Source organism: Oncorhynchus nerka, linkage group LG18 (assembly GCF_034236695.1).
Source record: "Oncorhynchus nerka isolate Pitt River linkage group LG18, Oner_Uvic_2.0, whole genome shotgun sequence".
Classification (NCBI taxonomy): Eukaryota; Metazoa; Chordata; class Actinopteri; order Salmoniformes; family Salmonidae; genus Oncorhynchus; species Oncorhynchus nerka.
Genome location: NC_088413.1, coordinates 2,644,016 through 2,716,104, shown reverse-complemented (window position 1 = coordinate 2,716,104; position 72,089 = coordinate 2,644,016). Strand labels below are relative to the sequence as shown.

The following is a 72,089-nucleotide window of genomic DNA, read 5'->3' as shown; positions in this document are numbered from 1 at the left end:
TGTAGGAATTGCCATCACATTTACAGTCCAGTAGATTTAGTTGTCTATCGGAAATAAAAGCACATTTCCAGTCTAGTAGATTTAGTTGTCTGTAGGAAATGACAAGACATTTACAGTCTAGTAGATTTAGTTGTCAATAGGAAATGACAACACATTTACATTGTAGTAGATTTAGTTTTCTGTAGGAAATGCGAACACATTTACAGTCTAGTAGATTTAGTTGTCAATAGGAAATGACAACACATTTAGATTGTAGTAGATTTAGTTGTCTATAGGAAATTACAACACATTTACAGTCTAGTAGATTTAGTTGTCAATAGGAAATGAGGATACATTTACCGTCTAGTAGATTTAGTGGTCTATAGGAAATTCCAACACATTTACAATCGAGTAGATTTAATTGTCTGTAGGAAATGCCAACACATTTACAGTCTAGTAGATTTACTTGTCAATAGGAAATGACAAGACAATTAGAGTCTAGTAGATGTAGTTGTCTGTAGGAATTGCCATCACATTTACAGTCTAGTAGATTTAGTTGTCAATAGGAAAAGACAACACATTTACATTGTAGTAGATTTAGTTGTCTATTGGAAATGACAACACATTTACAGTCTAGTAGATTTAGTTGTCTATAGGAAATGAGGAGACATTTACCGTCTAGTAGATTTAGTGGTCTATAGGAAATGCCAACACATTTACACTCTAGTAGATTTAGTTGTCTGTAGGAAATGTCAACACATTTACAGTCTAGTAGATTTAGTTGTCAATAGGAAATGACAAGACACTTAGAGTGTAGTAGATGTAGTTGTCTATAGGAATTGGCATCAAATTTACAGTCCAGTAGATTTAGTTGTCTGTAGGAAATGCAAACACATTTACAGTCTAGTAGATTTAGTTGTCTATAGGAAATGACAACACATTTACCGTCTAGTAGATTTAGTGGTCTATAGGAAATGCCAACACATTTCCAGTCTAGTAGATTTAGTTGTCTATAGGAAATGACAACACATTTACAGTCTAGTAGATTTAGTTGTCAATAGGAAATGACAAGACACTTCGAGTCTAGTAGATGTAGTTGTCTATAGGAATTGGCATCAAATTTACAGTCCAGTAGATTTAGTTGTCTATAGGAAATAACAACACATTTCCAGTCTAGTAGATTTAGTTGTATGTAGGAAATGACAAGACAGTTACAGTCCAGTAGATTTAGTTGTCAATAGGAAATGACAAGACATTTACCGTCTAGTAGATTTAGTTGTCTGTAGGAATTGCCATCACATTTACAGTCCAGTAGATTTAGTTGTCTATAGGAAATAACAACACATTTCCAGTCTAGTAGATTTAGTTGTATGTAGGAAATGACAAGACAGTTACAGTCTAGTAGATTTAGTTGTCTATAGGAAATTCCAACACATTTACAGTCGAGTAGATTTAATTGTCTGTAGGAAATGCCAACACATTTACAGTCTAGTAGATTTACTTGTCAATAGGAAATGACAAGACACTTAGAGTCCAGTAGATGTAGTTGTCTATAGGAATTGGCATCAAATTTACAGTCCAGTAGATTTAGTTGTCTGTAGGAAATGCGAACACATTTACAGTCTATTAGATTTAGTTGTCAATAGGAAATGAGGAGACATTTACCGTCTAGTAGATTTAGAGGTCTATAGGAAATGCCAACACATTTACAGTCTAGTAGATTTAGTGGTCTGTAGGAATTGCCATCACATTTACAGTCTAGTAGATTTAGTTGTCTATAGGAAATAACAGCACATTTCCAGTCTAGTAGATTTAGTTGTCTGTAGGAAATGACAAGACATTTACAGTCTAGTAGATTTAGTTGTCAATAGGAAATGTCAACACATTTACAGTCTAGTAGATTTAGTTGTCTGTAGGAATTGGCATCAAATTTACAGTCCAGTAGATTTAGTTGTCAATAGGAAATGACAAGACATTTACCGTCTAGTAGATTTAGTTGTCTGTAGGAATTGCCATCACATTTACAGTCCAGTAGATTTACTGGTCAATAGGAAATGACAAGACAGTTACAGTCTAGTAGATTTAGTTGTCTATAGGAAATTCCAACACATTTACAGTCGAGTAGATTTAATTGTATGTAGGAAATGCCAACACATTTACAGTCTAGTAGATTTACTTGTCAATAGGAAATGACAAGACACTAGAGTCTAGTAGATGTAGTTGTCTATAGGAATTGGCATCAAATTTACAGTCCAGTAGATTTAGTTGTCAATAGGAAATGACAAGACATTTACCGTCTAGTAGATGTAGTTGTCTGTAGGAATTGCCATCACATTTACAGTCCAGTAGATTTAGTTGTCTATCGGAAATAACAGCACATTTCCAGTCTAGTAGATTTAGTTGTCTGTAGGAAATGACAAGATATTTACAGTCTAGTAGATTAGTTGTCTATAGGAAATGACAACACATTTACAGTCTAGTAGATTTAGTTGTCAATAGGAAATGACAAGACACTTAGAGTCTAGTAGATGTAGTTGTCTATAGGAATTGGCACCAAATTTACAGTCCAGTAGATTTAGTTGTCAATAGGAAATGACAACACATTTACAGTCTAGTAGATTTAGTTCTCAATAGGAAATGACAACACATTTACATTGTAGTAGATTTAGTTTTCTGTAGGAAATGCGAACACATTTACAGTCTAGTAGATTTAGTTGTCAATAGGAAAAGACATCACATTTACATTGTAGTAGATTTAGTTGTCTATTGGAAATGACAACACATTTACAGTCTAGTAGATTTAGTTGTCTATAGGAAATGAGGAGACATTTACCGTCTAGTAGATTTAGTTGTCAATAGGAAATGACAAGACATTTCCAGTCTAGTAGATTTAGTTGTATGTAGGAAATGACAAGACAGTTACAGTCTAGTAGATTTAGTTGTCTATAGGAAATTCCAACACATTTACAGTCGAGTAGATTTAATTGTCTGTAGGAAATGCCAACACATTTACAGTCTAGTAGATTTACTTGTCAATAGGAAATGACAAGACACTTAGAGTCTAGTAGATGTAGTTGTCTATAGGAATTGGCATCAAATTTACAGTCCAGTAGATTTAGTTGTCTGTAGGAAATGCGAACACATTTACAGTCTATTAGATTTAGTTGTCAATAGGAAATGAGGAGACATTTACCGTCTAGTAGATTTAGTGGTCTATAGGAAATGCCAACACATTTACAGTCTAGTAGATTTAGTGGTCTGTAGGAATTGCCATCACATTTACAGTCTAGTAGATTTAGTTGTCTATAGGAAATAACAGCACATGTCCAGTCTAGTAGATTTAGTTGTCTGTAGGAAATGACAAGACATTTACAGTCTAGTAGATTTAGTTGTCTGTAGGAATTGGCATCAAATTTACAGTCCAGTAGATTTAGTTGTCAATAGGAAATGACAAGACATTTACCGTCTAGTAGATTTAGTTGTCTGTAGGAATTGCCATCACATTTACAGTCCAGTAGATTTACTGGTCAATAGGAAATGACAAGACAGTTACAGTCTAGTAGATTTAGTTGTCTATCGGAAATTCCAACACATTTACAGTCGAGTAGATTTAGTTGTCTGTAGGAAATGCCAACACATTTACAGTCTAGTAGATTTACTTGTCAATAGGAAATGACAAGACACTTAGAGTCTAGTAGATGTAGTTGTTTATAGGAATTGGCATCAAATTTACAGTCCAGTAGATTTAGTTGTCAATAGGAAATGACAAGACATTTACCGTCTAGTAGATTTAGTTGTCTGTAGGAATTGCCATCACATTTACAGTCCAGTAGATTTAGTTGTCTATAGGAAATAACAACCCATTTCCAGTCTAGTAGATTTAGTTGTCTATAGGAAATTCCAACACATTTACAGTCGAGTAGATTTAATTGTCTGTAGCAAATGCCAACACATTTACAGTCTAGTAGATTTACTTGTCAATAGGAAATGACAAGACACTAAGAGTCTAGTAGATGTAGTTGTCTGTAGGAATTGCCATCACATTTACAGTCCAGTAGATTTAGTTGTCTATCGGAAATAACAGCACATTTCCAGTCTAGTAGATGTAGTTGTCTGTAGGAATTGCCATCACATTTACAGTCCAGTAGATTTAGTTGTCTATCGGAAATAACAGCACATTTCCAGTCTAGTAGATTTAGTTGTCTATCGGAAATAACAGCACATTTACAGTCTATTAGATTTAGTTGTCAATAGGATATGAGGAGACATTTACAGTCTAGTAGATTTAGTGGTCTGTAGGAATTGCCATCACATTTACAGTCTAGTAGATTTAGTTGTCTATAGGAAATAACAGCACCTTTCCAGTCTAGTAGATTTAGTTGTCTATAGGAAATAACAGCACATTTCCAGTCTAGTAGATTTAGTTGTCTGTAGGAAATGACAAGACATTTACAGTCTAGTAGATTTAGTTGTCAATAGGAAATGTCAACACATTTACAGTCTAGTAGATTTAGTTGTCTGTAGGAATTGGCATCAAATTTACAGTCCAGTAGATTTAGTTGTCAATAGGAAATGACAAGACATTTACCGTCTAGTAGATTTAGTTGTCTGTAGGAATTGCCATCACATTTACAGTCCAGTAGATTTACTGGTCAATAGGAAATGACAAGACAGTTACAGTCTAGTAGATTTAGTTGTCTATAGGAAATTCCAACACATTTACAGTCGAGTAGATTTAATTGTCTGTAGGAAATGCAAACACATTTACAGTCTAGTAGATTTACTTGTCAATAGGAAATGACAAGACACTAAGAGTCTAGTAGATGTAGTTGTCTGTAGGAATTGCCATCACATTTACAGTCCAGTAGATTTAGTTGTCTATCGGAAATAAAAGCACATTTCCAGTCTAGTAGATTTAGTTGTCTGTAGGAAATGACAAGACATTTACAGTCTAGTAGATTTAGTTGTCAATAGGAAATGACAACACATTTACATTGTAGTAGATTTAGTTTTCTGTAGGAAATGCGAACACATTTACAGTCTAGTAGATTTAGTTGTCAATAGGAAATGACAACACATTTAGATTGTAGTAGATTTAGTTGTCTATAGGAAATTACAACACATTTACAGTCTAGTAGATTTAGTTGTCAATAGGAAATGAGGATACATTTACCGTCTAGTAGATTTAGTGGTCTATAGGAAATTCCAACACATTTACAATCGAGTAGATTTAATTGTGTGTAGGAAATGCCAACACATTTACAGTCTAGTAGATTTACTTGTCAATAGGAAATGACAAGACAATTAGAGTCTAGTAGATGTAGTTGTCTGTAGGAATTGCCATCACATTTACAGTCTAGTAGATTTAGTTGTCAATAGGAAAAGACAACACATTTACATTGTAGTAGATTTAGTTGTCTATTGGAAATGACAACACATTTACAGTCTAGTAGATTTAGTTGTCTATAGGAAATGAGGAGACATTTACCGTCTAGTAGATTTAGTGGTCTATAGGAAATGCCAACACATTTACACTCTAGTAGATTTAGTTGTCTGTAGGAAATGTCAACACATTTACAGTCTAGTAGATTTAGTTGTCAATAGGAAATGACAAGACACTTAGAGTGTAGTAGATGTAGTTGTCTATAGGAATTGGCATCAAATTTACAGTCCAGTAGATTTAGTTGTCTGTAGGAAATGCAAACACATTTACAGTCTAGTAGATTTAGTTGTCTATAGGAAATGAGGAGACATTTACCGTCTAGTAGATTTAGTGGTCTATAGGAAATGCCAACACATTTCCAGTCTAGTAGATTTAGTTGTCTGTAGGAAATGCAAACACATTTACAGTCTAGTAGATTTAGTTGTCTATAGGAAATGAGGAGACATTTACCGTCTAGTAGATTTAGTGGTCTATAGGAAATGCCAACACATTTCCAGTCTAGTAGATTTAGTTGTCTATAGGAAATGACAACACATTTACAGTCTAGTAGATTTAGTTGTCAATAGGAAATGACAAGACACTTCGAGTCTAGTAGATGTAGTTGTCTATAGGAATTGGCATCAAATTTACAGTCCAGTAGATTTAGTTGTCTATAGGAAATAACAACACATTTCCAGTCTAGTAGATTTAGTTGTATGTAGGAAATGACAAGACAGTTACAGTCTAGTAGATTTAGTTGTCTATAGGAAATTCCAACACATTTACAGTCGAGTAGATTTAATTGTCTGCAGGAAATGCCAACACATTTACAGTCTAGTAGATTTAGTTGTCAATAGGAAATGACAAGACACTTAGAGTCTAGTAGATGTAGTTGTCTATAGGAATTGGCATCACATTTACAGTCCAGTAGATTTAGTTGTCAATAGGAAATGACAAGACATTTACCGTCTAGTAGATTTAGTTGTCTGTAGGAATTGCCATCACATTTACAGTCCAGTAGATTTAGTTGTCTATAGGAAATAACAACACATTTCCAGTCTAGTAGATTTAGTTGTATGTAGGAAATGACAAGACAGTTACAGTCTAGTAGATTTAGTTGTCTATAGGAAATTCCAACACATTTACAGTCGAGTAGATTTAATTGTCTGTAGGAAATGCAAACACATTTACAGTCTAGTAGATTTACTTGTCAATAGGAAATGACAAGACACTAAGAGTCTAGTAGATGTAGTTGTCTGTAGGAATTGCCATCACATTTACAGTCCAGTAGATTTAGTTGTCTATCGGAAATAAAAGCACATTTCCAGTCTAGTAGATTTAGTTGTCTGTAGGAAATGACAAGACATTTACAGTCTAGTAGATTTAGTTGTCAATAGGAAATGACAACACATTTACATTGTAGTAGATTTAGTTTTCTGTAGGAAATGCGAACACATTTACAGTCTAGTAGATTTAGTTGTCAATAGGAAATGACAACACATTTAGATTGTAGTAGATTTAGTTGTCTATAGGAAATTACAACACATTTACAGTCTAGTAGATTTAGTTGTCAATAGGAAATGAGGATACATTTACCGTCTAGTAGATTTAGTGGTCTATAGGAAATTCCAACACATTTACAATCGAGTAGATTTAATTGTCTGTAGGAAATGCCAACACATTTACAGTCTAGTAGATTTACTTGTCAATAGGAAATGACAAGACAATTAGAGTCTAGTAGATGTAGTTGTCTGTAGGAATTGCCATCACATTTACAGTCTAGTAGATTTAGTTGTCAATAGGAAAAGACAACACATTTACATTGTAGTAGATTTAGTTGTCTATTGGAAATGACAACACATTTACAGTCTAGTAGATTTAGTTGTCTATAGGAAATGAGGAGACATTTACCGTCTAGTAGATTTAGTGGTCTATAGGAAATGCCAACACATTTACACTCTAGTAGATTTAGTTGTCTGTAGGAAATGTCAACACATTTACAGTCTAGTAGATTTAGTTGTCAATAGGAAATGACAAGACACTTAGAGTGTAGTAGATGTAGTTGTCTATAGGAATTGGCATCAAATTTACAGTCCAGTAGATTTAGTTGTCTGTAGGAAATGCAAACACATTTACAGTCTAGTAGATTTAGTTGTCTATAGGAAATGAGGAGACATTTACCGTCTAGTAGATTTAGTGGTCTATAGGAAATGCCAACACATTTCCAGTCTAGTAGATTTAGTTGTCTGTAGGAAATGCAAACACATTTACAGTCTAGTAGATTTAGTTGTCTATAGGAAATGAGGAGACATTTACCGTCTAGTAGATTTAGTGGTCTATAGGAAATGCCAACACATTTCCAGTCTAGTAGATTTAGTTGTCTATAGGAAATGACAACACATTTACAGTCTAGTAGATTTAGTTGTCAATAGGAAATGACAAGACACTTCGAGTCTAGTAGATGTAGTTGTCTATAGGAATTGGCATCACATTTACAGTCCAGTAGATTTAGTTGTCAATAGGAAATGACAAGACATTTACCGTCTAGTAGATTTAGTTGTCTGTAGGAATTGCCATCACATTTACAGTCCAGTAGATTTAGTTGTCTATAGGAAATAACAACACATTTCCAGTCTAGTAGATTTAGTTGTATGTAGGAAATGACAAGACAGTTACAGTCTAGTAGATTTAGTTGTCTATAGGAAATTCCAACACATTTACAGTCGAGTAGATTTAATTGTCTGTAGGAAATGCCAACACATTTACAGTCTAGTAGATTTACTTGTCAATAGGAAATGACAAGACACTTAGAGTCCAGTAGATGTAGTTGTCTATAGGAATTGGCATCAAATTTACAGTCCAGTAGATTTAGTTGTCTGTAGGAAATGCGAACACATTTACAGTCTATTAGATTTAGGTGTCAATAGGAAATGAGGAGACATTTACCGTCTAGTAGATTTAGAGGTCTATAGGAAATGCCAACACATTTACAGTCTAGTAGATTTAGTTGTCTATAGGAAATAACAGCACATTTCCAGTCTAGTAGATTTAGTTGTCTGTAGGAAATGACAAGACATTTACAGTCTAGTAGATTTAGTTGTCTGTAGGAAATGACAAGACATTTACAGTCTAGTAGATTTAGTTGTCTGTAGGAATTGGCATCAAATTTACAGTCCAGTAGATTTAGTTGTCAATAGGAAATGACAAGACATTTACCGTCTAGTAGATTTAGTTGTCTGTAGGAATTGCCATCACATTTACAGTCCAGTAGATTTACTGGTCAATAGGAAATGACAAGACAGTTACAGTCTAGTAGATTTAGTTGTCTATAGGAAATTCCAACACATTTACAGTCGAGTAGATTTAGTTGTCTGTAGGAAATGCCAACACATTTACAGTCTAGTAGATTTACTTGTCAATAGGAAATGACAAGACACTTAGAGTCTAGTAGATGTAGTTGTCTATAGGAATTGGCATCAAATTTACAGTCCAGTAGATTTAGTTGTCAATAGGAAATGACAAGACATTTACAGTCCAGTAGATTTAGTTGTCTATCGGAAATAACAGCACATTTCCAGTCTAGTAGATTTAGTTGTCAATAGGAAATGACAAGACACTTAGAGTCTAGTAGATGTAGTTGTCTATAGGAATTGGCATCAAATTTACAGTCCAGTAGATTTAGTTGTCTGTAGGAAATGCGAACACATTTACAGTCTAGTAGATTTAGTTGTCTATAGGAAATTCCAACACATTTACAGTCGAGTAGATTTAATTGTCTGTAGGAAATGCCAACACATTTACAGTCTAGTAGATTTACTTGTCAATAGGAAATGACAAGACACTAAGAGTCTAGTAGATGTAGTTGTCTGTAGGAATTGCCATCACATTTACAGTCCAGTAGATTTAGTTGTCTATCGGAAATAACAGCACATTTCCAGTCTAGTAGATTTAGTTGTCTGTAGGAAATGACAAGACATTTACAGTCTAGTAGATTTAGTTGTCAATAGGAAATGACAACACATTTACAGTCTAGTAGATTTAGTTCTCAATAGGAAATGACAACACATTTACATTGTAGTAGATTTAGTTTTCTGTAGGAAATGCGAACACATTTACAGTCTAGTAGATTTAGTTGTCAATAGGAAATGACAACACATTTAGATTGTAGTAGATTTAGTTGTCTATAGGAAATTACAACACATTTACAGTCTAGTAGATTTAGTTGTCAATAGGAAATGAGGATACATTTACCGTCTAGTAGATTTAGTGGTCTATAGGAAATTCCAACACATTTACAATCGAGTAGATTTAATTGTCTGTAGGAAATGCCAACACATTTACAGTCTAGTAGATTTACTTGTCAATAGGAAATGACAAGACAATTAGAGTCTAGTAGATGTAGTTGTCTGTAGGAATTGCCATCACATTTACAGTCTAGTAGATTTAGTTGTCAATAGGAAAAGACAACACATTTACATTGTAGTAGATTTAGTTGTCTATTGGAAATGACAACACATTTACAGTCTAGTAGATTTAGTTGTCTATAGGAAATGAGGAGACATTTACCGTCTAGTAGATTTAGTGGTCTATAGGAAATGCCAACACATTTACACTCTAGTAGATTTAGTTGTCTGTAGGAAATGTCAACACATTTACAGTCTAGTAGATTTAGTTGTCAATAGGAAATGACAAGACACTTAGAGTGTAGTAGATGTAGTTGTCTATAGGAATTGGCATCAAATTTACAGTCCAGTAGATTTAGTTGTCTGTAGGAAATGCAAACACATTTACAGTCTAGTAGATTTAGTTGTCTATAGGAAATGAGGAGACATTTACCGTCTAGTAGATTTAGTGGTCTATAGGAAATGCCAACACATTTCCAGTCTAGTAGATTTAGTTGTCTGTAGGAAATGACAAGACATTTACAGTCTAGTAGATTAGTTGTCTATAGGAAATGACAACACATTTACAGTCTAGTAGATTTAGTTGTCAATAGGAAATGACAAGACACTTAGAGTCTAGTAGATGTAGTTGTCTATAGGAATTGGCATCAAATTTACAGTCCAGTAGATTTAGTTGTCAATAGGAAATGACAACACATTTACCGTCTAGTAGATTTAGTTCTCAATAGGAAATGACAACACATTTACATTGTAGTAGATTTAGTTTTCTGTAGGAAATGCGAACACATTTACAGTCTAGTAGATTTAGTTGTCAATAGGAAATGACAACACATTTAGATTGTAGTAGATTTAGTTGTCTGTTGGAAATGACAACACATTTACAGTCTAGTAGATTTAGTTGTCAATAGGAAATGACAAGACACTTCGAGTCTAGTAGATGTAGTTGTCTATAGGAATTGGCATCAAATTTACAGTCCAGTAGATTTAGTTGTCTATAGAAAATAACAACACATTTCCAGTCTAGTAGATTTAGTTGTATGTAGGAAATGACAAGACAGTTACAGTCTAGTAGATTTAGTTGTCTATAGGAAATTCCAACACATTTACAGTCGAGTAGATTTAATTGTCTGCAGGAAATGCCAACACATTTACAGTCTAGTAGATTTAGTTGTCAATAGGAAATGACAAGACACTTAGAGTCTAGTAGATGTAGTTGTCTATAGGAATTGGCATCACATTTACAGTCCAGTAGATTTAGTTGTCTGTAGGAAATGCGAACACATTTACAGTCTATTAGATTTAGGTGTCAATAGGAAATGAGGAGACATTTACCGTCTAGTAGATTTAGAGGTCTATAGGAAATGCCAACACATTTACAGTCTAGTAGATTTAGTTGTCTATAGGAAATAACAGCACATTTCCAGTCTAGTAGATTTAGTTGTCTGTAGGAAATGACAAGACATTTACAGTCTAGTAGATTTAGTTGTCTGTAGGAAATGACAAGACATTTACAGTCTAGTAGATTTAGTTGTCTGTAGGAATTGGCATCAAATTTACAGTCCAGTAGATTTAGTTGTCAATAGGAAATGACAAGACATTTACCGTCTAGTAGATTTAGTTGTCTGTAGGAATTGCCATCACATTTACAGTCCAGTAGATTTACTGGTCAATAGGAAATGACAAGACAGTTACAGTCTAGTAGATTTAGTTGTCTATAGGAAATTCCAACACATTTACAGTCGAGTAGATTTAGTTGTCTGTAGGAAATGCCAACACATTTACAGTCTAGTAGATTTACTTGTCAATAGGAAATGACAAGACACTTAGAGTCTAGTAGATGTAGTTGTCTATAGGAATTGGCATCAAATTTACAGTCCAGTAGATTTAGTTGTCAATAGGAAATGACAAGACATTTACAGTCCAGTAGATTTAGTTGTCTATCGGAAATAACAGCACATTTCCAGTCTAGTAGATTTAGTTGTCAATAGGAAATGACAAGACACTTAGAGTCTAGTAGATGTAGTTGTCTATAGGAATTGGCATCAAATTTACAGTCCAGTAGATTTAGTTGTCTGTAGGAAATGCGAACACATTTACAGTCTAGTAGATTTAGTTGTCTATAGGAAATTCCAACACATTTACAGTCGAGTAGATTTAATTGTCTGTAGGAAATGCCAACACATTTACAGTCTAGTAGATTTACTTGTCAATAGGAAATGACAAGACACTAAGAGTCTAGTAGATGTAGTTGTCTGTAGGAATTGCCATCACATTTACAGTCCAGTAGATTTAGTTGTCTATCGGAAATAACAGCACATTTCCAGTCTAGTAGATTTAGTTGTCTGTAGGAAATGACAAGACATTTACAGTCTAGTAGATTTAGTTGTCAATAGGAAATGACAACACATTTACAGTCTAGTAGATTTAGTTCTCAATAGGAAATGACAACACATTTACATTGTAGTAGATTTAGTTTTCTGTAGGAAATGCGAACACATTTACAGTCTAGTAGATTTAGTTGTCAATAGGAAATGACAACACATTTAGATTGTAGTAGATTTAGTTGTCTATAGGAAATTACAACACATTTACAGTCTAGTAGATTTAGTTGTCAATAGGAAATGAGGATACATTTACCGTCTAGTAGATTTAGTGGTCTATAGGAAATTCCAACACATTTACAATCGAGTAGATTTAATTGTCTGTAGGAAATGCCAACACATTTACAGTCTAGTAGATTTACTTGTCAATAGGAAATGACAAGACAATTAGAGTCTAGTAGATGTAGTTGTCTGTAGGAATTGCCATCACATTTACAGTCTAGTAGATTTAGTTGTCAATAGGAAAAGACAACACATTTACATTGTAGTAGATTTAGTTGTCTATTGGAAATGACAACACATTTACAGTCTAGTAGATTTAGTTGTCTATAGGAAATGAGGAGACATTTACCGTCTAGTAGATTTAGTGGTCTATAGGAAATGCCAACACATTTACACTCTAGTAGATTTAGTTGTCTGTAGGAAATGTCAACACATTTACAGTCTAGTAGATTTAGTTGTCAATAGGAAATGACAAGACACTTAGAGTGTAGTAGATGTAGTTGTCTATAGGAATTGGCATCAAATTTACAGTCCAGTAGATTTAGTTGTCTGTAGGAAATGCAAACACATTTACAGTCTAGTAGATTTAGTTGTCTATAGGAAATGAGGAGACATTTACCGTCTAGTAGATTTAGTGGTCTATAGGAAATGCCAACACATTTCCAGTCTAGTAGATTTAGTTGTCTGTAGGAAATGACAAGACATTTACAGTCTAGTAGATTAGTTGTCTATAGGAAATGACAACACATTTACAGTCTAGTAGATTTAGTTGTCAATAGGAAATGACAAGACACTTAGAGTCTAGTAGATGTAGTTGTCTATAGGAATTGGCATCAAATTTACAGTCCAGTAGATTTAGTTGTCAATAGGAAATGACAACACATTTACCGTCTAGTAGATTTAGTTCTCAATAGGAAATGACAACACATTTACATTGTAGTAGATTTAGTTTTCTGTAGGAAATGCGAACACATTTACAGTCTAGTAGATTTAGTTGTCAATAGGAAATGACAACACATTTAGATTGTAGTAGATTTAGTTGTCTGTTGGAAATGACAACACATTTACAGTCTAGTAGATTTAGTTGTCAATAGGAAATGACAAGACACTTCGAGTCTAGTAGATGTAGTTGTCTATAGGAATTGGCATCAAATTTACAGTCCAGTAGATTTAGTTGTCTATAGAAAATAACAACACATTTCCAGTCTAGTAGATTTAGTTGTATGTAGGAAATGACAAGACAGTTACAGTCTAGTAGATTTAGTTGTCTATAGGAAATTCCAACACATTTACAGTCGAGTAGATTTAATTGTCTGCAGGAAATGCCAACACATTTACAGTCTAGTAGATTTAGTTGTCAATAGGAAATGACAAGACACTTAGAGTCTAGTAGATGTAGTTGTCTATAGGAATTGGCATCACATTTACAGTCCAGTAGATTTAGTTGTCAATAGGAAATGACAAGACATTTACCGTCTAGTAGATTTAGTTGTCTGTAGGAATTGCCATCACATTTACAGTCCAGTAGATTTAGTTGTCTATAGGAAATAACAACACATTTCCAGTCTAGTAGATTTAGTTGTATGTAGGAAATGACAAGACAGTTACAGTCTAGTAGATTTAGTTGTCTATAGGAAATTCCAACACATTTACAGTCGAGTAGATTTAATTGTCTGTAGGAAATGCCAACACATTTACAGTCTAGTAGATTTACTTGTCAATAGGAAATGACAAGACACTTAGAGTCCAGTAGATGTAGTTGTCTATAGGAATTGGCATCAAATTTACAGTCCAGTAGATTTAGTTGTCTGTAGGAAATGCGAACACATTTACAGTCTATTAGATTTAGGTGTCAATAGGAAATGAGGAGACATTTACCGTCTAGTAGATTTAGAGGTCTATAGGAAATGCCAACACATTTACAGTCTAGTAGATTTAGTTGTCTATAGGAAATAACAGCACATTTCCAGTCTAGTAGATTTAGTTGTCTGTAGGAAATGACAAGACATTTACAGTCTAGTAGATTTAGTTGTCTGTAGGAAATGACAAGACATTTACAGTCTAGTAGATTTAGTTGTCTGTAGGAATTGGCATCAAATTTACAGTCCAGTAGATTTAGTTGTCAATAGGAAATGACAAGACATTTACCGTCTAGTAGATTTAGTTGTCTGTAGGAATTGCCATCACATTTACAGTCCAGTAGATTTACTGGTCAATAGGAAATGACAAGACAGTTACAGTCTAGTAGATTTAGTTGTCTATAGGAAATTCCAACACATTTACAGTCGAGTAGATTTAGTTGTCTGTAGGAAATGCCAACACATTTACAGTCTAGTAGATTTACTTGTCAATAGGAAATGACAAGACACTTAGAGTCTAGTAGATGTAGTTGTCTATAGGAATTGGCATCAAATTTACAGTCCAGTAGATTTAGTTGTCAATAGGAAATGACAAGACATTTACAGTCCAGTAGATTTAGTTGTCTATCGGAAATAACAGCACATTTCCAGTCTAGTAGATTTAGTTGTCAATAGGAAATGACAAGACACTTAGAGTCTAGTAGATGTAGTTGTCTATAGGAATTGGCATCAAATTTACAGTCCAGTAGATTTAGTTGTCTGTAGGAAATGCGAACACATTTACAGTCTAGTAGATTTAGTTGTCTATAGGAAATTCCAACACATTTACAGTCGAGTAGATTTAATTGTCTGTAGGAAATGCCAACACATTTACAGTCTAGTAGATTTACTTGTCAATAGGAAATGACAAGACACTAAGAGTCTAGTAGATGTAGTTGTCTGTAGGAATTGCCATCACATTTACAGTCCAGTAGATTTAGTTGTCTATCGGAAATAACAGCACATTTCCAGTCTAGTAGATTTAGTTGTCTGTAGGAAATGACAAGACATTTACAGTCTAGTAGATTTAGTTGTCAATAGGAAATGACAACACATTTACAGTCTAGTAGATTTAGTTCTCAATAGGAAATGACAACACATTTACATTGTAGTAGATTTAGTTTTCTGTAGGAAATGCGAACACATTTACAGTCTAGTAGATTTAGTTGTCAATAGGAAATGACAACACATTTAGATTGTAGTAGATTTAGTTGTCTATAGGAAATTACAACACATTTACAGTCTAGTAGATTTAGTTGTCAATAGGAAATGAGGATACATTTACCGTCTAGTAGATTTAGTGGTCTATAGGAAATTCCAACACATTTACAATCGAGTAGATTTAATTGTCTGTAGGAAATGCCAACACATTTACAGTCTAGTAGATTTACTTGTCAATAGGAAATGACAAGACAATTAGAGTCTAGTAGATGTAGTTGTCTGTAGGAATTGCCATCACATTTACAGTCTAGTAGATTTAGTTGTCAATAGGAAAAGACAACACATTTACATTGTAGTAGATTTAGTTGTCTATTGGAAATGACAACACATTTACAGTCTAGTAGATTTAGTTGTCTATAGGAAATGAGGAGACATTTACCGTCTAGTAGATTTAGTGGTCTATAGGAAATGCCAACACATTTACACTCTATTAGATTTAGTTGTCTGTAGGAAATGTCAACACATTTACAGTCTAGTAGATTTAGTTGTCAATAGGAAATGACAAGACACTTAGAGTGTAGTAGATGTAGTTGTCTATAGGAATTGGCATCAAATTTACAGTCCAGTAGATTTAGTTGTCTGTAGGAAATGCAAACACATTTACAGTCTAGTAGATTTAGTTGTCTATAGGAAATGAGGAGACATTTACCGTCTAGTAGATTTAGTGGTCTATAGGAAATGCCAACACATTTCCAGTCTAGTAGATTTAGTTGTCTGTAGGAAATGACAAGACATTTACAGTCTAGTAGATTAGTTGTCTATAGGAAATAACAGCACATTTACAGTCTAGTAGATTTAGTTGTCAATAGGAAATGACAAGACACTTAGAGTCTAGTAGATGTAGTTGTCTATAGGAATTGGCATCAAATTTACAGTCCAGTAGATTTAGTTGTCTGTAGGAAATGCGAACACATTTACAGTCTAGTAGATTTAGTTGTCTATAGGAAATTCCAACACATTTACAGTCGAGTAGATTTAATTGTCTGTAGGAAATGCCAACACATTTACAGTCTAGTAGATTTACTTGTCAATAGGAAATGACAAGACACTAAGAGTCTAGTAGATGTAGTTGTCTGTAGGAATTGCCATCACATTTACAGTCCAGTAGATTTAGTTGTCTATCGGAAATAACAGCACATTTCCAGTCTAGTAGATTTAGTTGTCTGTAGGAAATGACAAGACATTTACAGTCTAGTAGATTTAGTTGTCAATAGGAAATGACAACACATTTACAGTCTAGTAGATTTAGTTCTCAATAGGAAATGACAACACATTTACATTGTAGTAGATTTAGTTTTCTGTAGGAAATGCAAACACATTTACAGTCTAGTAGATTTAGTTGTCAATAGGAAATGACAACACATTTAGATTGTAGTAGATTTAGTTGTCTATAGGAAATTACAACACATTTACAGTCTAGTAGATTTAGTTGTCAATAGGAAATGAGGATACATTTACCGTCTAGTAGATTTAGTGGTCTATAGGAAATTCCAACACATTTACAATCGAGTAGATTTAATTGTCTGTAGGAAATGCCAACACATTTACAGTCTAGTAGATTTACTTGTCAATAGGAAATGACAAGACAATTAGAGTCTAGTAGATGTAGTTGTCTGTAGGAATTGCCATCACATTTACAGTCTAGTAGATTTAGTTGTCAATAGGAAAAGACAACACATTTACATTGTAGTAGATTTAGTTGTCTATTGGAAATGACAACACATTTACAGTCTAGTAGATTTAGTTGTCTATAGGAAATGAGGAGACATTTACCGTCTAGTAGATTTAGTGGTCTATAGGAAATGCCAACACATTTACACTCTAGTAGATTTAGTTGTCTGTAGGAAATGTCAACACATTTACAGTCTAGTAGATTTAGTTGTCAATAGGAAATGACAAGACACTTAGAGTGTAGTAGATGTAGTTGTCTATAGGAATTGGCATCAAATTTACAGTCCAGTAGATTTAGTTGTCTGTAGGAAATGCAAACACATTTACAGTCTAGTAGATTTAGTTGTCTATAGGAAATGAGGAGACATTTACCGTCTAGTAGATTTAGTGGTCTATAGGAAATGCCAACACATTTCCAGTCTAGTAGATTTAGTTGTCTGTAGGAAATGACAAGACATTTACAGTCTAGTAGATTAGTTGTCTATAGGAAATGACAACACATTTACAGTCTAGTAGATTTAGTTGTCAATAGGAAATGACAAGACACTTAGAGTCTAGTAGATGTAGTTGTCTATAGGAATTGGCATCAAATTTACAGTCCAGTAGATTTAGTTGTCTGTAGGAAATGCGAACACATTTACAGTCTAGTAGATTTAGTTGTCTATAGGAAATTCCAACACATTTACAGTCGAGTAGATTTAATTGTCTGTAGGAAATGCCAACACATTTACAGTCTAGTAGATTTACTTGTCAATAGGAAATGACAAGACACTAAGAGTCTAGTAGATGTAGTTGTCTGTAGGAATTGCCATCACATTTACAGTCCAGTAGATTTAGTTGTCTATCGGAAATAACAGCACATTTCCAGTCTAGTAGATTTAGTTGTCTGTAGGAAATGACAAGACATTTACAGTCTAGTAGATTTAGTTGTCAATAGGAAATGACAACACATTTACAGTCTAGTAGATTTAGTTCTCAATAGGAAATGACAACACATTTACATTGTAGTAGATTTAGTTTTCTGTAGGAAATGCGAACACATTTACAGTCTAGTAGATTTAGTTGTCAATAGGAAATGACAACACATTTAGATTGTAGTAGATTTAGTTGTCTATAGGAAATTACAACACATTTACAGTCTAGTAGATTTAGTTGTCAATAGGAAATGAGGATACATTTACCGTCTAGTAGATTTAGTGGTCTATAGGAAATTCCAACACATTTACAATCGAGTAGATTTAATTGTCTGTAGGAAATGCCAACACATTTACAGTCTAGTAGATTTAGTTGTCAATAGGAAAAGACAACACATTTACATTGTAGTAGATTTAGTTGTCTATTGGAAATGACAACACATTTACAGTCTAGTAGATTTAGTTGTCTATAGGAAATGAGGAGACATTTACCGTCTAGTAGATTTAGTGGTCTATAGGAAATGCCAACACATTTACACTCTAGTAGATTTAGTTGTCTGTAGGAAATGTCAACACATTTACAGTCTAGTAGATTTAGTTGTCAATAGGAAATGACAAGACACTTAGAGTGTAGTAGATGTAGTTGTCTATAGGAATTGGCATCAAATTTACAGTCCAGTAGATTTAGTTGTCTGTAGGAAATGCAAACACATTTACAGTCTAGTAGATTTAGTTGTCTATAGGAAATGAGGAGACATTTACCGTCTAGTAGATTTAGTGGTCTATAGGAAATGCCAACACATTTCCAGTCTAGTAGATTTAGTTGTCTGTAGGAAATGACAAGACATTTACAGTCTAGTAGATTAGTTGTCTATAGGAAATGACAACACATTTACAGTCTAGTAGATTTAGTTGTCAATAGGAAATGACAAGACACTTAGAGTCTAGTAGATGTAGTTGTCTATAGGAATTGGCATCAAATTTACAGTCCAGTAGATTTAGTTGTCTGTAGGAAATGCGAACACATTTACAGTCTAGTAGATTTAGTTGTCTATAGGAAATTCCAACACATTTACAGTCGAGTAGATTTAATTGTCTGTAGGAAATGCCAACACATTTACAGTCTAGTAGATTTACTTGTCAATAGGAAATGACAAGACACTAAGAGTCTAGTAGATGTAGTTGTCTGTAGGAATTGCCATCACATTTACAGTCCAGTAGATTTAGTTGTCTATCGGAAATAACAGCACATTTCCAGTCTAGTAGATTTAGTTGTCTGTAGGAAATGACAAGACATTTACAGTCTAGTAGATTTAGTTGTCAATAGGAAATGACAACACATTTACAGTCTAGTAGATTTAGTTCTCAATAGGAAATGACAACACATTTACATTGTAGTAGATTTAGTTTTCTGTAGGAAATGCGAACACATTTACAGTCTAGTAGATTTAGTTGTCAATAGGAAATGACAACACATTTAGATTGTAGTAGATTTAGTTGTCTATAGGAAATTACAACACATTTACAGTCTAGTAGATTTAGTTGTCAATAGGAAATGAGGATACATTTACCGTCTAGTAGATTTAGTGGTCTATAGGAAATTCCAACACATTTACAATCGAGTAGATTTAATTGTCTGTAGGAAATGCCAACACATTTACAGTCTAGTAGATTTACTTGTCAATAGGAAATGACAAGACAATTAGAGTCTAGTAGATGTAGTTGTCTGTAGGAATTGCCATCACATTTACAGTCTAGTAGATTTAGTTGTCAATAGGAAAAGACAACACATTTACATTGTAGTAGATTTAGTTGTCTATTGGAAATGACAACACATTTACAGTCTAGTAGATTTAGTTGTCTATAGGAAATGAGGAGACATTTACCGTCTAGTAGATTTAGTGGTCTATAGGAAATGCCAACACATTTACACTCTAGTAGATTTAGTTGTCTGTAGGAAATGTCAACACATTTACAGTCTAGTAGATTTAGTTGTCAATAGGAAATGACAAGACACTTAGAGTGTAGTAGATGTAGTTGTCTATAGGAATTGGCATCAAATTTACAGTCCAGTAGATTTAGTTGTCTGTAGGAAATGCAAACACATTTACAGTCTAGTAGATTTAGTTGTCTATAGGAAATGAGGAGACATTTACCGTCTAGTAGATTTAGTGGTCTATAGGAAATGCCAACACATTTCCAGTCTAGTAGATTTAGTTGTCTGTAGGAAATGACAAGACATTTACAGTCTAGTAGATTAGTTGTCTATAGGAAATGACAACACATTTACAGTCTAGTAGATTTAGTTGTCAATAGGAAATGACAAGACACTTAGAGTCTAGTAGATGTAGTTGTCTATAGGAATTGGCATCAAATTTACAGTCCAGTAGATTTAGTTGTCAATAGGAAATGACAACACATTTACCGTCTAGTAGATTTAGTTCTCAATAGGAAATGACAACACATTTACATTGTAGTAGATTTAGTTTTCTGTAGGAAATGCGAACACATTTACAGTCTAGTAGATTTAGTTGTCAATAGGAAATGACAACACATTTAGATTGTAGTAGATTTAGTTGTCTGTTGGAAATGACAACACATTTACAGTCTAGTAGATTTAGTTGTCTGTAGGAAATGCGAACACATTTAAATTGTAGTAGATTTAGTTGTCTATTGGAAATGACAACACATTTACAGTCTAGTAGATTTAGTTGTCTATAGGAAATGACAACACATTTACAGTCCAGTAGATTTAGTTGTCTATAGGAAATAACAACACATTTCCAGTCTAGTAGATTTAGTTGTCTATTGGAAATGACAACACATTTACAGTCTAGTAGATTTAGTTGTTTATAGGAAATTACAAAACATTTTCCATCTAGTAGATTTAGTTGCAAATATGAAATGACAAGACATTTACAGTCTAGTAGATTTAGTTGTCTGTAGGAATTGCCATCACATTTACAGTCTAGTAGATTTAGTTGTATATAGGAAATAACAGCACATTTACAGTCTAGTAGATTTAGTTGTCTATAGGAAATTCCAACACATTTACAGTTGAGTAGATTTAATTGTCTGTAGGAATTGCCATCACATTTACAGTCCAGTAGATTTAGTTGTCAATAGGAAATGACAAGACACTTAGAGTCTAGTAGATGTAGTTGTCTATAGGAATTGGCATCAAATTTACAGTCCAGTAGATTTAGTTGTCTGTAGGAAATGCGAACACATTTACAGTCCAGTAGATTTAGTTGTCTATGGGAAATAACAACACATTTCCAGTCTAGTAGATTTAGTTGTCTATAGGAAATGAGGAGACATTTACCGTCTAGTAGATTTAGTGGTCTATAGGAAATGCCAACACATTTACACTCTAGTAGATTTAGTTGTCTGTAGGAAATGTCAACACATTTACAGTCTAGTAGATTTAGTTGTCAATAGGAAATGACAAGACACTTAGGGTGTAGTAGATGTAGTTGTCTGTAGGAATTGCCATCACATTTACAGTCTAGTAGATTTAGTTGTCAATAGGAAAAGACAACACATTTACATTGTAGTAGATTTAGTTTTCTGTAGGAAATGCGAACACATTTACAGTCTAGTAGATTTAGTTGTCAATAGGAAATGACAACACATTTAGATTGTAGTAGATTTAGTTGTCTATAGGAAATTACAACACATTTACAGTCTAGTAGATTTAGTTGTCAATAGGAAATGAGGATACATATACCGTCTAGTAGATTTAGTGGTCTATAGGAAATTCCAACACATTTACAATCGAGTAGATTTAATTGTCTGTAGGAAATGCCAACACATTTACAGTCTAGTAGATTTACTTGTCAATAGGAAATGACAAGACAATTAGAGTCTAGTAGAGGTAGTTGTCTGTAGGAATTGCCATCACATTTACAGTCTAGTAGATTTAGTTGTCAATAGGAAAAGACAACACATTTACATTGTAGTAGATTTAGTTGTCTATTGGAAATGACAACACATTTACAGTCTAGTAGATTTAGTTGTCTATAGGAAATGAGGAGACATTTACCGTCTAGTAGATTTAGTGGTCTATAGGAAATGCCAACACATTTACACTCTAGTAGATTTAGTTGTCTGTAGGAAATGTCAACACATTTACAGTCTAGTAGATTTAGTTGTCAATAGGAAATGACAAGACACTTAGAGTGTAGTAGATGTAGTTGTCTATAGGAATTGGCATCAAATTTACAGTCCAGTAGATTTAGTTGTCTGTAGGAAATGCAAACACATTTACAGTCTAGTAGATTTAGTTGTCTATAGGAAATGAGGAGACATTTCCAGTCTAGTAGATTTAGTTGTCTGTAGGAAATGACAAGACATTTACAGTCTAGTAGATTAGTTGTCTATAGGAAATGACAACACATTTACAGTCTAGTAGATTTAGTTGTCAATAGGAAATGACAAGACACTTAGAGTCTAGTAGATGTAGTTGTCTATAGGAATTGGCATCAAATTTACAGTCCAGTAGATTTAGTTGTCAATAGGAAATGACAACACATTTACCGTCTAGTAGATTTAGTTCTCAATAGGAAATGACAACACATTTACATTGTAGTAGATTTAGTTTTCTGTAGGAAATGCGAACACATTTACAGTCTAGTAGATTTAGTTGTCAATAGGAAATGACAACACATTTAGATTGTAGTAGATTTAGTTGTCTATAGGAAATTACAACACATTTACAGTCTAGTAGATTTAGTTGTCAATAGGAAATGAGGAGACATTTACCGTCTAGTAGATTTAGTGGTCTATAGGAAATGCCAACACATTTACAGTCTAGTAGATTTAGTTGTCTGTAGGAATTGCCATCACATTTACAGTCTAGTAGATTTAGTTGTCTATAGGAAATAACAACACATTTCCAGTCTAGTAGATTTAGTTGTCAATAGGAAATGACAAGACACTTGGAGTCTAGTAGATTTAGTTGTCTGTTGGAAATGACAACACATTTACAGTCTAGTAGATTTAGTTGTCTGTAGGAAATGCGAACACATTTAAATTGTAGTAGATTTAGTTGTCTATTGGAAATGACAACACATTTACAATCTAGTAGATTTAGTTGTCTATAGGAAATGACAACACATTTACAGTCCAGTAGATTTAGTTGTCTATAGGAAATAACAACACATTTCCAGTCTAGTAGATTTAGTTGTCTATTGGAAATGACAACACATTTACAGTCTAGTATATTTAGTTGTTTATAGGAAATGACAAAACATTTACCATCTAGTAGATTTAGTTGCAAATATGAAATGACAAGACATTTACAGTCTAGTAGATTTAGTTGTCTGTAGGAATTGCCATCACATTTACAGTCTAGTAGATTTAGTTGTCTATAGGAAATAACAGCACATTTACAGTCTAGTAGATTTAGTTGTTTGTAGGAAATGACAAGACAGTTACAGTCTAGTAGATTTAGTTGTCTATTGGAAATTCCAACACATTTACAGTTGAGTAGATTTAATTGTCTGTAGGAATTGCCATCACATTTACAGTCCAGTAGATTTAGTTGTCAATAGGAAATGACAACACATTTACATTGTAGTAGATTTAGTTGTCTGTAGGAAATGCGAACACATTTACAGTCTAGTAGATGTAGTTGTCTATAGGAAATGACAAGACACTTAGAGTCTAGTAGATGTAGTTGTCTATAGGAATTGGCATCAAATTTACAGTCCAGTAGATTTAGTTGTCTGTAGGAAATGCGAACACATTTACAGTCTAGAAGATTTAGTTGTCAATAGGAAATGAGGAGACATTTACCGTCTAGTAGATTTAGTGGTCTATAGGAAATGTCAACACATTTACAGTCTAGTAGATTTAGTTGTCTGTAGGAATTGCCATCACATTTACAGTCTAGTAGATTTAGTTGTCTATAGGAAATAACGGCACATTTACAGTCTAGTATATTTAGTTGTTTGTAGGAAATGACAAGACAGTTACAGTCTAGTAGATTTAGTTGTCTATAGGAAATGACAACACATTTACATTGTAGTAGATTTAGTTGTCTGTAGGAAATGCGAACACATTTACAGTCTAGTAGATTTAGTTGTCAATAGGAAATGACAACACATTTACATTGTAGTAGATTTAGTTGTCTGTAGGAAATGCGAACACATTTACAGTCTAGAAGATTTAGTTGTCAATAGGAAATGAGGAGACATTTACCGTCTAGTAGATTTAGTGGTCTATAGGAAATGTCAACACATTTACAGTCTAGTAGATGTAGTTGTCAGTAGGAATTGCCATCACATTTACAGTCCAGTAGATTTAGTTGTCTGTAGGAATTGCCTTCACATTTACAGTCTAGTAGATTTAGTTGTCTATAGGAAATTCCAACACATTTACAGTCGAGTAGATTTAATTGTCTGTAGGAAATGCCAACACCTTTACAGTCTAGTAGATTTACTTGTCAATGGGAAATGACAAGACACTTAGTGTCTAGTAGATGTAGTTGTCTGTAGGAATTGCCATCACATTTACAGTCCAGTAGATTTAGTTGTCTATCGGAAATAACAACACATTTCCAGTCTAGTAGATTTAGTTGTCAATAGGAAATGTCAACACATTTACAGTCTAGTAGATTTAGTTGTCAATAGGAAATGACAACACATTTACATTGTAGTAGATTTAGTTTTCTGTAGGAAATGCGAACACATTTACAGTCTAGTAGATTTAGTTGTCAATAGGAAATGACAACACATTTACATTGTAGTAGATTTAGTTGTCTATAAGAAATTACAACACATTTACAGTCTAGTAGATTTAGTTGTCAATAGGAAATGACAAGACAATTAGAGTCTAGTAGATGTAGTTGTCTATAGGAATTGGCATCAAATTTACAGTCCAGTAGATGTAGTTGTCTGTAGGAAATGCGAACACATTTACAGTCTAGAAGATTTAGTTGTCAATACGAAATGAGGAGACATTTACCGTCTAGTAGATTTAGTGGTCTATAGGAAATGTCAACACATTTACAGTCTAGTAGATTTAGTTGTCTATAGGAAATAACAGCACATTTACAGTCTAGTAGATTTAGTTGTTAATAGGAAATGACAACATATTTACATTGTAGTAGATTTAGTTGTCTATAGGAAATGAAGAGACATTTACCTTCTAGTAGATTTAGTTGTCTGTAGGAAATGACAACACATTTACAGTCTATTAGATTTAGATGCCAATAGGAAATGACAAGACATTTACAGTCTAGTAGATTTAGTTGGAAATAGGAAATGACAAGACACTTGGAGTCTAGTAGATGTAGTTGTCTGTAGAAATTGCCATCACATTTACAGTCCAGTAGATTTAGTTGTCTATAGGAAATAACAACACATTTCCAGGCTAGTAGATTTAGTTGTCAATAGGAAATGACAAGACATTTACAGTCCAGTAGATTTAGTTGTCTATAGGAAATAACAGCACATTTACAGTCTAGTAGATTTAGTTGTTAATAGGAAATGACAACATATTTACATTGTAGTAGATTTAGTTGTCTATAGGAAATGAAGAGACATTTACCTTCTAGTAGATTTAGTTGTCTGTAGGAAATGACAACACATTTACAGTCTAGTAGATTTAGTTGTCAATAGGAAATGACAAGACATTTACCGTCTAGTAGATTTAGTTGTCTATGTGAAATGACAAGACATTTACCGTCTAGTAGATTTAGTTGTCTATAGGAAATGCCAACACATTTACAGTCTAGTAGATTTAGTTGTCAATAGGAGATGAGAACACATTTACAGTCCAGTAGATTTAGTTGTCTGTAGGAAATGCGAACACATTTACAGTCTAGAATATTTAGTTGTCAATAGGAAATGAGGAGACATTTACCGTCTAGTAGATTTAGTGGTCTATAGGAAATGTCAACACATTTACAGTCTAGTAGATTTAGTTGTCTGTAGGAATTGCCATCACATTTACAGTCTAGTAGATTTAGTTGTCTGTTGGAAATGACAACACATTTACAGGCTAGTAGATTTAGTTGTCTGTAGGAAATGCGAACACATTTACAGTCTAGTAGATTTAGTTGTCAATAGGAAATGACAACATATTTACATTGTAGTGGATTTAGTTGTCTATAGGAAATGACAACACATTTACCTTCAATTAGATTTAGTTGTCTGTAGGAAATGACAAGACAGTTACAGTCTAGTAGATTTAGTTGTCTATAGGAAATGACAAGAAATTCACAGTCTAGTAGATGTAGTTGTCTATAGGAAATGACAACACATTTACAGTCTAGTAGATTTAGTTGTCAATAGGAAATTAAGAGACATTTACCTTCTAGTAGATTTAGTTGTCTATATGAAATGACAACACATTTACAGTCTAGTAGATTTAGTTGTCTATAGGAAACTCCAACACATTTACAGTCTAGTAGATTTAGTTGTCAATAGGAAATGACAAGACACTTGGAGTCTAGTAGATGTAGTTGTCTGTAGGAATTGCCATCACATTTACAGTCCAGTAGATTTAGTTGTCTGTACAAAATGCCAGCACATGTACAGTCTAGTAGATTTAGTTGTAAATATTAAATGACAACACATTTACAGTCTATTAGATTTAGTTGTCTATAGGAAATGACAACACATTTTCAGTCGAGAATATTTAGTTGTCTATAGGAAATGACAAAGCATTTACAGTCTAGTAGAAGTAGTTGTTTATAGGAATTGCCATCACATTTACAGTCCAGTAGATTTAGTTGTCTATAGGAAATGACAACCCATTTACAGTCTAGTAGATTTAGTTGTCAATAGGAAATGAAGAGACATTTACCGTCTAGTAGATTTAGTTGTCTATTGGAAATGCTGACAAATTTAGTCTAGTAGATTTAGTGGTCTATAGGAAATGCTGACAAATTTACAGTCTGGTAGATTTAGTGGTCTATAGGAAATGCCAACACATTTACAGTCTAGTAGATTTAGTAGTTTATAGAAAATTCCAACACATTTACAGTCTAGTAGATTTAGTAGTCTATAGGAAATGACAACACATTTACATTGTAGTAGATTTAGTGGTCTATAGGAAATGCCAACACATTTATCGTCTAGTAGATTTAGTTGTCAATAGGAAACGACAAGTCACTTAGAGTCTAGTAGATGTAGTTGTCTGTAGAAATTGCCATCACATTTCCAGTCTAGTAGATTTAGTTGTCTGTAGGAAATGCGAACACATTTACAGTGTAGTAGATTTAGTTGTCAATAGGAAATGACAAGACATTTACATTGTAGTAGATTTAGTTGTCTATGTGAAATGACAAAGCATTTACCGTCTAGTAGATTTAGTTCTCAATAGGAAATGACAACACATTTAGCGTCTAGTAGATTGAGTTGTCTATAGGAAATGAAAACGCATTTTCAGTCAAGAAGGTTTAGTTGTCTATTGGAAATGCTGACAAATTTACAGTCTAGTAGATTTGGTTGTCTATAGCATATGCCAACACATTTACAGTCTAGTAGATTTAGTTGTCTCTATGAAATTAGAACATATTTACAGTCTAGTAGATTTAGTTGTCTATATGAAATTAGAACATATTTACAGTCTAGTATATTTAGTTGTCTCTATGAAATGCTGACACATTTACAGTCTAGTAGATTTAGTTGTCTATATGAAATTAGAACATATTTACAGTCTAGTATATTTAGTTGTCTCTATGAAATGCTGACACATTTACAGTCTAGTAGATTTAGTTGTCTATATGAAATTAGAACATATTTACAGTCTAGTAGATTTAGTTGTCTATATGAAATTAGAACATATTTACAGTCTAGTATATTTAGTTGTCTGTAGGAAATGCTGACACGTTTAGAGTGTAGTAGATTTCTGATTGCAAAACTGACAAACCTCCATAAATAATTGTGATATAAATAAAAGTATAAATATTTTGTGTGTTTTTAATAAATGAACCTGATTGGTGTTTGTTACTGTGTTCTCTCTGAAGGTTGAAATCATTACTAGCAAATCTTAAAAATCACTTTCCAGTTATTGCCATCCCAAGTGTATTTATTTACATAACAAAACTTTTTAATAAAACTTTTTTTTTGATGTCACTCTTTTTTCAATGAGTTTTCATTGTGATTCCAGATTTCTAAGGTGCAGGCTTGCAGTTCCTATCGCTTCCACTGGATGTCAACAGTCTTTAGAAACGGGTTGAGGTTTCTCCTTTGAGAAAATTAAGAAGTAACAGGGTCGAGGGAAGTGTAAGAGCTCCACGATTATTTACGTTAATAAAAAATACCCAAAGTTGTATCAGGAAAGTTGTTTGAAATGTTTGGACAAAGATTACAGTTAACTTTTGAGATGTTTTGTAGTCATGTCGCGCGTTTTGGAACCAGTGTTTTTCTGAATCAAACGTGCCAAATAAATGGACATTTTGGATATATATCAACGGAATTAATCGAACAAAATGACCATTTGTGATGTTTATGGGACATATTGGAGTGCCAAAAGAGGAAGATATTCAAAGGTAAGGCATGAAATATATCTTTATTTCTATGTTTTGTATCGCGCCTGGCGGGTTGTTGGCGGAGGTGCTATACTCAGATAATAGCACATTATGCTTTTGCTGTAAAGCCTTTTTGAAATCTGACATGCTGGCTGGATTCACATGTATTGTATATGTGATTTCATGAACATTTAATTTTTATTGTAATTTATTTGAATTTGGCGCCCTTCATTTTCACTGGATGTTTGCCAGGTGGGACACTACCGTCCCACATATCCCAGAGAATTTAATCCAGCCGCTTTGTCAGATTTCAAAGAGCTTTTATAGCGAAAGCATACCATGCGATTATCTGAGAACAGCGCCCCGCACACGAAAACATTACATTCATTTTCAACCAAAAAACAGATTCATCACTAAAGTCAGAAATAGCAATTAAATAAATCACTTACCTTTGAAGATCTTCATCTGGTTGCAATCATAAGAGTCCTTGTTACATCACAAATGGTCCTTTTTTTCGAAAGTCCGTCTTTATATAATAAAAAGTCAGTTTGGGTTGCGTTCTTGAATCAGTAATCCACCTGTTGAATCCCAAAAGTTACCAATACATTTCTCCAAACAAGTCAAACGTTTATAATCAATCCTCAGGTACCCTATTTTAAAATTTAAGACGGAGAATAGTATGTCCATTACCGGAGATAAACAAGAAGTACGCGCTCTCATCCACGCGCGTCATAACACTACAAGCCAAAATGGGAGCCACCTGGAAAAACTACAAATTCTAGCTCATTTTTCTAAAAACAAGCCTGAAATTCTTTATAAAGACTGGTGACATCTAGTGGAAGCCCTAGGAACTTCAATCTGGGAGGAATTCCATTTATTTTCCCACTGACAGCCGTTCTAATCAGGGGTGAGCTGGTAAAACAAAAATCTGGATGGATTGTCCTCGGGTTTCCGTCTGCCATATCAGCTCTGTTATACAGAGCTGTTATTTTAACAGTTTTGGAAACTGTAGAGTGTTTACTATCCAATACTATCCAATTCTACCATTCATATGCATATCCTAGCTTCTGGCCCTAGTAACAGGCAGTTTATTCTTCCTGTCATAGTCTTCTAGTTTAACTCAATGTGGCTTTTATTGGAACGTCAGCTAAAAGAACAGGATGGACTGAAGAACTGTGGTCCCTCTCAGAAGCTCCTTGTCTTATGCCGTGAGACCAAGTTACTCAGAAGCAAAGATGATTGGAAACAATACAGGACTATTCTGTTCCTCAAGTTCACCTCCCAAGTCGACAAGAATGTCCTTGACTACACGCCTAGACCAGGTGCTGGGAGCAGAAAGGGAACCATTCCTTTACAGAAGCACAGCATTGGTAGAATATAAATGTCTTACTATTGTTAAGCATATAATTGTTAACTATTAATATTTTAACAAATCAGGTTAACACCTTTTAGGGATAGAGGGCAGCATTTTCACTTTGGATGAATTGAGTGCCCATAGTGAACTGCCTCCTACTCTGTCCCAGATGCTAATATATGCATATTATTATTACGATTGGATAGAAAACACTCTGAAGTTTCTAAAACTGTTTGAATTATGTCTGTGAGTATAACAGAACTCATAGGGCAGGCAAACTTCCAAACAGGAAGTGGAAATTCTGGGGCGGTTAATTTTCAACTCATCACCTATTCACATCCCAGTAAGATATGGAACTGTTCGCACTTCCTACGCCTTCCACTAGATGTCAACAGTCAGTAGAACGTGAAATGAAGCCGCTAGTGTGATGTGGGACCGGATGCCAGCTATTTGAGTCAGTGGTCTGGCAGAATGCCAGTTCCTGGTTATGCACAGTACTCACGATATCATCTCGCGTTCCATTACTCTGTAGACAAAAACGAATGCTCCGGTTGGAACGTTATTGGATATATATGATAATAACATCTTGAAGATTGATTCTCTACGTAGTTTGACCAGTTTATTCGACCTGGAATATAACTTTTTGAAGTTTTTTGTCCGAGTTCGCCTGGTCCAGCGCCAGCTTTTGGACATGTGAACTAAACGTGTTAGCAAAAGTAGCTAATTGGACACTAGTAATGGACATTATCGAACAAAACAACGATTTATTGCGGAACTAGGATTCCTTGCACTGCATTCTGATGAAATATGATCAAAGGTAAAGGAATATTTATGATGTAATTTCGTATTTCTGTTGACTCAAACATGACGGAGAAATATATTTACGTCTGAGCGCCGTCTCAGATTATTGGTATGCTTTTTTAAATAACGTTTAAAAATAAATCTGACACAGCGGTTGCATTAATTAAGAACCAGTGTATTTTTAATTATATCTAAAACATGAATCTTTCGTCAAAGTTTATGATGAGTATTTCTGTTATATGACGTGGCTCTCTGTAATTACTCTGGATATTTTGGAGGCATTTCTGAACATGGCACCAATGTAAACCGTGATTTATGGATATAAATATGCATTTTATCGAACAAAACATAAATATATTGTGTAATATGATGTCATATGAGTGTCATCTGATGAAGATTATCAAAGGTTAGTGATTAATTGTATCTCTAATTCTGCTTTTGTGACTCTTTGGCTGGGAAAAATGGCTGTGTTTTTGGATTTGGTGGTGATGTAACATAAATATATGTTGTGTTTTCGCTGTAAAAACTCGGACACGATGGGTAGATGAACAAGATGTGTGTCTTTCAATTGCTGTATTGGACTTGTTAATGTGTGAATTTGTTATTAACTTAACTTGGTAATATTTTTTGAATTTCCCATGCTGCCTTTTCAGCGGAATGTTGCGTGTCCTAGACAGGAACCTGTGTCCTAGACAGGTTAACCTCACTAGGGTAGGGGGCATTATTCTCACCTCCGGATGAAAAACGTGCCCAAAGTAAACTGCCTGCAACTCAGACCCAGAAGCTAGGATATGCATATAATTGGTAGATTTGGGTAGAAAACACTCTAAAGACCAATCTGGAGGCACAGAGACCCAGGACTCTCCCCACAGACCTGCAGGTTTTCCTGGGTAACTCTCCTCCCAGTGACAGGGTGGAGCCCAATGCCTGGAGGAGAGAGGCCAACTGCTGGTCCTCCTCTCTGGACCTCACAGGGATGGATTCACACACAATCTGGAAGACCCTGTCATCACCACAGCTGAAACAGCAGAACATGGAGAACATCAAATCAGACATTTAGGAGACAGTGACATCCAAAAGTATGGGGACAGTGACACATTTTATGTTGTTTTGGCTCTGTACTCCAGCAAAACACTCTAAAGTTTCCAAAACTGTAAAAATATTGTCTGTGAGTATAACAGAACTGATGTTACAGGCGAAAGCCTGAGAAAAATCCAATCCGGAAGTGACTCATCTTTTGAAAGCCCTGCGTTCCGATGCGTCCCTATTGAGCTGTGAATGCCCTATCAACCAGATTACGCTTTCTACGTATTCCCCAAGGTGTCTACAGCATTGTGACATAGTTTTATGCATTTATGTTGAAGAATACCCGTAGGCGGCTTCATTGCGCAAGTGGTCACCTGATGCTCCCGGAGAAATTCTTGTGTAAAATACAGAGGTAGCCATTATTCCAATCGCTTCTACTGAGAAACCAATTGTCCCGGTTGATATATTATCAAATAGATATTTTAAAAACACCTTGAGGATTGATTATAAACAACGTTTGCCATGTTTCTGTCGATATTATAGAGCTAATTTTTTGAATATTTTTCGGGGCGTTGTCGTGACCGCAATTTCCGGTCGATTTCTCAGTCAAACGTGAAGAACAAACGGAGCTATTTCGCCTACAAAAATAATATTTTGGGAAAAAATGAACTTTGGCTATCTATCTGGGAGTCTCGTGAGTGTGAGTGAGTGAAAACATCCGAAGTTCATCAAAGGTAAACGATTTAATTTGATTGCTTTTCTGATTTTCGTGACAAGGTTGCCTGCTGCTAGCAAGGCATAATGCTATGCTAGGCTATCGATAAACTTACACAAATGCCTTTGTCTAGCTTTGGCTGTCAAGCATATTTTTCATATTGAAAATCTGAGATGACAGGGTGATTAACAAAAGGCTAAACTGTGTTCCAATATATTTCACTTGTGATTTTCATGAATAGGAATATTTTCTGGGAAGCTTTATGTCCGTTGCGATATGCTAATTAGTGTCAGATGATGACAACGGTCCCGTTCACGGGATGGGGTGTCACTAGATGTTTACACCCCTTGGCTTCTTGCCACCATTATCTTTCTGTCTTAATTCTTGACACAAATGCATGTGTGATTAACGCTTAACGCTCGTCACAAGACCAAGCAATGACTTCCTTCAGGCCTACAACTGCACGGCATACATAATGCATTTGCATGTCTCAATGCTAGTCACAGGACCAGGTAATGAATTCCCTCAGGCCACTAACAACAGCACAGGCATACATTTTCCGCTGACATTCTTGTTATTGCATGTCTAGTGATTAACTCCATGCTGACCATCTCCTGAGCTCAGCCTTTATTATGCATAAACATATCTATTAATTAACCCTATGTTGTCTGACTCAATACTGCTTGGGGAACAGTCTAAATACTGGAAAATCAACCATCTTCATGAATTTCCACCTACAATAGTGATCCTGTATTGTAGGATAGCGTCTGTCCAGTTCCTGTCAGTGTTGCCAACTCCTCAGTAAGGAAAGTAGCTATTGGCTGTTCTAAAAGTCGCTAGATGTCGCTAAATGACGGCATCACCTAATTTGCATAATTGGCAATGTGCATGTAATTGTGATGGACGCTGTAGGAGAGAGGAATAACGTTGTGGGAGAGACAAAAAGTGAGTAAAAAAACAGCCTAAATATGTTTAGATCAGTACTGTCGATTCTTGTTTTTTTATGTCAATCCTCCTTATGTCAAAAGAGACACTCTGGTGGAGTTACTTATTTTTTTTAACGTTTTTTTGTACAGTAATTTTTTGGGGTGCAAATTTTACATTTACATCCCGCCCTGAATGTAAGCCAGGGCGGGAATCAGCCAGCGTCATTTGCAGTCTGGACACGAAGGGGTGAACATCTCCTGCTCTGACTGCAGCTGGGATGGACTGCTGCTGCGAGGACTGGGCCGCCTGTGAGTGCTTTGGAAGAGTGAGAACGATACGTGCTTTCACGTCACTCTCCAAAAGTCTCCAATAACACCAGAAAAAGTTGCTAGATTTGTCGCGAGTCGATTTAAAAAAAAATGTGTCGTTAGAGGGGTCTGAATACTCTCCACCTCAGTGGTTCTCTCTCTTGATGCTGGAAGATTGAACACCAACTGATTCCGTTGACGTCCTTTACCTAATATGGTGCATCCTGGTAAATGGGCGGATCTGGGTATCCCGAGATCTGTCTTCAACAAACAACTTTTACATCGTCATGAAAAGAAACACACTTGGGGTGGGATCACGTTCATACCAGCAATAACTTGAAAGTGATTATTTAGTATTTACTAGTAATGATTTTAACCTTTAGAGAAAACACTGTGACAAACACCAATCATGTGCCTCATGGGACATTCATTAAAAATACAAAAAACGAAATATTCATAAATAATTTAAACGGTCAAAAAATGTAAACATTTGGAAGGTTTTTCTGTTTTGATATAAGAAAATGAAGTCTTAAAACGTGTTTGTTTTGTTTTATTTGGATAGAGACAAGTACCAACACATCAACACATTAAACAATCTTCAGATGGACTATAGTGTTTCCAGCCTAAACTCATTTCCAACACCTGTCCCTAGATGGTTGTTATGGAAACAAAAGGAATAGATGGTTGTTATGGAAACAAAAGGAAATAAATACATCATCAACTGATAATTCATTGATCTGGCCAAGGCTTTCGACTCTGTCAACCACCGCATCCTCATCGGCAGACTCGACAGCCTTGGTTTCTCAAATGATTGCCTCGCCTGGTTCACCAACTACTTCTCTGATAGAGTTCAGTGTGTCAAATCGGAGGGTCTGCTGTCCGGACCTCTGGCAGTCTCTATGGGGGTGCCACAGGGTTCAATTCTTGGACCGACTCTCTTCTCTGTATACATCAATGAGGTCGCTCTTGCTGCTGGTGAGTCTCTGATCCACCTCTACGCAGACGACACCATTCTGTATACTTCCGGCCCTTCTTTGGACACTGTGTTAACAACCCTCCAGGCAAGCTTCAATGCCATACAACTCTCCTTCCGTGGCCTCAATTGCTCTTAAATACAAGTAAAACTAAATGCATGCTCTTCAACCGATCGCTACCTGCACCTACCCGCCTGTCCAACATCACTACTCTGGACGGCTCTGACTTAGAATACGTGGACAACTACAAATACTTAGGTGTCTGGTTAGACTGTAAACTCTCCTTCCAGACCCATATCAAACATCTCCAATCCAAAGTTAAATCTAGAGTTGGCTTCCTATTTCGCAACAAAGCATCCTTCACTCATGCTGCCAAACATACCCTTGTAAAATTGACCATCCTACCAATCCTCGACTTTGGCGATGTCATTTACAAAATAGCCTCCAATACCCTACTCAACAAATTGGATGCAGTCTATCACAGTGCAATCCATTTTGTCACCAAAGCCCCATATACTACCCACCATTGCGACCTGTACGCTCTCGTTGGCTGGCCCTCGCTTCATACTCGTCGCCAAACCCACTGGCTCCATGTCATCTACAAGACCCTGCTAGGTAAAGTCCCCCCTTATCTCAGCTCGCTGGTCACCATAGCATCTCCCACCTGTAGCACACGCTCCAGCAGGTATATCTCTCTAGTCACCCCCAAAACCAATTCTTTCTTTGGCCGCCTCTCCTTCCAGTTCTCTGCTGCCAATGACTGGAACGAACTACAAAAATCTCTTAAATTGGAAACACTTATCTCCCTCACTAGCTTTAAGCACCAACTGTCAGAGCATCTTACAGATTACTGCACCTGTACATAGCCCACCTATAATTTAGCCCAAACAACTACCTCTTTCCCAACTGTATTTAATTAATTTATTTATTTTGCTCCTTTGCACCCCATTATTTTTATTTCTACTTTGCACATTCTTCCATTGCAAAACTACCATTCCAGTGTTTTACTTGCTATATTGTATTTACTTTGCCACCATGGCCTTTTTTGCCTTTACCTCCCTTCTCACCTAATTTGCTCACATTGTATATAGACTTGTTTTTTTTACTGTATTATTGACTGTATGTTTGTTTTACTCCATGTGTAACTCTGTGTCGTTGTATGTGTCGAACTGCTTTGCTTTATCTTGGCCAGGTCGCAATTGTAAATGAGAACTTGTTCTCAACTTGCTTACCTGGTTAAATAAAGGTGAAATAAAAAATAAATAAAAATAATCACATCAATAGAACGGTACATCAAAGCTGGGACCCGAGAGACTGGTCCGGTACTTCTATCTCAAGGTCATCAGACTGTTAAATAGTCATCACTAGCACTTTAGAGGCTGCTGCCCTACGAACATAGTCTTGAAATCACTGGCCATTTTAATAATGGAACAATAGTCACTTTAACCTCTTGCTTCTACCCTCTACTTTTTTTAACATTCTGTTAAAAATCGCGCAACATTTCAGCGCCCTGCTACTCATGCCAGGAATATAGTATATGCATCCGGAGATACCTGAAACCCCACCTCTTTAAGGAATACCTAGGATAGGATAAAGTAATCCTTCTCCCCCCCCTTAAAAGACTTAGATGCACTATTGTAAAGTGGCTGTTCCACTGGATGTCATAAGGTGAAAGCACCAATTTGTAAGTCGCTCTGGATAAGAGCGTCTGCTAAATGACTTAAATGTAAATGTAAATGTAATTTGCTTAGTCTGTGTGGATAGAAAACACTCAGACGTTTATAAAACTGGTTAAATCACTGCTGTGGCTTTACCAGAACGGCATTTACATCGAAAAGCACAGGAAAAACTGAAAATGGAAAAATATATTGCTGCGCTATTTGAACCCATTGATAAAGGTGAACCACAATTAATTGGCTGAGGTTGCAGTACCTACAGCTTCCACACGGTGTATAGAGTCTTGTAATTTGCCTACGAGTTTTTTCTTGGTCAAACACATGCAAGGCAGCGCATTTCTTCAGGTCTAGGACCGGATATTTTGGTTGAGTTTCTAGCCGGACATTTTTCCAGACGGACAGCTAATGATTTTTACATCGCCTCCTGATGAATTTTATCGCTTATTAACGTTTACTAATACCTAAAGTTGCATTACAAAAGTATTTCGAAGTGTTTTGTGTCACGCCTTGGTCAATATATTTTGTGTTTTTGGTATATGTTTGGGTAGCCAGGGTGTGACATGGGTTTATATGTTGTGTTTCGTATTGGGGTTTGTAGTAATTGGGATTGTGTTGATTAGGGGTGTGTCTAGTTAGGCTTGGCTGCCTGAGGCGATTCTCAATTGGAGTCAGCTGCTTATCGTTGTCTCTGATTGGGAACCGTATTTAGGTAGCCTGAGTTCGCGTTGTATTTTGTGGGTGTTTGTCCTGTCTCTGTGTTATAGTCACCAGATAGGCTGTAATTAGTTTCACGTTCCGTTTGTTGTTTTGCTTTGTATGTTATTGAGTTATTTCATGTACGCATTCTTTCATTAAAGTCATGAGTAACCTACACGCTGCATTTCGGTCCGACTCTCTTTCTACAAACGAAGAACGCCGTTACATTTTGTGAAAGTTTATCGTCGACTTTTTGAATTTAAAAAAATGACGTTACGTTATGAAACGCTGTTTTTTTCGTTTATCACACAGTCTACATATAACGATATCTAGGCTATATATGGACCGATTTAATCGAAAAAAAGACCCAATAGTGTTTATGGGACATCTAGGAGTGCCAACAAAGAAGATGGTGAAAGGTAATGAATGTTTTCTATTTTATTGTGCGGTTTGTGTAGCGCCGAATATGCTAATTATTTTGTTTACATCCCCTGCGGGTCTTTTGTGTTGTAGTGTATTGTTACATGCTATCAGATAATAGCTTCTCATGCTTTCGCCGAAAAGCATTTTAAAAATCTGACTTGTTGCCTGGATTCACAACGAGTGTAGCTTTAATTCAATACCCTGCATGTGTATTTTAATGAACGTTTGAGTTTTAACTAATACTATTAGCATTTAGCGTAGCGCATTTGCATTTCAGAGCTCTAGTTGGGACATAGCGTCCCGGTAGAAGCAAGAGGTTAATGATGTTTACATATTTAGCATTACTCATCTCACATTGTATTCTACTGTGTCTTAGTCTGTGCCGCTCTGACATTGCTCATCCATACATGTATATATTCTTAATTCCATTCCTTTACTTTAGATTTGTATGTATTGGGTATATGTTGTAAAATTGTTACATGTTACTGCACTGTTGGAGCTAGAAACACAAGCATTTCACTACACACGCAATAACATCTACTAAACATGTGAGTGACCAATAACATCTACTAAACATGTGTATGTGACCAATAACATCTACTAAACATGTGACCAATAACATCTACTAAACATGTGTGTGACCAATAACATCTACTAAACATGTGTATGTGACCAATAACATCTACTAAACATGTGTATGTGACCAATAACATCTACTAAACATGTGAGTGTTACAATTATATTTGATGATATGCACAAAACAAATGGAAGAGGCTAAAATTAGATGAAATTGAATGCATATTTATCCCTAATATTTACAACAAATGGAGGTAAAAGGATCTTACTTTGGGAACTAAGAAAATATTCTCTAAACCTCCCACTTTGGGCTGGATGTTTCAATGTGTATGTGACCCTCTTTCTTCAGGAAGCTTTGTTCTGACTTGAACTAGGACAGTACTGTGAAGACCGACGCTGGAGACGAGAAGCAAGTAAGGGTGTGAACATTTAATAACCAACGGACAGAAACAGAACACATACGTCAGACAAAACAAGAACAGCGTCTGGACAAGGGAAACACAAACGACAATAACGGTGACACAGGGAAGAGAACTGAGAAACAGACAGATATAGGGGACGTAATAAAACAGGTGATTGAGTCCAGGTGAGTCCACTATATATATATATATACAGACAGTACCACTCCAAAGTTTGGACACACCTACTCATTCAAAGGGTTTTTCTTTATTTTTACTATTTTATACATTTTAAAATAATAGTGAAGACATCAAAACTATAAAATAACACATGGAATGATGTTGTAACCAAAAAAGTGTTAAACAAAATATATTTGAGATTCTTCAAAAGTATTTGCATTCTCTCAACCAGCTTCATGAGGTAGTCACCTGGAATTACTTTCAATTAACAGGTGTGCCTTGTAAAAAGTTAATTTGTGGAATTTCTATTCTTCTTAATAAGTTTGAGCCAATTAGTTGTGTTGCGACAAGGTAGGGGTGGTATACAGAAGATAACCCTATTTGGTAAAAGACCAAGCCAATATTATGGCAAGAACAGCTCAAATAAGCAAAGAGAAATTACAGTCTATCATTACTTGAAGACATGAAGTTCAGTCAATGCAGAACATTTCAAGAACTTTAAAAACATTTTCAAGTGCAGTCTCAAAAACCATCAAGCTCTATGATGAAACTGCCACAGGAACGGAAGACCCAGAGTTACCTCTGCTGCTGAGGATAAGTTCAGTCGCGTTCATTAGAGTTAACTGCACCTCAGATTGCAGCCCAAATAAATGCTTCACAGAGTTTAAGTAACAGACACATTTTAACATCAACTGTTCAGAGGAGACTGCATGAATCAGGCCATGATGGTCAAATTGCTACAAAGAAACCACTACTAAAGGACACCAATAAGAAGAGACTTGCTTGGTCCAAGAAACACGAGCAATGGCTATTAGACCGGTGGAAATCTGTCCATAGGGCTGATGAGTCCAAATCTGAGATTATTTGGTTCCAACCGTCGTGTCTTTATGAAACGCAGAGCAGGTAAACGGTGATCTCGGCATGTGTGGTTCCCACCATGAAGCATGGAGGTGGTGGTGTGAAGGTGTGGGGGTGCTTTGCTGGTGACACTGTCTGTGATTTACTTAGAATTCAAGGCACACTTAACCAGCATAGCTACCACAGCATTCTACAGCGATACGCCATCCCATTTGGTTCGCGCTTATTGGGACTATCATTTGTATTTCAACAGGACAATGACCCAATCCACCTCCAGGCTGTGTAAGGACTATTTGAAAAAGAAGGAAAGTGATGGCGTGCTGCATCAGATGACCTAGCCTCCACAATCACCTGAATTCAATTGGTTTGGGATGAGTTGGACCGCAGAGTGAAGGAAAAGCAGCCAACAAGTGCTCAGCATATGTGGGAACTTCTTCAAGACTGTTGGAAAATCATTCCAGGTGAAGCTGGTTGAGAGAATGCCAAGAGTGTGCAAAGCTGTCATCAACAAACAATTGTAGAACACATTCACAGTAATCTGTTCGAAACGAAACTATAAATGTCACAAATTGACTGATCAACAAAAAGCATCAAAGTATGATTAGCATAAAGCTTAAAACACATGAATAAAACAAGTTCATTCCAATCATTTATTAAAAGAAACAAAATAATGTATGAATATTTAAAGTATTTACCCACAAACTGGTAAATCCAGGAAAAAGTAATAGTCACCCAGTAAAATACTACTTGAGTAAAGGTCAAAAAGTATTTGCTTTAAAATATACTTAAGTATCAAAATTAAAAGAATAAATCCTTTCAAATTATATTAAGAAACCCAGACGGCACGATTTTCTTGTCTTTTACATTTACGGAAAGCCACGGGGACTCCTTCACTCAGACATCATTTACAAACGGAGTTTGTTTAGAGAGTCCGTCAGATCAGAGGAAGTAGAGATGACCAGGGATGTTCACTTGATAAGAGCGTGAATTGGACCATATTCCTGTCCTGCTAAGTATTCTAAATACTTTTGGGTGTCAGGGAAAATGGATGGAGTAAACTGTACATTATTTTCATTAGGAATGTAGTGAAGTATAAGTAGTCAGAAATATAAATAGTAAAGTACAGATACCCCAAAAAACGGCATAAGTAGTACTTTTGTTTTTTTTAGTACCAATTGTTCGCCACCTTACGGGACTCCCATTCACGTCCGGTTGTGATACAGCCATCATAAGTAGTATTTTTACTTAAGTACTTCACACCACTGTGTCCACCAGAATATACAGTAAGAAACATTTTCAGATCAATCAGTGTGATTTTGAACCAGCCTTCTACATTGAACACATTATAGTGTTATTATAGAACATTATTTTCACCAGATGTCAAACCTCTTGTCTGTCAGGAAGGGTCTTCTGTCCTGGATTCAGCCTTCTCTTCCTGGACAAAGACCTGATGTTGTTTCACCAGATCTCAAACCTCTTGTCTGTCAGGAAGGGTCTTCTGTCCTGGATTCTGTTGTTGAAGAGTCTACAACATGATTATTATGAATCATTATTACATCATTAGACAACAAATCCTCCAACAGTTGCGCCCAGAAACAGACACACCCATATGATCTCACACACACACATGCTCTGCTCACCGTCACACACACCCTTACCGTATGGTGTGTATTGAAGTGTTGGTAGAGACCAGTTGGAGAATTCTGTCAGTCAGAGCATCAGTGATGTCATTGTGGCTCAGGCTACAACAGAGGGAGAGAGAGAGAGAGAGAGAGAGAGAGAGACAGAGAGGGAGACAGAGAGCAAGAGAGAGAGAGACAGAGAAAGACAGAGAGAGAGAGCAAGAGATAGAGAGAGAGAGAGCAAGAGAGAGACAGAGAGAGAAAGAGAGACAGAGAAAGACAGAGAAAGAGAGAGAGAGAGAGAGAGAACGAGTGGTCAGACATTTGTCATCTAGTGTCACACACACACACACACACACACACACACAGTGAAAGCCACTCACTCCAGGACTTGTACTTTATGCAGGTGTGTGATCAGGGGCTGTAGCTGGTGGACTGTGAGTTGACAGTGGCTGAGGTCCAGTTCTGACAGACCCTCTGAGTGTTCCAGAACCAGGGCCAGAGATCCACAGGCCTTCTGGTCCAGCCTGGTCTCACTGAGGTCCAGCTCCCCATCCAGGGCTCTGCACAGGGACTCTGCGTGCCTCAGCAGCCCCTCTTCAATCCCCTCACACACAAGGTCCAGCAGCTGAAGTAACAGATTTTTGCTGGGACTGAGAGGACAAGAAGCAGAGACAACATTATGACACAGTGTAGGTTTAACTCCCACTGATAAACTAGTTGGTCAAATTATTGTCTTTGTGTGTCTAACCTCAGCTTGACAATATGCAGGATGGGAAGCAGCTCCCTCAGTGCTCTGTCCTCCACCTTACAGTCTCTTAGGATGAGCTGGACCTGGTTCTGAACCAGCGGGGTGCCATGTTGGTTCTGCTTCAGAACAGAGTTGATGGCCTTGCAGTGGTCAGTGGTCAGACACAGAGCCTTCTCCTGGTCCTGAACTGACAGGTCCACAGAGGAGGAGCAGGAGAAGTCCAGTCTGTAGTGCAGAGACCTCAGCAGCCATACTGCTGTTGGTGGTGATGATGGTGCCCCCTGCTGGATCTGAGAGGCAGCACAGCACTGGAGGAAACTCAGCAGTAACCTCCTGTCAACACTACAGAGAGACAGAGAGAGACTTATTTACACACCATCACACATTAAAACACTGATAAACACACTACAACTCTGTTAGTCAGGTCAACTCCCAGGCGTTCCCCTTCAATTCCGCCCCTAGCTGAGGTTAAGGTTAGTACATTACACTAAGGTTAGGGTTAGAGGTTAAATCAGTCAGCAAGTGGAAAGCCTCATAGTTCTATCCATTCTAGCAGGGTCAAAGTGTGCCAAGTAAACCTGAGTTGGGAGACTCTGTCCAGAAGAGGCAGGATGCTCTCTATCTCCCCCGGTGGTATGGAGGTCCACAGCAGGTTGACTTTGACTTGGTGGCTGTGCTGCAGGGTAAAACACAGAGCAGTACAGTCCACTCTGTCCAGCTCTCTGCTGTTCAGGTTGATCCAATGGTCTGAAGACCTCAACAAACTGGACACACAGTCACTGTCTCTACTGTCATAGATCTGTCTGATGGTGGACTTTACAAAGCTGGAACTGGACCTGAACAAACATGACGAAAGGATTGTTGTGGTTACGTCAAGGTTTTATAAAGGATAAGTCACATAGTAACAACTGGCTGGATAGAACATTAATAATTAAAGACTATAAATATGGAATCAAGATCTTCCACCTCTTGAATAAAACCCTAATGATATTACAGAGGAAAACTCAGAACAACATGTCACTGGATACAAATAGTTATTTTATTATTTCTAGAAAGTCTGAACAGAGAAAGAAGTTCTCCCACCTCTTGAGAGTAACCCTTCCCAGAAAGGGGAGAAGATCTGAGCTGTTCTTCTCTAGGAGCCGGTTCTTCCTGAGGTCCACAGTGATGTTGTGGGTTGAATGCTGCAGTAGAGAGAGAAGCACTTCCCAGTCCAGCCTGCAGGAGGTCAGGTCTCCACCAACCTTCTCCAGGAACCACTGAGTCAAGTCCTTGTCCTGAGCTTCATACACAACTACAGCCAGCTGCTGCAGAGTGTCTGAGTTCAGTCTAGGAGGTTGGAACATACAGGCAGTCAGAAATATGAAGAAAAACACATGAATTAAGTTACTATTTCTACTTTTAAAAAACATCAGCTTCAGACTGACCTGAGAGAGAGAGGTCCCTGGTGACACAGCAGTGTGATGAGAGAGTGACCCTGGATGCAGAAGTCAGTCAGGTCCAGACACTGAACTCTCCAGAGTCTCAGCAGGGACGCCACACTACTCAGAGCCCTGGATAACACTCTCTCTGGAGGCTGGCTGCTCTTTAGGACCAGGGAGAGTTCTCGGACAGTCAGTGGAGTAGCACCTCTCCCTGTCCTCCTAACCAGTCTGGACAGTTTCACTGCCATACCCACACCGAGCCTGGAATGAAAAGACAAAATGCAAGTCACTTGAAACAGAGAAACCTTGTCAGATAAATACTCAATAAGAAAATAAACGATTGAATAGACCTGTAAAAGCTCTCTTCCTGAACATACCTGAGCTTGTGGAGCTTTGACTCATGTCTCAAAAGAAGTGCGGCTCCTTGGAGAGAGATCTTGCTGGGGGTGAGAGTGAGGTCCACTCTGGAGGCACAGAGACCCAGGACTCTCCCCACAGACCTGCAGGTTTTCCTGGGTAACTCTCCTCCCAGTGACAGGGTGGAGCCCAAGGCCTGGAGGAGAGAGGCCATCTGCTGGTCCTCCTCTCTGGACCTCACAGGGATGGATTCACACACAGTCTGGAAGAACCTGTCATCACCACAGCTGAAACAGCAAAACATCAAATCAGACATTTAGGAGACAGTGACGTCCAAAAGTATTGGGACAGTGACACATTGTTTGTTATTTTGGCTCTGTAGTCCAGCACTTTCTAAACGGTGAAAATGCCTTGACATTAAAGCTGACAGAATCACCTTTAACCTCAAAATAACAAAGGTGTCCATGTACCAATACTTTGACCTCACTGTACATGAAGACCTGCCTGTCATATAGAAATATAATTCCATGTCACAGGGAAAGTTACATAATATACAAGACATTTGGTTTTATAGATTAGATATTCTGAATATAAACGTTCAGATTCTTAAAGGTAAACAAGGTTTCTAAAAGACAAATGCATCACATAATTAAGATAAATTAAAAATATTTGACTAAACTCCATAATATCGGTGTTACTACAGCAACATTTGTTATGTTTTGAAAAATATATGAATAAAAAAAACAAATGTACGACATTTAGTAACATTTGAAATCTTGGTATAAATGTTACTAGCATCACATAACCACCACACATGTTCAGACTCACCTCAGCTGTGAGATGTAGGGCAGACACTGAAGGAAACTCCTCACTTCACTCTCTTCATCTGACCAGCCCTTCAGCTCTACTGTTTTTTTCTCTGGTTGGAGTTTCAGCACTTCTAGGAGGAGGGAGGCCTTTCTCTCTGAGAGGTCTATGGACCAGACTGCAGGCCTGGCTGACTGGTAAACTGGCTGTAATGCTGGAAGGACACTCCTGCCTGTTTGAGTCTCATAGTCCTTCACATGTGAGTACAGATCCAACAGGAAATCACTCTGTTTAGAATTGTCTCCATGGCGATAAGGAAAGGTGCTGTAAGAACACATTGATGATACCAGATTCAGTGTCTTCTCTCCTGTCTGCTCCTCCCAGTCTGCTGCTTGAGACAGGAGATCCACCAGGATCTTGTTCTGCTTTGAGGGATCAGACCTCCGTGGACAGAAACTGCAACAAGGACAGTAACAGCTGATTCAGACATGGATGAACACATGAAACCAGTCCTAGATAAAGATATATGAAGTAGTTTTACATTTACATAATGTGATTTGGTTATATGTTAAAGTATTTAATTTTAGAGACGTTCACATTATCTATGTGTGACATTTAGTAATGCATCATTAGTTACGTCAGGAAACGGGCTGATAAATGTTCCCAGATTCACCAACATGTGTAGTTTTATACGGAGCCTTCACCGTGTGCTGCCACTTTGCATCAGCAGTCAGAAAGGAGACTCTCTGGGGGCAGTTTGATAGTGGTGATGCTGCACAACTCTGGTTTATTTTCCCTCTTCCCTCTCTCTCTCCCTCTTCCCTCTCTTCACTCTCTCTCTATTCCCCCTCGCTCTCTTCCCCCCCCTCTCTCTCTCTCTCTTCACTTGTCCCTCTCTGTCTCGCTCTCTCTTCCCTCTCTCGCTCTCTTCCCTCTCTCGCTCTCTCCCCTCTCTCGCTCTCTTCCCTCTCTCGCTCTCTTCCCTCTCTCGCTCTCTTCCCTCTCTCGCTCTCTTCCCTCTCTCGCTCTCTCCCCACTCTCGCTCTCTCTTTCTCTTCCCTCTCTCTCTCTTCCCTCTCTCTTCCCTCTCTTTCGCTTCCCTCTCTCTCTCTTCCCTCTCTCTCTCTTCCCTCTCTCTCTCTTCCCTTTCTCACTCTTCAGCCTCTCGCTCTCTTCCCTCTCTCGCTCTCTTCCCTCTCTCGCTCTCTTCCCTCCCTGGCTCTCCCCCCTCACTCCCTCCTCCTCTCCCCTCTCTCTCTCGCTCTCTTCCCTCCCTCGCTCTCCCCCCCTCACTCCCTCCCTCTCTTCCCTCTCTCGCCCCTCTCTCGCTCTCTTCCCTCCCTCGCTCTCCCCCTCACTCCCTCCCCTCTCCCCTCTCTCTCTCTCATCCCTCTCTCTCTCCCCTCCTCTCTCTCTTTTCTCTCTCCTCCCTCTCGCTCTCTTCTCTCTCTTCCCTCTCCTCTCCTCTCTCCCTCTCCCACCTCTCTCTCCCCTCTCTCCCCCTCTCTCTCTTCCCTCTCTCTTCCCTCTCTCTTCCCTCTCTCTCTCCAGTGCCTTACACTGCAGCAGACTTTATTATAGTTTTCAATGCTCTTCCCTTTGAGGTTCAGCGTGGCTGGACTATCATTGCCCTGCCAGACGTATTTGGGTTGACATTTTAGTTAAAGGGAGGTTTCTTGCCAGTTTATTGTGTCTTGTTATTTGAACTGTATTGATGTGGTACTAATGACATATAGCCCAGAAGATTGTGGACATTTTAAGGACTTTGTTTGTCTATGACCCCCCACCATTCATACCCTCTGCACTCCTCCACTGGGAGGTAATACAGATTACTGCAAATCCTCTCCTGTTGATGACTGGGTTCTTTCTTGTAAATTGTTTCTATGAAGCTGCCGTTAAATTGCTCTGCCATCATTATTGTATGAGATATTATTGGTGGGGTTCCCTCTGTGCTGTGATGGGTGTTTTATATGGTGAGTCTTATTTTTTCTCTCCACTGGCTATCTGGCTAACAGGCTACAGTCTAGACAGTCTCTTCTGCTGATGTGTGTGTGTCTGGTAGTGGGTCTCTCTCTATCATACTCTTTTCCTTTCTACAGGGTTAATACCTGCCTGGCGTCCCAACAAATCTTTACCTTTACCCCTCTCTAACAATACAATACAAGATTTACCAACACTTGAAGTTTTAAATGTCAAATGTTTCTACAAGATAATAACCACTAGCATCACATAATCACTAACCACCACACATGTTCAGACTCACCTCAGCTGTGAGATGTGGGACAGACACTGAAGGAAACTCCTCACTTCACTCTCTTCATCTGACCAGCCCTTCAGCTCTACTGGTTTCTCCTCTGGTTGGAGTTTCAACACTTCTAGGAGGAGGGAGGCCTTTCTCTCTGAGAGGTCTATGGACCAGACTGCAGGACTGGCTAACTGGTAAACTGTCTGTAATGCTGGAAGGAAACTCCTGCCTGTTTGAGTCTCATAGTCCTTCACATGTGAGTACAGATCCAGCAGGAAATCACTCTGTTCAGAATTGTCTCCATGGCGATAAGGAAAGGTGCCTTAAGAACACACTGATGATACCAGATTCAGTGTCTTCTCTCCTGTCTGCTCCTCCCAGTCTGCTGCTTGAGACAGGAGATCCACCAGGATCTTGATCTGCTTTGAGAGATCATACCAGTCTGGACAGAAACTGCAACAAGGACAGTAACAGCTGATTCAGACATGGATGAACACATGAAACCAGTCATAGATAAAGATATATGAAGTAGTTATACACTTACATAATGTGATTTGGTATAATTTTGATTTGATTTTAGAAACATTCACATGATTTATCTATGACATTTAGTAATGCAACATTATTTATCTGTGACATTTAGTAATGCAACATTAGTTATGTCAGGAAATGGGCTGATAAATGTTCCCAGGTTCACCAACATGTGTAGTTTTATACAGAGCCTTCACCGTGTGCTGCCACTTTGCATCAGCAGTCAGAAAGGAGACTCTCTGGGGGGCAGTTTGATAGTGGTGATGCTGCACAACTCTGGTTTATTTTCCCTCTTCCATGTCTCTCTTTCTCTCTTTCCTTTCTCATCCTCTCTTCCCCATCTCTCTCTCTCGTCCCCCTCTCTCTCTCTCTCATCCCTCTCTTTCTCGCCTCTCTCTCTCATCCATCTCTTCTCCTTCTTCCCTCTCTCTCTCCCCCCTCTCCCCCTCCCTCTCTCTCTCTCTCCAGGACTTTACACTGCAGCAGACTTTATCATTGTTTTCAATGCTCTTCCCTTTGAGGTTCAGCGTTGCTGGACTATCATTGCCCTGCCAGACGTATTTGGGTTGACATTTTAGTTAAAGGGAGGTTTCTTGCCAGTTTATTGTGTCTTGTTATTTGAACTGTATTGATGTGGTACTCATGACATGTGGCCCAGAAGATTGTGGACATTTTAAGGCCTTTGTTTGTCTATGACCCCCCACCATTCATACCCTCTGCACTCCTCCACTGGGAGGTAATACAGATTACTGCAAATCCTCTCATGTTGATGACTGGGTTCTTTCTTGTAAATTGTTTCTATGAAGCTGCCGTTAAATTGCTCTGCCATCATTATAGTATGAGGTATTATTGGTGGGGTTCCCTCTGTGCTGTGATGGGTGTTTTATATGGTGAGTCTTATCTTTTCTCTCCACTGGCTATCTGGCTAACAGGCTACAGTCTAGACAGTCTCTTCTGCTGATGTGTGTGTGTCTGGTCTCTCTCTATCCTACTCTTTTCCTTTCTGCAGGGTTAATACCTGTCTGGCACCCCAACAAAATCTCTACCTTTACCCCTCTCTAACAATACTGCTACAAGATTTACCAACACTTGAAGTTTAATATGTCAAATGTTTCTACAAGATAATAACCACTAGCATCACATGATCACTAACCACCACACATGTTCAGACTCACCTCAGCTGTGAGATGTAGGACAGACACTGAAGGAAACTCCTCACTTCACTCTCTTCATCTGAACAGCCCTTCAGCTCTACTGGTTTCTTCTCTGGTTGGAGTTTCAGCACTTCTAGGAGGAGGGAGGCCTTTCTCTCTGAGAGGTCTATGAACCAGACTGCAGGAGCTGACTGGTAAACTGTCTGTAATGCTGGAAGGACACTCCTGCCTGTTTGAGTCTCATAGTCCTTCACATGTGAGTACAGATCCAACAGGAAATCACATTTCTGAAAGCGATATACTTTAGACAGCGACAACACTTTCTCTACAGTTGTTTGTATGGATCCTCTCTCATGGAGAGCTGCTTGAAGACACAGATTCAGTAGGAATGTCTTCTCTCTCTTTGTCCTTTCTTCTGGGGATCTTCTCTGATCATGTGGAGGAGTAAAACTGCAAGAACAGTTGAACAACAAATAGATGAATACGTGAGAGATATGATATGCATTTCTGATGGTGACATTATGGAGGGTAAAATACAATGACCATCTTTCTAAACTCATCATCCACTTCAATTGTTCCTTAAAATCCTGACTACAAAGACTGCATATTTTCCAAACAGTATGTGTATATTTAATTATTAAGTTACTGCAGAAAGCTACAAGCATCATCTCTAAAGGGAAATACAGGGACAGACAACTACAATCTCTGAAATGTACTGATCCAACTCACCTCAGCTGTGAGATGTAGGGCAGACACTGAAGGAAACTCCTCACTTCACTCTCTTCATCTGACCAGCCCTTCAGCTCTACTGGTTTCTTCTCTGGTTGGAGTTTCAGCACTTCTAGGAGGAGGGAGGCCTTTCTCTCTGAGAGGTCTATGAACCAGACTGCAGGAGCTGACTGGTAAACTGTCTGTAATGCTGGAAGGACACTCCTGCCTGTTTGAGTCTCATAGTCCTTCACATGTGAGTACAGATCCAGCAGGAAATCACTCTGTTTAGAATTGTCTCCATGGCGATAAGGAAAGGTGCTGTAAGAACACACTGATGATACCAGCTTCAGTGTCTTCTCTCCTGTCTGCTCCTCCCATTCTGCTGCTTGAGACAGGAGATCCACCAGGAACTTGATCTGCTTTGAGGGATCAGACCTCCATGGATGGAAACTGCAACAAGGACAGTAACAGCTGATTCAGACATGGATGAACACATGAAACCAGTCATAGATAAAGATATATGAAGTAGTTTTACATTTACATAATGTGATTTGGTTATATGTTAAAGTATTTAAATTTAGAGACGTTCACATTTACATTAAATTTACATTTAAGTCATTTAGCAGACGCTCTTATCCAGAGCGACTTACAAATTGGTGCTTTCACCTTATGACATCCAGTGGAACAGCCACTTTACAATAGTGCATCTAAATCTTTTAAGGGGGAGGGGGGGGTGAGAAGGATTACTTTATCCTATCCTAGGTATTCCTTAAAGAGGTGGGGTTTCAGGTGTCTCCGGAAGGTGGTGATTGACTCCGCTGTCCTGGCGTCGTGAGGGAGTTTGTTCCACCATTGGGGGGCCAGAGCAGCGAACAGTTTTGACTGGGCTGAGCGGGAACTGTACTTCCTCAGTGGTAGGGAGGCGAGCAGGCCAGAGGTGGATGAACGCAGTGCCCTTGTTTGGGTGTAGGGCCTGATCAGAGCCTGGAGGTACTGAGGTGCCGTTCCCCTCACAGCTCCGTAGGCAAGCACCATGGTCTTGTAGCGGATGCGAGCTTCAACTGGAAGCCAGTGGAGAGAGCGGAGGAGCGGGGTGACGTGAGAGAACTTGGGAGGTTGAACACCAGACGGGCTGCGGCGTTCTGGATGAGTTGTAGGGGTTTAATGGCACAGGCAGGGAGCCCAGCCAACAGCGAGTTGCAGTAATCCAGACGGGAGATGACAAGTGCCTGGATTAGGACCTGCGCCGCTTCCTGTGTGAGGCAGGGTCGTACTCTGCGGATGTTGTAGAGCATGAACCTACAGGAACGGGCCACCGCCTTGATGTTAGTTGAGAACGACAGGGTGTTGTCCAGGATCACGCCAAGGTTCTTAGCGCTCTGGGAGGAGGACACGATGGAGTTGTCAACCGTGATGGCGAGATCATGGAACGGGCAGTCCTTCCCGGGAGGAAGAGCAGCTCCGTCTTGCCGAGGTTCAGCTTGAGGTGGTGATCCGTCATCCACACTGATATGTCTGCCAGACATGCAGAGATGCGATTCGCCACCTGGTCATCAGAGGGGGAAAGGAGAAGATTAATTGTGTGTCGTCTGCATAGCAATGATAGGAGAGACCATGTGAGGTTATGACAGAGCCAAGTGACTTGGTGTATAGCGAGAATAGGAGAGGGCCTAGAACAGAGCCCTGGGGGACACCAGTGGTGAGAGCGCGTGGTGAGGAGACAGATTCTCGCCACGCCACCTGGTAGGAGCGACCTGTCAGGTAGGACGCAATCCAGCGTGGGCCGCGCCGGAGATGCCCAACTCGGAGAGGGTGGAGAGGAGGATCTGATGGTTCACAGTATCGAAGGCAGCCGATAGGTCTAGAAGGATGAGAGCAGAGGAGAGAGAGTTAGCTTTAGCAGTGCGGAGCGCCTCCGTGATACAGAGAAGAGCAGTCTCAGTTGAATGACTAGTCTTGAAACCTGACTGATTTGGATCAAGAAGGTCATTCTGAGAGAGATAGCGGGAGAGCTGGCCAAGGACGGCACGTTCAAGAGTATTGGAGAGAAAAGAAAGAAGGGATACTGGTCTGTAGTTGTTGACATCGGAGGGATCGAGTGTAGGTTTTTTCAGAAGGGGTGCAACTCTCGCTCTCTTGAAGACGGAAGGGACGTAGCCAGCGGTCAGGGATGAGTTGATGAGCGAGGTGAGGTAAGGGAGAAGGTCTCCGGAAATGGTCTGGAGAAGAGAGGAGGGGATAGGGTCAAGCGGGCAGGTTGTTGGGCGGCCGGCCGTCACAAGACGCGAGATTTCATCTGGAGAGAGAGGGGAGAAAGAGGTCAGAGCACAGGGTAGGGCAGTGTGAGCAGAACCAGCGGTGTCGTTTGACTTAGCAAACGAGGATCGGATGTCGTCGACCTTCTTTTCAAAATGGTTGACGAAGTCATCTGCAGAGAGGGAGGAGGGGGGAGGGGGAGGAGGATTCAAGAGGGAGGAGAAGGTGGCAAAGAGCTTCCTAGGGTTAGAGGAAGATGCTTGGAATTTAGAGTGGTAGAAAGTGGCTTTAGCAGCAGAGACAGAGGAGGAAAATGTAGAGAGGAGGGAGTGAAAGGATGCCAGGTCCGCAGGGAGGCGAGTTTTCCTCCATTTCCGCTCGGCTGCCCGGAGCCCTGTTCTGTGAGCTCGCAATGAGTCGTCGAGCCACGGAGCGGGAGGGGAGGACCGAGCCGGCCTGGAGGATAGGGGACATAGAGAGTCAAAGGATGCAGAAAGGGAGGAGAGGAGGGTTGAGGAGGCAGAATCAGGAGATAGGTTGGAGAAGGTTTGAGCAGAGGGAAGAGATGATAGGATGGAAGAGGAGAGAGTAGCGGGGAGAGAGAGCGAAGGTTGGGACGGCGCAATACCATCCGAGTAGGGGCAGTGTGGGAAGTGTTGGATGAGAGCGAGAGGGAAAAGGATACAAGGTATTGGTCGGAGACTTGGAGGGAGTTGCAATGAGGTTAGTGGAAGAACAGCATCTAGTAAAGATGAGGTCGAGCGTATTGCCTGCCTTGTGAGTAGGGGGAAGGTGAGAGGGTGAGGTCAAAAGAGGAGAGGAGTGGAAAGAAGGAGGCAGAGAGGAATGAGTCAAAGGTAGACGTGGGGAGGTTAAAGTCGCCCAGAACTGTGAGAGGTGAGCCGTCCTCAGGAAAGGAGCTTATCAAGGCATCAAGCTCATTGATGAACTCTCCGAGGGAACCTGGAGGGCGATAAATGATAAGGATGTTAAGCTTGAAAGGGCTGGTAACTGTGACAGCATGGAATTCAAAGGAGGCGATAGACAGATGGGTAAGGGGAGAAAGAGAGAATGACCACTTGGGAGAGATGAGGATCCCGGTGCCACCACCCCGCTGACCAGAAGCTCTCGGGGTGTGCGAGAGCACGTGGGCGGACGAAGAGAGAGCAGTAGGAGTAGCGGTGTTGTCTGTGGTGATCCATGTTTCCGTCAGTGCCAAGAAGTCGAGGGACTGGAGGGAGGCATAGGCTGAGATGAACTCTGCCTTGTTGGCCGCAGATCGGCAGTTCCAGAGGCTACCGGAGACCTGGAACTCCACGTGGGTCGTGCGCTAGGACCACCAGATTAGGGTGGCCGCGGCCATGCGGTGTGGAGCGTTTGTATGGTCTGTGCAGAGAGGAGAGAACAGGGATAGACAGACACATAGTTGACAGGCTAGAGAAGAGGCTACGCTAATGCAGAGGAGATTGGAATGACAAGTGGACTACACGTCTCGAATGTTCAGAAAGTTAAGCTTACGTAGCAAGAATCTAATTGACCAAAATGATTAAAATGATACAGTACTGCTGAGGTAGGCTAGCTGCGTTGTTGACACTACCCTAATCAAGTCGTTCCGTTGAGTGTGAAGTTTCTACAATGCTGCTATTCGGGGCTAGCTGGCTAGCTAGCAGTGTTGGTTACGTTACGTTGCGTTAGGAGAACGACAATAGCTGGCTAGCTAACCTAGAAAATCGCTCTAGACTACACAATTATCTTTGAAACAAAGACGGCTATGTAGCTAGCTATGTAGCTAGCTACGATCAAACAAATCACACCGTTGGGACTGTAATGAAATGAAATGAAAATGTGATACTACCTGTGGAGCGAAGCGGAATGCGACCGGAATGCGAAAGTTCTATTCAGTAGACGTTGGCTGGCTGTTGGCTAGCTAGGAGTGTCTCCTACGTTAAGGACGACAAAATAGCTGGCTAGCTAACCTCGGTAAATTAAGATAATCACTCTAAGACTACACACTCTAAACTACACAATTATCTTGGATACGAAGACAGCAAAGACAACTATGTAGCTAGCTAATACTACACTAATCAAGTTGTTCAGTTGAGTGTGATAGTTACTACAGTGCTACGGTAGCCGGTGAACGTATGCTAGCTGGCTAGCTGCTAGGCAGATAGGAGGACGACGAAATACGATAATAACGCAGTTATCACTCTAAGACTCCACACTCTAAACTACACAATTATCTTGGATACGAAGACAGCAAAGACAACTATGTAGCTAGCTAACACTACACAGCTAGCTAACACTACACAGCTAGCTAACACTTCACATTATCTATGTGTGACATTTAGTAATGCAACATTAGTTATGTCAGGAAATGGGCTGATAAATGTTCCCAGATTCACCAACATGTGTAGTTTTATACGGAGCCTTCACCGTGTGCTGCCACTTTGCATCAGCAGTCAGAAAGGAGACTCTCTGGGGGCAGTTTGATAGTGGTGATGCTGCACAACTCTTCTTTATTTTCCCTCTTCCCTCTCTCTCTCCCTCTTCCCTCTCTCTCTTCCCCATCTCTCTCTCTCTTCCCTCTCTCGCTCTCTCCCCTCTCTCGCTCTCTTGCCTCTCTCGCTCTCTCCCCTCTCTCGCTCTCTTCCCTCTCTCGCTCTCTCCCCTCTCTCTCTCTTCCCTCTCTCTCTCCCCTCTCTCTCTTCCCCCTCTCTCTCTTCCCTCGCTCTCTCTTCCCACTCTCTCTTTCCTCTCGCTCTCCCCCTCTCCCCCACCCTCTCTCTTCCCTCTCTCTCTCTTCCCCTCTTTCCCCTCTCTTCCCTCTCTCCCCCTCTCCCCTCTCTCTCTCGCTCTCTCATCCCTCTCTCTCTCCTCTCCCCCCTCTCTCTCTTCTCTCTCTTCCCTCTCTCTCTCTTCTCTCTCTCTCTTCCCTCTCTCTTTCCCTCTCTCTCTTCCCTCTCTCGCTCTCTTCCCTCTCTCCCTCTCTCTCATCCCTCTCTCTCTCCTCTCCCTCTCTCTCTCTTCTCTCTCTTCCCTCTCTCTCTCTTCTCTGTCTTCCCTCTCCTCTCCTCTCTCCCTCTCCCACCTCTCTCTCCCTCTCTCCCCCTCTCTCTCTTCCCTCTCCTCTCCTCTCTCTCTCTCTCTCCCCCCCTCTCTCCCCCTCCCCCTCTCTATCTCTCCAGGACTTTACACTGCAGCAGACTTTATTATAGTTTTCAATGCTCTTCCCTTTGAGGTTCAGCGTGGCTGGACTATCATTGCCCTGCCAGACATATTTGGGTTGACATTTTAGTTAAAGGGAGGTTTCTTGCCAGTTTATTTTGTCTTGTTATTTGAACTGTATATATGTGGTACTAATGACATGTGACCCAGAAGATTGTGGACATTTTAAGGCCTTTGTTTGTCTATGACCCCCCACCATTCATACCCTCTGCACTCCTCCACTGGGAGGTAATACAGATTACTGCAAATCCTCTCCTGTTGATGACTGGGTTCTTTCTTGTAAATTGTTTCTATGAAGCTGCCGTTAAATTGCTCTGCCATCATTATTGTATGAGGTATTATTGGTGGGGTTCCCCCTGTGCTGTGATGGGTGTTTTATATGGTGAGTCTTATCTTTTCTCTCCACTGGCTATCTGGCTAACAGGCTACAGTCTAGACAGTCTCTTCTGCTGATGTGTGTGTGTCTGGTCTCTCTCTATCCTACTCTTTTCCTTTCTGCAGGGTTAATACCTGTCTGGCACCCCAACAAAATCTCTACCTTTACCCCTCTCTAACAATACTGCTGCAAGATTTACCAACACTTGAAGTTTTATATGTCAAATGTTTCTACAAGATAATAACCACTAGCATCACATAATCACTAACCACCACACATGTTCAGACTCACCTCAGCTGTGAGATGTAGGACAGACACTGAAGGAAACTCCTCACTTCACTCTCTTCATCTGAACAGCCCTTCAGCTCTACTGGTTTCTTCTCTGGTTGGAGTTTCAGCACTTCTAGGAGGAGGGAGGCCTTTCTCTCTGAGAGGTCTATGGACCAGACTGCAGGAGCTGACTGGTAAACTGTCTGTAATGCTGGAAGGACACTCCTGCCTGTTTGAGTCTCATAGCCCTTCACATGTGAGTACAGATCCAGCAGGAAATCACTCTGTTTAGAATTGTATCCATAGCGATAAGGAAAGGTTCTGTAAGTCAACACTGATGATACCAGCTTCAGTGTCTTCTCTCCTGTCTGCTCCTCCCACTCTGCTGCTTGAGACAGGAGATCCACCAGGAACTTGATCTGCTTTGAGGGATCAGACCTCCGTGGACAGAAACTGCAACAAGGACAGTAACAGCTGATTCAGACATGGATGAACACATGAAACCAGTCATAGATAAAGATATATGAAGTAGTTATACATTTAAATAATGTGATTTGGTATAATTTTGATTTGATTTTTAGAAACATTCACATTATTTGGGCGGTAGCGTAGCCTAGTGGTTAGAGCGTTGGACTAGTAACCGAAAGGTTGCAAGTTCAAATCCCCGAGCTGGCAAGGTACAAATCTGTCGTTCTGCCCCTGAACAGGCAGTTAACCCACTGTTCCTAGGCCGTCATTCAAAATAAGAATTTGTTCTTAACTGACTTGCCTGGTAAAATAAAAATGAATAAATAAAAATGTATCTGTGACATTTAGTAATGCATCATTAGTTACGTCAGGAAACGGGCTGATAAATGTTCCCAGATTCACCAACATGTGTAGTTTTATACGGAGCCTTCACCGTGTGCTGCCACTTTGCATCAGCAGTCAGAAAGGAGACTCTCTGGGGGCAGTTTGATAGTGGTGATGCTGCACAACTCTTCTTTATTTTCCCTCTTCCTCTCTCTCTTCCCTCTCGCTCTCTCTCTCTTCCCTCTCTCGCTCTCTCTTCACTCATCCCTCTCTCTCGCTCTCTCTTCCCTCTCTCCCTCTCTCTCTCTTCCCTCTCGCTCTCTCTCTTTCCTCTCGCTCTCTCTCTCTTCCCTCTCTCGCTCTCTCTTCACTCGTCCCTCTCTCTCTTTCTCCCTCTTCCCTCTCTTCACTTTCTCTCTCTTCCCTCTCTCGCTCTCTCTTCACTCGTCCCTCTCTCTCTCTCGCTCTTTCTTCCGCTCTTTCTTCCCTCTCTCCCCTCTCTCGATCTCTCTTCACTCTCGCCCTCTCTCGCTCTCTTCCCTCTCTCGCTCTCTTTCCTCTCTCGCTCTCTTCCTTCACTCACTCTCTCTTCCCTCAAGCCCTCTCTCTTCCCCCTCTCTCTCGCTCTCCCGTCTCTCTCTCTCTTCCCCCTCTCTCTCTCTTCCCCCCTCTCTCTCTTCCCTTCTCTCTCTCTTCCACATCTCTCTCTCTTCCCTCTCTCTCTCTCTTCCCTCTCTCTCTCTTTTTCCCCCTCTTCCCTCTCTCTCTCTATTTACCCCCTCTCTCTCTCTCTTCCCTCTCTTCTCACTATTTTCTCTCAAGCTCTCTCTCTCTCTTCACTCTATTTCTCTTCACTCACTCTCTCTTCCCTCAAGCTCTCTCTCTTCCATTAAGCTCTCACTTCCCCCTCTCTCTCTCTCTTCCCTCTCTCTCTCTTTTCCCTCACTCTCTTTCTCTTCCCTCACTCTCTCTCTTCCCTCAAGCTCTCGCTCTTCCCTCAAGCTCTCTCTCTTCCCTCTCTCTCTCCCTCTTCCCTCTCTCTCTCTCTTCCCTCTCTCTCTCTTTTCCCTCTCTCTCTCTCTCTCTCTTCCCTCTTTCTCTCTCCAGTACTAATGACATGTGGCCCAGAAAATGTTGGACATTTTAAGGACTTTGTTTGTCTATGACCCCCCCACCATTCATACCCTCTGCACTCCTCCACTGGGAGGTAATACAGATTACTGCAAATCCTCTCATGTTGATGACTGGGTTCTGTTAAGGGAGTTTTTCTCAATAATGACTAATTATGTATACATTTCAATCAGGACTGACTAATCAGAATACTATTATGTTACTGTATAGATGTATGAATTTTCTTTTAATCCTAGTACTGAATATAATGTGTGTAAATATAATCAATAATTAGAACAATGACTGTCTGTTCCTTGGTAAAAATGAATGAATTTATAGTCAGACTGGCTAGAATGCTTATCTACACAGGCAGACCTTGGCTCGGTCGTAAATGATCTAAGTGGGGAGAGACGATGTGGGAAGGCTTGAGAACAATACAGCCATTGTACTGCTGGTTGATGAGACGGGGTAGTACGAAAACTAATGACGTCATTTTCAGTTTATAACCTGTGGTAAACTGTATCATGTTCAGTACTCTCGAGAATAAACGCTGCTGATTGATTTTGAGACTGTTCTCTGTCCATTTCATGCAAATAAGAGTCTTACAAATTCTTAGGAATTGACAGAGTGTTTAATTTTAATTGGGTATTAAAACATATAGGAATTTAATTCCTGTAACAGGTCTTTATTGTATATTATTTCTAGGAAGTTGCCGTTAAATTGCTCTGCCATCATTATTGTATGAGGTATTATTGGTGGGGTTCCCCCTGTGCTGTGATGGGTGTTTTATATGGTGAGTCTTATCTTTTCTCTCCACTGGCTAACAGGCTACACTCTAGACAGTCTCTTCTGCTGATGTGTGTGTGTCTGGTAGTGGGTCTCTCTCTGTCCTACTCTTGTCCTTTCTGCAGGGTTAATACCTGCCTGACACCCAAACTAAATCTTTACCCCTCTCTAACAATACTGCTACAAGATTTACCAACACATGAAGTTTTATATGTCAAATGTTTCTACAAGATAATAACCACTAACATCACATAATCACTAACCACCACACATGTTCAGACTCACCTCAGCTGTGAGATGTAGGGCAGACACTGAAGGAAACTCCTCACTTCACTCTCTTCATCTGACCAGCCATTCAGCTCTACTGGTTTCTTCTCTGGTTGGAGTTTCAGCACTTCTAGGAGGAGGGAGGCCTTTCTCTCTGAGAGGTCTATGGACCAGACTGCAGGAGCTGACTGGTAAACTGTCTGTAATGCTGGAAGGACCATCCTGCCTGTTTGAGTCTCATAGTCCTTCGCATGTGAGAACAGATCCAGCAGGAAATCACATTTCTGATAGTGATATACTTTAGACAGCAACAACACTTTCTCTACAGGTGTTTGTATGGATCCTCTCTCATGGAGAGCTGCTTGAAGATACAGATTCAGTAGGAATGTCTTCTCTCTCTTTGTCCTTTCTTCTGGGGATCTTCTCTGATCATGTGGAGGAGTAAAACTGCAAGAACAGTTGAACAACAAATAGATGAATACGTGAGAGATATGATATGCATTTCTGATGGTGACATTATGGAGGGTAAAATACAATGACCATCTTTCTAAACTCATCATCCACTTCAATTGTTCCTTAAAATCCTGACTACAAAGACTGCATATTTTACAAACAGTATGTGTATATTTAATTATTAAGTTACTGCAGAAAGCTACAAGCATCATCTCTAAAGGGAAATACAGGGACAGACGACTACAATCCCTGAAATGTACTGATCCAACTCACCTCAGCTGTGAGATGTAGGGCAGACACTGAAGGAAACTCCTCACTTCACTCTCTTCATCTGACCAGCCCTTCAGCTCTACTGGTTTCTCCTCTGGTTGGAGTTTCAGCACTTCTAGGAGGAGGGAGGCCTTTCTCTCTGAGAGGTCTATGGACCAGATAGCAGGACTGGCTGACTGGTAAACTGGCTGTAATGCTGGAAGGAAACTCCTGCCTGTTTGAGTCTCATAGTCCTTCACATGTGAGTACAGATCCAGCAGGAAATCACATGGCTGATAGTGATAAACTTCAGACAGTGACAACACTTTCTCTACAGTTGTTTGTATGGATCCTCTCTCATGGAGAGCTGCTTGAAGACACAGATACAGTAGGAATGTCTTCTCTCTCTTTGTCCTTTCTTCTGGGGATCTTCTCTGATCATGTGGAGGAGTAAAACTGCAAGAACAGTTGAACAACAAATAGATGAATACGTGAGAGATATGATATGCATTTCTAATGGTGACATAAAATACAATAACCATCTTTCTTAAACTCATTCACTTCAATTGTGCCTTAAAATCATGACTAGAAAGACTGCATATTTTCCAAACAGTATGTGTATATTTAATTATTAAGTTACTGCAGAAATATACAAACTTCCTCTCTAAAGGGAAATACAGGGACAGACAACTACAACCCCTGAAATGTACTGATCCAACTCACCTCAGCTGTGAGATGTAGGGCAGACACTGAAGGAAACTCCTCACTTCACTCTCTTCATCTGACCAGCCTTTCAGCTCTACTGGTTTCTTCTCTGGTTGGAGTTTCAGCACTTCTAGGAGGAGGGAGGCCTTTCTCTTTCTGAGGTCAATGAACCAGACTGCAGGAGATGACAAGTAAACTGTCTGTAATGCTGGAAGGACACTCCTGCCTGTTTGAGTCTCATAGTCCTTCACATGTGAGTACAGATCCAGCAGGAAATCACATTTCTGAAAGCGATATACTTTAGACAGCAACAACACTTTCTCTACAGTTGTTTGTATGGTTCCTCTCTCATGGAGAGCTGCTTGAAGACACAGATTCAGTAGGAATGTCTTCTCTCTCTTTCTTGTCTCTATATTATCCTTCAGTAGAGGAAATCTGAACAGACATTTTAAAACAGAGATGATAAACAGGTGAGTGACGAGGACTGATATGAGTAACAGGGTTGGGGAACTGAAAACTAATAGCACCACATGACTCAATCTTTTAAAACAATACAACTATGAATTGGAATTTTAGAGTTTCTACAGCTTCTTCATATGTTAATGTATTAACAAGATAAAGACAGTGTAAAACATGAATACTATCTACACCAGGTCAGTGATATATGGACTCTTGTTGGATAAACTCACTCACCTCAGCTGTGAGATGTAGGACAGACACTGAAGGAAAATCCTCACTTCACTCTCTTCATCTGACCAGCCCTTCAGCTCTACTGGTTTCTTCTCTGGTTGGAGTTTCAGCACTTCTAGGAGGAGGGAGGCCTTTCTCTCTGAGAGGTCTATGGACCAGACTGCAGGACTGGCTAACTGGTAAACTGTCTGTAATGCTGGAAGGACACTCTTGCCTGTTTGAGTCTCATAGTCCTTCACATGTGAGTACAGATCCAACAGGAAATCACTCTGTTTATAATTGTCTCCATGGCAATAAGGAAAGGTGCTGTAAGTCCACACTGATGATACCAGCTTCAGTGTCTTATCTCCTGTCTGCTCCTCCCACTCTGCTGCTTGAGACAGGAGATCCACCAGGAACTTGATCTGCTTTGAGGGATCAGACCTCCGTGGACAGAAACTGCAACAAGGACAGTAACAGCTGATTCAGACATGGATGAACACATGAAACCAGTCATAGATAAAGATATATGAAGTAGTTATACACTTACATAATGTGATTTGGTATAATTTTGATTTGATTTTAGAAACATTCACATGATTTATCTATGACATTTAGTGATGCAACATTATTTATCTGTGACATTTAGTAATGCAACATTAGTTATGTCAGGAAATGGGCTGATAAATGTTCCCAGATTCACCAACATGTGTAGTTTTATACGGAGCCTTCACCGTGTGCTGCCACTTTGCATCAGCAGTCAGAAAGGAGACTCTCTGGGGGGCAGTTTGATAGTGGTGATGCTGCACAACTCTGGTTTATTTTCCCTCTTCCCTCTCTCTCTCTTACCACTCTCTATTTCTCTTCCTCCTCTCTCTCTTTCCTCCCCTCTCTCTTCCCTTTCTCTCCCTCTCTCTCGTCCCTCTCTCTCTCTCGTCCCTCTCTCTCTCTCTCGTCCCTCTCTCTCTCGTCCCTCTCTCTCTCGTCCCTCTCTCTCTCTCGTCCCTCTCTCTCTCTCTCGTCCCTCTCTCTCTCGTCCCTCTCTCTCTCTCTCTCTCTCTCTCTCTCTCGTCCCTCCCTCTCCCTCTCTCTCGTCCTTCTCTCTCTCTCTCTCCCTCTCTCGTCCTTCTCTCTCTCTCTCTCCCACTCTCGTCCCTCTCTCTCTCTCTCTCCTCTGTCTTCCTCTCCTCTCCTCTCTCCCTCACCCATCTCTCTCTCTCTCTCCCCTCTATCTCTCTCTCCAGGACTTTACACAGCAGCAGACTTTATTATAGTTTTCAATGCTCTTCCCTTTGAGGTTCAGCGTGGCTGGACAATCATTGCCCTGCCAGACGTATTTGGGTTGACATTTTAGTTAAAGGGAGGTTTCTTGCCAGTTTATTGTGTCTTGTTATTTGAACTGTATATATGTGGTACTAATGACATGTGGCCCAGAAGATTGTGGACATTTTAAGGCCTTTGTTTGTCTATGACCCCCCACCATTCATACCCTCTGCACTCCTCCACTGGGAGGTAATACAGATTACTGCAAATCCTCTCATGTTGATGACTGGGTTCTTTCTTGTAAATTGTTTCTATGAAGCTGCCGTTAAATTGCTCTGCCATCATTATTGTATGAGATATTATTGGTGGGGTTCCCTCTGTGCTGTGATGGGTGTTTTATATGGTGAGTCTTATCTTTTCTCTCCACTGGCTATCTGGCCAACAGGCTACAGTCTCTTCTGCTGATGTGTGTGTGTCTGGTAGTGGGTATCTCTCTATCCTACTCTTTTCCTTTCTGCAGGGTTAATACCTGCCTGGCGCCCAAACAAAATATTTTCTTTACCCCTCTCTAACAATACTGCTACAAGATTTACCAACACTTGAAGTTTAATATGTCAAATGTTTCTACAAGATAATAACCACTAGCATCACATGATCACTAACCACCACACATGTTCAGACTCACCTCAGCTGTGAGATGTAGGGCAGACACTGAAGGAAACTCCTCACTTCACTCTCTTCATCTGAACAGCCCTTCAGCTCTACTGGTTTCTTCTCTGGTTGGAGTTTCAGCACTTCTAGGACGAGGGAGGCCTTTCTCTCTGAGAGGTCTATGGACCAGACTGCAGGAGCTGACTGGTAAACTGGCTGTATTGCTGGAAGGACACTCCTGCCTGTTTGAGTCTCATAGTCCTTCACATGTGAGTACAGATCCAACAGGAAATCACTCTGTTTATAATTGTCTCCACTGAGAAAAGGAAAGGTGCTGTAAGAACACACTGATGATACCAGCTTCAGTGTCTTCTCTCCTGTCTGCTCCTCCCACTCTGCTGCTTGAGACAGGAGATCCACCAGGAACTTGATCTGCTTTGAGGGATCAGACCTCCGTGGACAGAAACTGCAACAAGGACAGTAACAGCTGATTCAGACATGGATGAACACATGAAACCAGTCATAGATAAAGATATACCAGTCAGAAAGGAGACTCTCTGGGGGGCAGTTTGATAGTGGTGATGCTGCACAACTCTGGTTTATTTTACCTCTTCCATGTCTCTCTTACCACTCTCTCTTTCTCTCTTTCCTTTCTCATCCTCTCTTCCCCATCTCTCTCTCTCTTCCCTCTCTCGTCCCTCTCTCTCTCTCATCCCTCTCTTTCTCGCCTCTCTCTCTCATCCATCTCTTCTCCTTCTTCCCTCTCTCTCTTCTCTCCCTTCCATCTCCTCTCTCCCTCTCTCTCTCTCTCTCCAGGACTTTACACAGCAGCAGACTTTATCATTGTTTTCAATGCTCTTCCCTTTGAGGTTCAGCGTGGCTGGACAATCATTGCCCTGCCAGACGTATTTGGGTTGACATTTTAGTTAAAGGGAGGTTTCTTGCCAGTTTATTGTGTCTAGTTATTTGAACTGTATATATGTGGTACTAATGACATATAGCCCAGAAGATTGTGGACATTTTAAGGACTTTGTTTGTCTATGACTCCCCCCCACCATTCATACCCTCTGCACACCTCCACTGGGAGGTAATACAGATTACTGCAAATCCTCTCCTGTTGATGACTGGGTTCTTTCTTGTAAATTGTTTCTATGAAGTTGCCGTTAAATTGCTCTGCCATCATTATTGTATGAGATATTATTGGTGGGGTTCCCCTTGTGCTGTGATGGGTGTTTTATATGGTGAGTCTTATCTTTTCTCTCCACTGGCTATCTGGCTAACAGGCTACAGTCTAGACAGTCTCTTCTGCTGATGTGTGTGTGTCTGGTAGTGTGTCTCTCTCTATCCTACTCTTTTCCTTTCTACAGGGTTAATACCTGCCTGACACCCAAACTAAATCTTTACATTTACCCCTCTCTAACAATACTGCTACAAGATTTACCAACACTTGAAGTTTAATATGTCAAATGTTTCTACACGATAATAACCACTAGCATCACATGATCACTAACCACCACACATGTTCAGACTCACCTCAGCTGTGAGATGTAGGGCAGACACTGAAGGAAACTCCTCACTTCACTCTCTTCATCTGACCAGCCCTTCAGCTCTACTGGTTTCTTCTCTGGTTGGAGTTTCAGCACTTCTAGGAGGAGGGAGGCCTTTCTCTTTCTGAGGTCAATGGACCAGACTGCAGGAGCTGACTGGTAAACTGTCTGTAATGCTGGAAGGACCATCCTGCCTGTTTGAGTCTCATAGTCCTTCACATGTGAGTACAGATCCAGCAGGAAATCACTCTGTTTATAATTGTCTCCACTGAGAAAAGGAAAGGTGCTGTAAGAACACACTGATGATACCAGCTTCAGTGTCTTCTCTCCTGTCTGCTCCTCCCACTCTGCTGCTTGAGACAGGAGATCCACCAGGAACTTGATCTGCTTTGAGGATAAGGCCTCCATGGATAGAAACTGCAACAAGGACAGTAACAGCTAATTCAGACATGGATGAACACATGAAAACAGTCATAGATGAAGATATATGAAGTAGTTATAGATTTACATAATGTGATTTGGTTTAATCTTGGTTTAATTTTAGAGACGTTCACATTATCTATGTGTGACATTTAGTAATGCAACATTAGTTATGTCAGGAAATGGGCTGATAAATGTTCCCAGATTCACCAACATGTGTAGTTTTATACGGAGCCTTCACCGTGTGCTGCCACTTTGCATCAGCAGTCAGAAAGGAGACTCTCTGGGGGCAGTTTGATAGTGGTGATGCTGCACAACTCTGGTTTATTTTCCCTCTTCGCTCTCTCTCTCTCTCTCTTCCCTCTAACTTTCTCTCTCTCTCTTCCCTCTAACTTTCTCTCTCTCTCTTACCTCACTCTCCCTCTCTCTCTCTCTTCACTCTCTCTCTCTCGCTCTCTCTGTCTTACTTCACTCTCTCTCTCTCACTCTCCCCCCCTCGCTCTCTCTCTCTTCCCTCTCACTCTGTCTCTCTCTTCACTCTCGCTCTCTCTCTCTCTCTGGCGCTCTCACTCTCTCTCTCTCGCTCACTCTCCTCGCTCTCTCTCCCTCTCTCTCTCTCTCGCTCTTCCTCTCGCTCTCTCTCTCGTCCCTCTCTCCTCTCTCTCCCTCTCTCTCCCTCTCTCTCTCTCCCTCTCTCTCCCTCTCTCTCTCTCCCTCTCTCTCTCTCTCTCCCTCTCTCTCTCTCCCTCCCTCTCTCGTCCCTCTCGTCTCTCGTCCCTCTCGTCCCTCTCGTCCCTCTCGCTCTCTCTCGTCCCTCTCGTCCCTCTCTCGTCCCTCTCTCTCGTCCCTCTCTCTCTCGTCCCTCTCTCTCTTGTCCCTCTCTCTCTCGTCCCTCTCTCTCTCGTCCCTCTCGTCTCTCGTCCCTCTCGTCTGTCTCTCTCTCTCTCATCCCTCTCTCTCATCCCTCACTCTCCCTCTCTCGATCTCATCCCTCTCTCGTCCCTCTCTCTCTCGTCCCTCACTCTCGTCCCTCACTCTCCCTCTCGTCCCTCACTCTCCCTCTCGTCCCTCTCTCGTCCCTCTCTCTCTCTCGTCCCCTCTCTCTCTCGTCCCCCTCTCTCTCTCGTCCCCCTCTCTCTCCCTCTCGTCCCTCTCTCTCTCTCGTCCCTCTCTCTCTCTCTCTCTCCCTCTCTCTCTCTCTCGTCCCTCTCTTGTCCCTCTCGTCTCTCTCTCTTATCCCTCTCTTTCTCGCCTCTCTCTCTCATCCATCTCTTCTCCTTCTTCCCTCTCTCTCTCTCCAGGACTTTACACAGCAGCAGACTTTATCATTGTTTTCAATGCTCTTCCCTTTGAGGTTCAGCGTGGATGGACAATCATTGCCCTGCCAGACGTATTTGGGTTGACATTTTAGTTAAAGGGAGGTTTCTTGCCAGTTTATTGTGTCTTGTTATTTGAACTGTATATATGTGGTACTAATGACATGTGGCCCAGAAGATTGTGGACATTTTAAGGACTTTGTTTGTCTATGACCCCCCACCATTCATACCCTCTGCACTCCTCCACTGGGAGGTAATACAGATTACTGCAAATCCTCTCCTGTTGATGACTGGGTTCTTTCTTGTAAATTGTTTCTATGAAGCTGCCGTTAAATTGCTCTGCCATCATTATTGTATGAGGTATTATTGGTGGGGTTCCCCCTGTGCTGTGATGGGTGTTTTATATGGTGAGTCTTATCTTTTCTCTCCACTGGCTATCTGGCTAACAGGCTACAGTCTAGACAGTCTCTTCTGCTGATGTGTGTGTGTCTGGTCTCTCTCTATCCTACTCTTTTCCTTTCTGCAGGGTTAATACCTGTCTGGCACCCCAACAAAATCTCTACCTTTACCCCTCTCTAACAATACTGCTACAAGATTTACCAACACTTGAAGTTTTATATGTCAAATGTTTCTACACGATAATAACCACTAGCATCACATGATCACTAACCACCACACATGTTCAGACTCACCTCAGCTGTGAGATGTAGGGCAGACACTGAAGGAAACTCCTCACTTCACTCTCTTCATCTGACCAGCCCTTCAGCTCTACTGGTTTCTTCTCTGGTTGGAGTTTCAGCACTTCTAGGAGGAGGGAGGCCTTTCTCTTTCTGAGGTCAATGGACCAGACTGCAGGAGCTGACTGGTAAACTGTCTGTAATGCTGGAAGGACCATCCTGCCTGTTTGAGTCTCATAGTCCTTCACATGTGAGTACAGATCCAGCAGGAAATCACTCTGTTTATAATTGTCTCCACTGAGAAAAGGAAAGGTGCTGTAAGAACACACTGATGATACCAGCTTCAGTGTCTTCTCTCCTGTCTGCTCCTCCCACTCTGCTGCTTGAGACAGGAGATCCACCAGGAACTTGATCTGCTTTGAGGGATAAGGCCTCCATGGATAGAAACTGCAACAAGGACAGTAACAGCTAATTCAGACATGGATGAACACATGAAAACAGTCATAGATGAAGATATATGAAGTAGTTATAGATTTACATAATGTGATTTGGTTTAATCTTGGTTTAATTTTAGAGACGTTCACATTATCTATGTGTGACATTTAGTAATGCAACATTAGTTATGTCAGGAAATGGGCTGATAAATGTTCCCAGATTCACCAACATGTGTAGTTTTATACGGAGCCTTCACCGTGTGCTGCCACTTTGCATCAGCAGTCAGAAAGGAGACTCTCTGGGGGCAGTTTGATAGTGGTGATGCTGCACAACTCTGGTTTATTTTCCCTCTTCGCTCTCTCTCTCTCTCTCTTCCCTCTAACTTTCTCTCTCTCTCTTCCCTCTAACTTTCTCTCTCTCTCTTACCTCACTCTCCCTCTCTCTCTCTCTTCACTCTCTCTCTCTCGCTCTCTCTGTCTTACTTCACTCTCTCTCTCTCTCTCCCCCTCGCTCTCTCTCTCTTCCCTCTCACTCTGTCTCTCTCTTCACTCTCGCTCTCTCTCTCTCTCTGGCGCTCTCACTCTCTCTCTCTCGCTCACTCTCCCTCGCTCTCTCTCCCTCTCTCTCTCTCTCGCTCTTCCCTCTCGCTCTCTCTCTCGTCCCTCTCTCCCTCTCTCTCCCTCTCTCTCCCTCTCTCTCTCTCCCTCTCTCTCCCTCTCTCTCTCTCCTCTCTCTCTCTCTCTCTCCTCTCTCTCTCTCCCTCCCTCTCTCGTCCTCTCGTCTCTCGTCCCTCTCGTCCCTCTCGTCCCTCTCGCTCTCTCTCGTCCCTCTCGTCCCTCTCTCGTCCCTCTCTCTCGTCCCTCTCTCTCTCGTCCCTCTCTCTCTTGTCCCTCTCTCTCTCGTCCCTCTCTCTCTCGTCCCTCTCGTCTCTCGTCCCTCTCGTCTGTCTCTCTCTCTCTCATCCCTCTCTCTCATCCCTCACTCTCCCTCTCTCGATCTCATCCCTCTCTCGTCCCTCTCTCTCTCGTCCCTCACTCTCGTCCCTCACTCTCCCTCTCGTCCCTCACTCTCCCTCTCGTCCCTCTCTCGTCCCTCTCTCTCTCTCGTCCCCCTCTCTCTCTCGTCCCCCTCTCTCTCTCGTCCCCCTCTCTCTCCCTCTCGTCCCTCTCTCTCTCTCGTCCCTCTCTCTCTCTCTCGTCCCTCTCTCTCTCTCTCGTCCCTCTCTTGTCCCTCTCGTCTCTCTCTCTTATCCCTCTCTTTCTCGCCTCTCTCTCTCATCCATCTCTTCTCCTTCTTCCCTCTCTCTCTCTCCAGGACTTTACACAGCAGCAGACTTTATCATTGTTTTCAATGCTCTTCCCTTTGAGGTTCAGCGTGGATGGACAATCATTGCCCTGCCAGACGTATTTGGGTTGACATTTTAGTTAAAGGGAGGTTTCTTGCCAGTTTATTGTGTCTTGTTATTTGAACTGTATATATGTGGTACTAATGACATGTGGCCCAGAAGATTGTGGACATTTTAAGGACTTTGTTTGTCTATGACCCCCCACCATTCATACCCTCTGCACTCCTCCACTGGGAGGTAATACAGATTACTGCAAATCCTCTCCTGTTGATGACTGGGTTCTTTCTTGTAAATTGTTTCTATGAAGCTGCCGTTAAATTGCTCTGCCATCATTATTGTATGAGGTATTATTGGTGGGGTTCCCCCTGTGCTGTGATGGGTGTTTTATATGGTGAGTCTTATCTTTTCTCTCCACTGGCTATCTGGCTAACAGGCTACAGTCTAGACAGTCTCTTCTGCTGATGTGTGTGTGTCTGGTCTCTCTCTATCCTACTCTTTTCCTTTCTGCAGGGTTAATACCTGTCTGGCACCCCAACAAAATCTCTACCTTTACCCCTCTCTAACAATACTGCTACAAGATTTACCAACACTTGAAGTTTTATATGTCAAATGTTTCTACAAGATAATAACCACTAGCATCACATGATCACTAACCACCACACATGTTCAGACTCACCTCAGCTGTGAGATGTAGGACAGACACTGAAGGAAACTCCTCACTTCACTCTCTTCATCTGAACAGCCCTTCAGCTCTACTGGTTTCTTCTCTGGTTGGAGTTTCAGCACTTCTAGGAGGAGGGAGGCCTTTCTCTCTGAGAGGTCTATGGACCAGACTGCAGGAGCTGACTGGTAAACTGTCTGTAATGCTGGAAGGACACTCCTGCCTGTTTGAGTCTCATAGTCCTTCACATGTGAGTACAGATCCAGCAGGAAATCACATGGCTGATAGTGATAAACTTCAGACAGTGACAACACTTTCTCTACAGTTGTTTGTATGGATCCTCTCTCATGGAGAGCTGCTTGAAGACACAGATTCAGTAGGAATGTCTTCTCTCTCTTTGTCCTTTCTTCTGGGGATCTTCTCTGATCCTGTGGAGGAGTAAAACTGCAAGAACAGTTGAACAACAAATATATGAATATGTGAGAGATATGATATGCATTTCTGATGGTGACATTATGGAGGGTAAAATACAATGACCATCTTTCTAAACTCATCATCCACTTCAATTGTTCCTTAAAATCATGACTACAAAGACTGCATATTTTCCAAACAGTATGTGTATATTTAATTATTAAGTTACTGCAGAAAGCTACAAGCATCATCTCTAAAGGGAAATACAGGGACAGACAACTACAATCTCTGAAATGTACTGATCCAACTCACCTCAGCTGTGAGATGTAGGGCAGACACTGAAGGAAACTCCTCACTTCACTCTCTTCATCTGACCAGCCCTTCAGCTCTACTGGTTTCTTCTCTGGTCGGAGTTTCATCACTTCTAGGAGGAGGGAGGCCTTTCTCTCTGAGAGGTCTATGGACCAGACTGCAGGCCTGGCTGACTTGTAAACTGGCTGTAATGCTGGAAGGACCATCCTGCCTGTTTGAGTCTCATAGCCCTTCACATGTGAGTACAGATCCAGCAGGAAATCACTCTGTTTAGAATTGTATCCATAGCGATAAGGAAAGGTTCTGTAAGTCAACACTGATGATACCAGCTTCAGTGTCTTCTCTCCTGTCTGCTCCTCCCAGTCTGCTGCTTGAGACAGGAGATCCACCAGGATCTTGATCTGCTTTGAGAGATCAGACCAGTCTGGACAGAAACTGCAACAAGGACAGTAACAGCTGATTCAGACATGGATGAACACATGAAACCAGTCATAGATAAAGATATATGAAGTAGTTATACACTTACATAATGTGATTTGGTATAATTTTGATTTGATTTTAGAAACATTCACATGATTTATGACATTTAGTAATGCAACATTATTTATCTGTGACATTTAGTAATGCAACATTAGTTATGTCAGGAAATGGGCTGATAAATGTTCCCAGATTCACCAACATGTGTAGTTTTATACGGAGCCTTCACCGTGTGCTGCCACTTTGCATCAGCAGTCAGAAAGGAGACTCTCTGGGGGGCAGTTTGATAGTGGTGATGCTGCACAACTCTGGTTTATTTTCCCTCTTCCATGTCTCTCTTACCACTCTCTCTTTCTCTCTTTCCTTTCTCATCCTCTCTTCCCCATCTCTCTCTCTCGTCCCTCTCTCTCTCTCTCTCATCCCTCTCTTTCTCGCCTCTCTCTCTCATCCATCTCTTCTCCTTCTTCCCTCTCTCTCCAGTGCTTTACACTGCAGCAGACTTTATTATAGTTTTCAATGCTCTTCCCTTTGAGGTTCAGCGTGGCTGGACAATCATTGCCCTGCCAGACATATTTGGGTTGACATTTTAGTTAAAGGGAGGTTTCTTGCCAGTTTATTGTGTCTTGTTATTTGAACTGTATATATGTGGTACTAATGACATGTGGCCCAGAAGATTGTGGACATTTTAAGGCCTTTGTTTGTCTATGACCCCCCACCATTCATACCCTCTGCACTCCTCCACTGGGAGGTAATACAGATTACTGTAAATCCTCTCATGTTGATGACTGGGTTCTTTCTTGTAAACTGTTTCTATGAAGTTGCCGTTAAATTGCTCTGCCATCATTATAGTATGAGCTATTATTGGTGGGGTTCCCCCTGTGCTGTGATGGGTGTTTTATATGGTGAGTCTTATCTTTTCTCTCCGCTGGCTATCTGGCTAACAGGCTACACTCTAGACAGTCTCTTCTACTGATGTGTGTGTGTCTGGTCGTGGGTCTCTCTCTATCCTACTCTTTTCCTTTCTGCAGGGTTAATACCTGCCTGGCACCCCAACAACATCTTTACCTTTACCCCTCTCTAACAATACTGCTACAAGATTTACCAACACTTGAAGTTTAATATGTCAAATGTTTCTACAAGATAATAACCACTTGCATCACATAATCACTAACCACCACACATGTTCAGACTCACCTCAGCTGTGAGATGTAGGACAGACACTGAAGGAAACTCCTCACTTCACTCTCTTCATCTGACCAGCCCTTCAGCTCTACTGGTTTCTTCTCTGGTTGGAGTTTCAGCACTTCTAGGAGGAGGGAGGCCTTTCTCTCTGAGAGGTCTATGAACCAGACTGCAGGAGATGACAGGTAAACTGGCTGTAATGCTGGAAGGACACTCCTGCCTGTTTGAGTCTCATAGTCCTTCACATGTGAGTACAGATCCAACAGGAAATCACATTTCTGAAAGCGATATACTTTAGACAGCGACAACACTTTCTCTACAGTTGTTTGTATGGATCCTCTCTCATGGAGAGCTGCTTGAAGACACAGATTCAGTAGGAATGTCTTCTCTCTCTTTGTCCTTTCTTCTGGGGATCTTCTCTGATCATGTGGAGGAGTAAAACTGCAAGAACAGTTGAACAACAAATAGATGAATACGTGAGAGATATGATATGCATTTCTGATGGTGACATTATGGAGGGTAAAATACAATGACCATCTTTCTAAACTCATCATCCACTTCAATTGTTCCTTAAAATCCTGACTACAAAGACTGCATATTTTACAAACAGTATGTGTATATTTAATTATTAAGTTACTGCAGAAAGCTACAAGCATCATCTCTAAAGGGAAATACAGGGACAGACAACTACAATCTCTGAAATGTACTGATCCAACTCACCTCAGCTGTGAGATGTAGGACAGACACTGAAGGAAACTCCTCACTTCACTCTCTTCATCTGACCAGCCCTTCAGCTCTACTGGTTTCTTCTCTGGTTGGAGTTTCAGCACTTCTAGGAGGAGGGAGGCCTTTCTCTCTGAGAGGTCTATGAACCAGACTGCAGGAGATGACAAGTAAACTGTCTGTAATGCTGGAAGGACACTCCTGCCTGTTTGAGTCTCATAGTCCTTCACATGTGAGTACAGATCCAGCAGGAAATCACATTTCTGATTGTGATATACTTCAGACAGCGACAACACTTTCTCTACAGTTGTTTGTATGGATCCTCTCTCATGGAGAACTGCTTGAAGACACAGATTCAGTAGGAACGTCTTCTCTCTCTTTCTCCTCTTTATGTTATCCTTCA

The 72,089-nt window shown here is 40.0% G+C and overlaps 3 protein-coding genes across 3 annotated transcripts in view; all 3 read right to left on the bottom strand.

The window, feature by feature from the left end:
- Positions 1 to 38,479: 38,479 nt before the first annotated feature.
- On the bottom strand, positions 38,480 to 64,135 carry LOC115127415 (uncharacterized). The gene is made up of 17 exons (XM_065004491.1): positions 63,714 to 64,135; positions 62,215 to 62,646; positions 60,291 to 60,725; positions 59,616 to 60,032; positions 58,917 to 59,348; positions 58,209 to 58,637; positions 55,257 to 55,709; positions 49,127 to 49,558; positions 48,419 to 48,847; positions 43,681 to 43,947; positions 43,307 to 43,564; positions 42,963 to 43,208; positions 42,458 to 42,715; positions 41,880 to 42,221; positions 41,512 to 41,781; positions 41,165 to 41,248; positions 38,480 to 41,031 (listed from the first exon to the last, which is right to left on the bottom strand). The coding sequence occupies exons 1-17, from the start codon at positions 64,133 to 64,135 to the stop codon at positions 40,965 to 40,967; spliced, it is 5,673 nt and encodes a 1,890-aa protein (XP_064860563.1). The 3' UTR covers positions 38,480 to 40,964.
- Positions 64,136 to 67,881: 3,746 nt separating this feature from the next.
- Positions 67,882 to 71,526, bottom strand: LOC135561533 (uncharacterized). The gene is made up of 3 exons (XM_065003231.1): positions 70,976 to 71,526; positions 69,305 to 69,739; positions 67,882 to 69,025 (listed from the first exon to the last, which is right to left on the bottom strand). Exons 1-3 carry the CDS (start codon positions 71,515 to 71,517, stop codon positions 68,593 to 68,595), a joined length of 1,410 nt encoding a protein of 469 aa, XP_064859303.1. The 5' UTR covers positions 71,518 to 71,526; the 3' UTR covers positions 67,882 to 68,592.
- A 153-nt stretch (positions 71,527 to 71,679) lies between these two features.
- LOC115118922 (uncharacterized) overlaps positions 71,680 to 72,089 on the bottom strand; it is an 11,883-nt gene continuing 11,473 nt past the window's right edge. The window contains exon 6 of the mRNA XM_065004490.1: positions 71,680 to 72,089. This exon is cut by the window's right edge and continues 11 nt beyond it. Coding sequence (XP_064860562.1) covers positions 71,680 to 72,089 — 410 coding nt within the window.

Excerpts from the sequence above, each read along its gene's own strand:
- LOC115127415 (XM_065004491.1), bottom strand. The coding sequence starts at position 64,135 with ATGGAGGCCTTATCCTCAAAGCAGATCAAGTTCCTGGTGGATCTCCTG. Across the intron at positions 48,848-49,126 it reads CCCTACATCTCACAGCTGAG|TTTTACTCCTCCACATGATC; the intron begins GTGAGTTGGATC and ends CTGTTCTTGCAG. Across the intron at positions 41,782-41,879 it reads CTGCATATTGTCAAGCTGAG|TCCCAGCAAAAATCTGTTAC; the intron begins GTTAGACACACA and ends TTGTCCTCTCAG.
- LOC135561533 (XM_065003231.1), bottom strand. The coding sequence starts at position 71,517 with ATGATGAGTTTAGAAAGATGGTCATTGTATTTTACCCTCCATAATGTC. Across the intron at positions 69,740-70,975 it reads TCCTACATCTCACAGCTGAG|TTTCTGTCCAGACTGGTCTG; the intron begins GTGAGTCTGAAC and ends TCCTTGTTGCAG. Across the intron at positions 69,026-69,304 it reads CCCTACATCTCACAGCTGAG|TTTTACTCCTCCACAGGATC; the intron begins GTGAGTTGGATC and ends CTGTTCTTGCAG.